The following is a 72,089-nucleotide window of genomic DNA, read 5'->3' as shown; positions in this document are numbered from 1 at the left end:
ACTGGAAGAACTGTTTGGTACATGAAAGAAGACTGGAATAGGTTTTGTTTTTTTCAGCAAATATGTAAAGGAAGTGGATCAGTCATCAATGATGTTGGAGAGGTAGATTATTTGTGAAGATTTTGAATATGAGGATGTCTAGTAGTGAGTCATTAAGATTGATTAGATTGGGTCTGTTGATCGCTTAATTAGTTGCTAGAGATTTTTATCTGAGTGGAGTTTTCTGGGTTCTTTTTTTTTGCTGGCAAAAATAGTGTTTAAGTTAACAAGAAGTAGGAAGTGTCCTTCTTTTTTTAAGTTTTGAGTGGAGTTTACCAGAATTTGGATTAAAGTCAGGCAGTGAAATGGGGGGTGTATACTGTGGCAATGGTTTGCACGATTTTATATGGGGTCTTATATCAGGGGTCTATATCACATTATCGAAGTTTTAAAAGTTCGAATCACTAAAGGTCGAACTTTAATGATCGAACTGTTAAAACTTTGAATATGACAACATTTTTTTTGAAACAAAATGAGAAAAAAAAAAGGTGTAAGCAGGGGGGCAAGCTACCCTGCACCCCCCCCCCACTCTTTAGATATACCAACTCCGAGATCGTGCTACAGTGTAGGAAATGGAAATCTTCCATTTCCACATTGTAGTGAACTGAAGTGCAATCTCAGAGTTGGTATATTTAAGTAGCGGGGGGTGCAGGGGGCATTGCCCCTTGCTTACACCTTTTCTTCTTGATTTGTTTCAAAAATGCTTTTTATTTATATTCAAAATTTTAAAAGTTTGATCATTAAAGTTCGACCTTTAGTGATTCAAACTTTAAAAACTTTGATAATGTAATATAGACCCTTAAATCACTAATGATTCAGTTTTTGCTGTATTCATCTGCACTGGAGGAGTTGGTTGTGATTTTGCAGTCTCTGTTGTTGCTAGTCAGTAATAACATACATCCTCCACCAGTTTTTGATCCTGTGTTGTTGAGGCTGATTGTGAAGTGGCTGATAAAATCTATTATTTTTATTTGTGTTATGTTGACTGTGTTAATCCCACTATGTGAGTGTCCATTTTTTAGGGGAGACATGATGTGGTATTTATACTGACAATGGGAAATTTGGCAGGGACACTGGAAATTGGCATGGGATCTTTAAAATCTATCTGACCAACTCAAGTAGTTGGGGCCTCAATTTAATGTCTCATCTGAAAGATGGTACACTGTGGAGTGAAAGATTCACTAATGCAGTGTCAGTAACTCAAAATGATTCCAATGACCTGATATGGGAATGGAACCCACAGCCTTCTGCTCTTCCAGAAATAAAGACAAGTGTGCTACCTGTTGAAAGACTGAAAATGTGTTTGTGTTATATTTATATGGGGGTTAGACAGGTTTCTATAAGAGTGTGCTTATTAACATGAGTTTGAACAATTCATAATTCTGTCTGTTCAGATAATTGGTTAATAGCAGCACAGATGAGTATTCCTGTTTTATGTTGTTTAGGTTGAGTTGTGAGATTGTTGTGTGAGATGTGATTTTGTTGTGTAGGTAGAGTGGCAGGAAGCATAATGAGAGTGATCAATTTATACTTGAATGCCATATTGTTGTTGACGGGAGGTGTAAAAAGAAGAAATAGTATATGTTTCCCTTTTCCACTGATTGACAGGTATGATATTGCAAAGGAGTGTGATGACTGAGGAGATGATATAGTAAGAGATGTGTCACTGAGGGGAGATATGGTAAGAGATGTGTGTCAGTGGGTAGGACATTGTAAAGGAAGGGGTATGGTTGAGGGTGGATATGGTAATGGATGTGTCTTTTTTGATGGGTTTGAAATTGTTCATAGGTTAGTACTAAGCTAACTGCCCTTGTGAGCCATTTTAAGCCTAGCCAATTATCCCTTGTGAGACTCAAACCCTGCACCTTCTGCATGTAAGGCAAACACATTAACCATTAGGCCACCATCCCAACCTTTCTGTGCTTGTGGGGATGATAAGGGCAGTGTATCACAAAGGAGTAGGTAAAAGGAAATCATTTAGATAACAAAGATAGTTGTAAGATGTGCTTGCATTGTTTTAAAATATGTTCATAGGTTCGTACCAGGCTAAATGCCCTTTTGAAGCCTAGCCAGTTACCCCATGTGAGAATCAAACCCTGCACCTTGTGTCTTTAAGGTAAACACCTTAACCATTATGTCATCCTACCATGTGGTAGCAGAGTCTGTCTTAAGCATTCAAAAAGAGGGGGTTGTGAAGTTAGTATGTGATAGTGTCATGCACTAGTGCTACTAGAACAAGTGTGGTAAAGAGGATGATTATGTGAATTTATGTATCAGGCAGGGTAACAGCAAGATGTGTGGCCAGAACACAAATTAAAGGAATGTGGCTAAGTGTTGTGGCATTCTGGGGGATTGGGATATAGTGTTAGATGTACAGAGGATGGGTTTGTGATGGACCTAGTGAAGGCATGAATCTCTGGGGTTTGTGTGTGTGTGTGTGTGTGTGTGTGTGTGTGTGTGTGTGTGTGTGTGTGTGTGTGTGTGTGTGTGTGTGTGTGTGTGTGTGTGTGCGCGTGTGTGTGTGTGGTTGTGTGTTTGAGTGAGTTTGCTTTAAAGGGACAGTAAATGTTTGGTTGTTTTTATTGGCTAAGGTAAATTAGGAGGCACAGAATAAAATATACAAGTTTTTGACCACTGAGTTTTGTTACAGATTGGGGTTGGAGGAGACCAAAGTAGGCCACCAATTGGAGTGTGAAACCATGCTAAAAACAGAACAGAGATGATCCAGTGTGGAAAAGCAGCACATATGTTGCCAAAATATGATTAAGAAAATACGTTTACAAGTTGCATATACAAAAGATATAATGGAATAATGCTTACAGAGAGAGAGAAAGAGAGAGAGAATGGTGTATACCTAAGTGCACAGCAGTAACCAACTGAGGCAATACTGTTGCAGCTAGTTGTAACACCAGGGACCAAGCAGGTCAGAGTAATGTGGTAGGACATGATGAAAGAGAAGAAACTAAAGACAATAGATCTACTTAATGGGCTACTTAGAGGAAGCTATAACAGGAGAGTTAGACAGCACAATCTGCCGTGTCCTGACTTGGGACAAGAGATAGCTGCTTGTACAAACACCATTCATAGACCAATAAATATACACACAAGTACTGCAGTTAGCATTGAGAGGAGCTATATAACAGGTGCTGATTGTCTGATGATGTTGTCTGTGTGCAAGATGGTTTGGTTGACCTCAGGGAGCTGGGTTCAAGCAGAGTGTGTGAGATGAGATGCCCTTAATTTGGACTGAACCCTCTGGAAAGACAAATAGAGGCACACTGTGAGGAATGCAGAAAAATTAAAGAGAGAATAAAAGTATAGAGTACTCAAGGGGTTCACTACGGTTGGGAAAGCAAACACAATCAGAGAGAGAGATAGCCAGAGAGAGAGATAACAAGGTAATATGATGAAAGGGACACACACGAAAGGAAACCAGGACTTGGACATCCCACTGTAAAACACACAGTATAGCAACAATTGCCAGCCTGTTCTTCCAGTATGCAATATGTTTGAAAAAATGCTGAGCACAGCAGATCAGCATACTAATTATTGTACCAGTTATGTATACTGCTAGACACCAGGCATCTGTACGTGTACTATTTTCAGCTGCTTCCAAGTAGGTGAGAAATACCAGTTAACTAACAAAGACCTAGGCAACACATTTGACTCGTATGTATCCATTATATTCAATTACTTGTAATTAGGAGAGAAATATGAATTGATTATCAAAACCATCAAAGTCAGCAAGTATCACTTTTGACCATTGATTAGTACTCAGTTTAACTGTATGAGGACCAGTGTAGTGTAGGGCATATTAAATGCAAGAAGGCAGTAGTAATTAGTACCTTTTAATTTTAGCTGAGGTCATGTATTCAGCAAGAACTGTTCAGTTGCAGAGGTGATCCAGTGTGATTTACATACTCTGTGTCTGTTGCAGTGTTATGATATGGTTATCTCAGTTTGCTGTGCAGGAAGTGTGATGCTAGGCATACAGGGTAATAAAAAATCTTTGAACAAGAGTGTTTAAATGAGGGTAATGTTTTCTGACCATGTGTATTTATTTCAGAGGTTACACAGTCAGACATTCCACTTGTTACAATGTCTCTGTTAACTTTTAGGACAATATTTGTTTATTGCACTGTGTAAGTTTACCCTGCTACTTAAATTTAAAATGTTGCCATATTGAATGTCTAAAATAAAAACAATTACTTAAAATGGATGTCTGTATTAAGAATTACATAGCAGATATGTGCACAATGACATTGTTTACATGATATGTATCTATTCTGTAGTATCTAAACAGTTTACATTTTTTTCTAACAGTTACGCAGTTTCCAGTTACTGAGTAACAGTATAGGTTTCCTCCTAATCGCTGTATTATAAAATCAAGAATGCCATATTTTATTCTTTAATTTTGTAAATTAGTTTCTAAAGCAGCTGAACATTGCAAGATGAACATTATTTTCTTTGGATCTCTTTAAATGTTCATATAATGGCAAACTTCTAATGTATTTTTATATCTGCTTGCCTTAACTTTCACCAGTACTGAATTACTATAAAATATTAGATGACACTGTCTCATTCATAAAGGTCATATGCCAGCTGTGTGTAAGAGGTTAAGGCCATGTGAAGCACAATTTGTTTCTCTTTGCCCGTAGCAGAACTTGTAGCTGAATTGACAGCTGTAGGAATGCACTTCAGATCAGGGAGGTACTACATGCCAAGATCAACAACTGTAGTAACATTCTATGCAGCCATCAAACAGAAATAACAGCTCAGACAGGAAGTAATATTTACATAAACAGGCTAACGTAGGAACATAACAGCAACAGAACACAGTTATACTTCTGTGTTAACTGCATCAGTGCTCCTCATGTTTGTGAAATGTCTTTAAATACTTTTATGGTGGGGCAAAGTATGTCTAGCCACCCATGCAGAGGGCTGAAATCCTTGCATGCCTAATGTTAATATAATCGGCTACAGGGGTAGTAAGTCTTGAGAGTAATCTCCTTTGCAATGGCATTTTAGCAGAAGAATTAATTTGTTCAACTGGTTGAAAATCACTGGTGAGTTTTGGTGAGCTGACAAACTCCAGTCATTTCATTTTGGAATGGTATTGTAGTCATCCTGAGGACATGGTTATGTTCATGTGCTGCTGTTATCATATTATTAAATGTTCAGTTCTTGTATAAGTAGTAAAAATCAGTAGGATGGACATTCAGAGCAATTATTAGTCATAATGAAGACTATAAGCACAAGATAGCCTCATAACCTATGAAAGAGCTGCTTGTTCCTAATTAATGGTATGCAGATGGGTGTTACTACCTTTAGCAAATGAGCAATTGCATTTACTTATGTAAGGGGAAACTTGCTTTACCCTGATTCAGAAGCAGACATGTATGCAATCTTTTTACCTGCAGGGTGGATGTATACTGGAATAAGTCAGATATATAAGTTATTGCGTGTCGTTCTGACTGACATCCAAAATCTACAGGTTTTACCTAATAACTTTTCATTATTGCTATGCCACATTTTATAGTCACCTTTCACAATTTAGACCTGCCCAGGAGTTCATAGAAAATCAAATGAACAAACAGAACTAACTGAGAACACAATTCACATATGGACTACCATGTACAATTCACATATGGACTACCCATGTACAACTCACATATGGACTACCCATGTACAATTCACATATGCACTACCCATGTACAATTCACATATGGACTACCCGTGTACAACTCACATATGGACTACCCGTGTACAATTCACATATGGACTACCCATGTACAATTCACATATATATATATAAAATGTAAAGTACAGAGTTGGGATTAGGGTTAGGGGAAAGGATAGGCTAAAGGTTAAAACACTTGAGTACGGATTGCTGGTCTTACCCCCAAGTCTGTTTCTTACTGTCCGAAAAACACTTTCCTTAACACTACCAATACACCTGAAATTGGACAATCCTGCCATGCATAACACAGATGCACAGCACTGAAAGTTATCCCCTTATGTGGCCATTAATGTGACTGTGGCCATCGAAAACTCACACACACTCCCAAACCTAACACAAACTTACTTGTGTTTGTCAAAAAAATTAGATGTGCTAAAACAAGCTTTATATAAAACGAATGTTCAGTATAATATGACTGCAGTTCACTTAGCTGACAAAATGACCTGTTTATATACACACGTATATATATATATATATATATATATATATATATATATATATGTGTGTGTGTGTGTGTGCGTGTGTGTGTGTGTGTGTGTGTGTGTGTGTGTGTAAGTATCTGGTATATATGTGGGTAAGGTGTAACTAGGGACTGAGTTTTATAATAAGCTACTTCTACAGTCCAAGTACTTATCAGCAAAATAACACAATATTCCAAAATAGTCCCAGAATACACCCAGTACACTAACTTCCTATGTTTCCACTGAAAAAGGCTTTAGGTCGTTTACGAATGTTTTTTGAGGCTAGAGTAGACTTTATGTTAGAATTCTGTGGCTTTTTTGTTGTTGTCTCACTTTGTTATGTATTTTATTAGTGTGAGAATTATTTTAGGATTTATTTGATTAGTAATACTATTTTCTGATTGGCTAGTAGTGGTTATTGTTTAGTTTTTTTTTAATTATTTTCTTTAATATTATTTTTTCAGATAAGAAGAAACATCATTTCTCTCTTCCTATGGGTTGATTTAAATGGACAGCATTACTTTTTGCTTAATTTTTTTATTGCAGGCTGCTACTGGAAGGTGATATATCAGTCTTGTTAGCTCAGCTTCCTCACTCAGCTCCACAGTGCTGTGTCCATTGTGAAAAGGTAGAGTAGTATTTTTTATACTCAGCTGGACCATTGGTTTGACAATTCCATCTCAGAAGGTGCATAGGAAGGGGCATGGATAGGAGTGCCTCCAGTACTGCACAAGATGGTTCTCTCTTCTTGGTGAATTAAACCCCTAATCCCAACCCCTGCATGGTGAAGCTCATGTAGGTTGGCTGGGTTATAGAGTGTGGTTTGGGAAGTGAGTTCTGATGCGGCCATGAACAAACATGCTCTTAGAACCACCTACCCCACCCAGCATGCCCAATCAGCCTTCACTAGGGTTGTGAGAGACCATACCTTCCACCAACACAATCCTTTCTCTCCGTCTAGGCGCACCTGTCCTCCCAGATGCCTGAGTAGTTAATTGAAGATGGGTCAACTGAGTCATAGGCAGGGTTTTATCCTTCTAACCCATGGTATGAACAATGGGCAGTATTACTTTTGTGCGGGTTAGGATTTTGTGATTGCTCTTTGTAAAATTATTTTTTCTCCATTCAAATGAATGGAGCTGTAGCTCACATTTTACTCCATGTTTGTTTCTACTTTTTTAATTTAAATATCATTGTAGATTTTAATTTATTGGGTTGTGCTAGGTGTGGTTAGGATACTTTTGTGTTATCTACATGTGCCTGTGCTTTGTATGTAGAGTGAGTGTATTTTAATTTTTCATGACCACAGTAAATGATTTTTGGAAGTTTTAGTAACATTGATGCTACACCAGGGATGTAGGAAAACTGTTTATGATACACTAAGAGCATAGACCAACTTTTGATAACACTTTAAGATTGCAGATGAACAAAAAATATGCATAGTGTACCTCATGCATATTTTCTTACTCTGTGGTCTGCCATTAGGATGTACTATTATATATTATATTCAGAGCAGTAAAAAGCAATGCACATCTTTGCTGTCCAGGCTTTCCTGTAGAAAATTCCTATAATTCCAATACCTTATAATGTATAATATATGTGCATAGCCTGATCTGCATATGTAGCATTTCATAATACAGTATATATTTGTTATGAACCAATGATTGAAAAGCAAAAAAGGTTAGTGCAAGTTTAGGTTTACATATAGCATAGTTTATAATATTGAACCTGTTCATGCACTCCACAGACATCTGACATTATCGATAGCCATTGTGTGAAAATAGTACTAGTTTATTTCTTCAAATGATTCATTCTAATTTTTACCAACTGCTCATGATTAATTCATATTTATTTCTAAGTTGAATCAGGAAATGCATATTCGATCGTTTTCTAGTGTTCTGATTGCTTTCATAAGCATTTACAACATACTATATATTATTGCAACATATTGCTGGTGTTTATAATAGGAGGTTTATAACATGTGACAATAAAAATTTTATATAATGTATGGTATATTACTTATGTAGTTAAAATCAGGTTATGTAATAAGGGAAGCAATGCATTTCTTTGGCCCATGTTATTAGAATATGTGGCAGAGATCTGGCGCAATCAACACATTAATGACAATGAGTTACTTCCTCCAGGATATAATCTGCTCAGGAAAGACAGAACATTCAAAATGGGTGGTGGCATTGCCATCCTAAACAAAAGCAACCTTTACCATTGACAATATGGTCATAAATCCCCCTGTGTTTAATAAGGCAGAAATCCTATTCACCAAAGTTAAACTCAATGCTCAAAAACAACTTGAAATAATTGAAGACTATACCCCCCCCCCCCCGTAACAACATTGATACACTTGAGGGTATTCTTCCCTGGTCATCCCAAGCTCTCACCATGACACACTGATATTAGGTGACTTTAATATCAACTGGTCCACATGCATGTCTCCCCTTCCCACTACTCGCATAAACCTTCATGGCTTCACTCAGCTAATCCAAACCCCAACCAGAATAGACAAATCCTCCAAGAACGAGTCCATCTTAGACTGGATCCTTACCAACCGCCCTTCCCTATCCTATAACTCTGGAACACTACCTGACAGTCTTAGAGACCACCTGCCTACATTCATACTAAGACACCAAATTAAACCCATAAAAATCTCCTCGCTACAACAAATACGCTATATGAAGAACTTCAAATCCCAGGACCTCGTGACTGCTCTGCATCATTGTAATTGGACACCACTTTCAAACCTCCCCCTGGACAAAGTAGTCGATTACTTCAACACTACTTTCATAAACATACTCGACTAGCTTGCCCCAACTAGAACAATAAGAACAAACTCCAATTATGCCTCCTTGCTTACCAAAACTACCCGTCTACTTCTTAAAAAGAGAAATAAGGCATGGGAAGCTTGGCGTCAAAACAAAACCAACCAAAACAGGCAAATGTACCTCGAGCTAACAAACATGTCAAAAAAACAAATAAGAACAGATATGAAAATCCACTACTCTGATATCCAAGCAAAACACAAAACAAACCCCCAAAAAGTTTGGGCATCCATGAATAAAATACTCCAACCTGGTAAAACCATTGCCCCACCCCCTAACATTGACACCTCCACTAGCAACATCACAGTGCAATTTAATGAATACTTTACCAACTCCATTCAAAAACTGACCAACAACAGCTCTCCACCAACATATACAAACCCCCAAACATCAGCAATTGGCCAAAACTACTTCTCCCTTCAACCAGTCCCAACCAACATAATATATAAATATCTGACAAAACTAAAGCCACTACCCTTGCAGCTGACAGACTCCCTGCAGAATACCTCAAAATCACAGCAAAAGGCATCTCATACTTTGCCTCCATATTAATAAACAGGTCAGTCTCTGCACAACACACTCCGGCCATCTGGAAAATCTATACCAATACACAAAGGTGGCAGGTCAACTGAACTGTCAAACTACCATCCTATTGCCATATTATCCCCCTGTCTAAAATCCTTGAGAGATGTGTACATTCCGAAAGACTAAACTATTTACTAACTAATAATCTCCTGGCTGAAACACAACACAGATTCCGCCCCAACCACAGTACCACCACCACCCTCATCAGCATCACCAATATCATAAATCAACAGCGGAACAGAGGTAGTCTCCTCTCTGCCGTCTTTTTGGATGTCAACAAAGCCTTCCACATGGTCTCTCTTTCCAAACTACTAACCATACTCTCTGAACTCAAACTGCACAACTCCACAATATCATGGTTCAAAGATTATCTCGCAAACCATCAACAAGCTGTAAAATGGAAATAAACTCCCTATTCCCTCTTCTGCCTGTAAACGTACATAGGTGTTCACAGGGATCCATCCTAGGACCCCTTTTCTTCACCATATTCACCAACAACCTCCATAAAGCCACCCTCCATGCTTACCTACTCCAGTATATCAGTGATTCAACCCTAATCTGCTCTGCCCCCTCACTTCAACTACTACAACAAACCACCCAAGAATATTTTACAATTATAGAAAACTGGCTATCTAACTCACAACTAATGCTCAACCCCCCAAAAAATATTAATGCTATTCCACCCCACTAAGGCTGCTGACTTAATTTCACTATTTAAAATAACCTCATCAAACAATACCCGTATCACACAGACAAGCTAAACTACTTAGGAGTAATCATAAATCACAATCTGAAACTTGACAAACATGTAGCTCAAACCATCACAAAAGTTCACAAAAAGCTAGGTACCCTCTATAGTTGCAGAAATTACCTAACACCCAATAGTAAGCCACCATTCCAAGAACCCACCTACTCTCCACACTACTCTATACCTCTCTAGTTCTAATCAATCTAAACAAAGGTGACCTAAACAAGCTGTCTGCTATAACAAAATAGCAAAATCCGCAACTCTTCCAACAGAACTCACTATTGACAATTCCTATTATCCTGGCTGGAATTACCAAACTTGTTAACCTTTAACCAACTCACAATATCCCACCAAATTCTCTATCATCCCAAAAAGACTCCAGCCCTACCATCTCTACTAAAGCCCTGTACCAGCAGTCATCCACTAGGAAGCACCAACAAAGCACTGGTTGAAATCTCTACAGGTAAATATAATTTTGGGGACTCTCTTTTTGCTAGTGCTGTCACAAAAACATGGAATACACTTCCTCTAGATATCCAAACACTGGATAACACACATAACTTTAAGAACCTTCTTAAGTCCTACTTATCCAACTCATGGATATGTTCAGGCACTTGCCCTGGGTAAAATCCTACCATATCCATCTCAAATCTACCTCATAGTGAACTACTAGCCCCTCTAACATCAGACTGAATGCATTCTTAGCAAAATGTCTTCTGCATACTCTCATAGCATACTGTTATATGTCTGTAATATTTTAACTATGGAGCTTTTCTCCCCGGGCCTCCGCTGAAAATGGACCTACATCCAGTCAGACATTCACGGTCAACAAATGTAAATAAATAAATAATAATAAATTGTGATTACTGATATACTTATCTATGACTAGTTAATGCAGTCTTGTCTCTTTCTATTTCTTACTGTAGATATAAATTTGTACATTTACTACTGTGTGATGCAAATGTTATTGTTCACTTGAAATCTTGTATTTCCTGTATAACTGTCTACAATTATTACCGTGTGGTGCAAATGTTACTGTATAACTGTGTACAATTATTACTGCGTGGTACAAATGTTGCTGTTTTTTAAAAACTGTATGGAACTTTTCTCCTTGGGCCTCTGCTGAAAACTGGCAACTCTGCCCAGTCGGTCATTTCTCAGTAAAAAATGTAAAATAAAATAAAATAAATAAACAAATTACTGTTGGATTATTTAGTATGTAGCAATGTTTCACTCTTAGGAAATGGGACTTGTCATGAAGCTAATTTTTTTGTGAAATATATTGCACAGTTTTTATGCTGTACGTCCTGCAGTATACAAAGTCAGCAATAAAAGTGAAGGAGAGGATTCTTACTGTGTGCTCAAAAATAGGTTGCTGGTTTGGATTTCTTTTGAATCACTGAGCATGCAAATGCATAATGAGAGATGGCAAGGAGCCTTTCTTATTTTAATTACAGGGAAGTTTTGTTAAAAAATATTGCACTCTGTGTTAACACTGGCCTTATCAATGAGGCACCATCATGAGATAAGTCCCCACTGATTCCATAATTATAACAACTTCAAAGGAATGGTTCTATCATCTGTATAATTTGCTATGAAGGAGCATAAACAGTACTTGTATGACAGGTCAGTTAGTACAATTTTATCATGCTGATGAAAAAAATGGCATTAAACAACCTGACTGACAGTTGCACTGGTCATAAGTGGTCACTTGACTTCTGGATTTTAGCCATTCAATAGTAATAAATCAAGCCATTCTGACAAAATTATCCACAGTTTCCAGTGTTCACTTCAGTTATTAATACTGTTGGATGACTGATAACTAACAAAAATATGAATGTTAAGTGCCTTATTCATTGACTTTAAAGCAGGCATCTATGAATACCTAGTCATTCAAATATGCATGGCAAAAAGATAAAGAAAGAAAGAAACCAAAGATGGAGGGGAGGATATGTGAGTGACAGTGCTCTTATAGAGAGTCTGCATTATTGTGCATACAGTGCTCTTATAGAGAGTCTGCATTACTGTGCATATAGTGCTCTTATAGAGAGTTGGCATTATTGTGCATACAGTGCTCTTGTAGAGAGTCTGCATTATTGTGCATACAGTGCTCTTGTAGAGAGTCAGCATTATTATGCATACAGTGCTCTTATAGAGAGTCTGCATTATTGTGCATACAGTGCTCTTATAGAGAGTCAGCATTATTGTGCATACAGTGCTCTTACAAAGAGTCTGCATTTTTGTGCATACAGTGCTCTTATAGAGAGTCTGCATTATTGTACATGCAGTGCTCTTATAGAAAGTCTACATTACTGTGCATACAGTGCTCTTACAGAGAGTCTGCATTATTGTGCATGCAGTGCTCTTATAGAAAGTCTACATTATTTGCATACAGTGCTCTTACAGAGAATCTGCATTGCTGTGGATACAGTGCTCTTATAGAGAATCTGAATTATTGTGCATACAGTGCTCTTATAGAAAGTCTACATTACTGTGCATACAGTGCTCTTATAGAGAGTCAGCATTATTGTGCATACAGTGCTCTTATAGAGAGTCTGCATTATTGTGCATACAGTGCTCTTATAGAGAGTCGGCATTATTGTACATACAGTGCTCTTATAGAGAGTCGGCATTATTGTGCATGCAGTGCTCTTATAGAGAGTCGGCATTATTGTGCATACAGTGCTGTTATAGAGAGTCGGCATTATTGTGCATACAGTGCTCTTATAGAGAGTCGGCATTATTGTGTATACAGTGCTCTTATAGAGAGTCGGCATTATTGTGCATACAGTGCTCTTACAAAGAGTCTGCATTATTGTGCATACAGTGCTCTTATAGAGAGTCTGCATTATTGTGCATACAGTGCTCTTACAGAGAGTCTGCATTATTGTGCATGCAGTGCTCTTATAGAGAGTCTGCATTATTGTGCATACAGTGCTTTTACAAAGAGTCTGCATTATTGTGCATACAGTGCTCATAGAGAGTCTGCATTATTGTGCATACAGTGCTCTTACAGAGAGTCTGCATTATTGTGCATGCAGTGCTCTTATAGAGAGTCTGCATTATTGTGCATACAGTGCTCTTACAGAGTCTGCATTATTGTGCATGCAGTGCTCTTATAGAGAGTCTGCATTATTGTGCATGCAGTGCTCTTATAGAAAGTCTGCATTATTGTGCATGCAGTGCTCTTACAGAGAGTCTGCATTATTGTGCATGCAGTGCTCTTACAAAGTCTGCATTATTGTGCATACAGTGCTCTTACAGAGAGTCTGCATTATTGTGCATACAGTGCTGTTATAGAGAGTCTGCATTATTGTGCATGCAGTGCTCTAATAGAAAGTCTGCATTATTGTGCATGCAGTGCTCTTACAGAGAGTCTGCATTATTGTGCATGCAGTGCTCTTACAAAGTCTGCATTATTGTGCATACAGTGCTCTTACAGAGAGTCTGCATTATTGTGCATACGGTGCTCTTATAGAGAGTTTGCATTATTGTGCATAATGTGCAAACCACAACACCAGGATATTATGAGTGTACGGATTCCCAGATTGCACTGTTGTGCACATTTTCAAAATTTGTGTCTCGTAGTTCCTGTCGAGAGTTTCTAGCACCTTCAGTAAGCTTTGGTGTTATACCTGTTTGGCTATAGCCGTTAATTGTACAGTCATTCCTTTGAAGATATTTCAGTCATGTCTTTTAACATAGCCTATGCTGTGACTTGCCTTTCCAGTAGGGCAAACTTGCAGAAGGTGACTTCAGAAAAACAAGCCAAACTGCAGGAAAACCGGGGCTACTAATGAAAAATCAATGCATACACTTCTGTATGAGGCCTCACAAGCACAGTGCTTTACCATATGCAAACAGCAGACTTTGATTCAGGGCAGGAGTCATGTTTCTAAATTGGAAAAACTCCCTCCCAGCCTCAACAAGCAAATTTGATCACAAGTGAAAACCTTCAAAGCCAACTATGAATTGAAACTAACTTCCAAAACAAAGGCAAACCACAAAGCCTTCTTCAATTACGCCAGGAACCTCCATGGCAAAGCCCAAGTTTGTTTCGAATTAGTATTTAACAGTACCACTAACAGTGATCCTGTTGACTTAGCCAACCTGCTAGCTGATAGGTTCAGCACAAATTTCACTCCCCTATCCCCCCAAAGGCCCATTCGACATCCCTGATATTTGTCCCGCACTTCACATCTCCATAGATCAAGTGTTAAAGGCCCTATCCAAGGAAAAGAACACAGTTTTTATGGGGCCTGATAGTATCCCAGACTGTATTCTGCTCCATCTCCAGCAAGAACTAGCTTCACCATTGAGCACCCTATTCAACCACAGCCTAATTACAGGCTTCATTCCAGCAGATTAGAGAACTGCCATTGTCATCCCCTTGCACAAAGGTAGTGTCACTACCAACCTGGGAAACTATCACCCCATTAGCTTCACAAGTCTGATCTGTAAAGCCATGGAGTGTATTATTATTATGGATCTCATAAACAAGAACATAGGCAATCTCTAAGCACTTGACCCCACCCAATTGGGATTCGTCATCCCAATTCGGATCTTGCCTGTTGAACCTAGTTGACTTCTTTGAGACGGTCACCAAGACTCTGGATGAGGAAAAGTCAGTACACACAGCTTACCTTGACTTGGCCAAGGCCTTTGACACAATCCCCCACTCAGGCATCATCAAAAAGCAAAAACAACTTGGTGTAAATCCCTATCTCATCAGGTGGGTGGCCAACTGGCTCACCGATAGGACCCACAAAGTCAGAATAGGCACCACCACCTCCAACAGCAGACCTGTCACTAGTGGAGTTCCCCAGGGATCTGTCCTGGGACCCCTACTGTTTGGAATGTACTTCTCAGAGGGTCCAGGCAAAGACAAAGGGCCTGTGGCTGACCAAGTTTCTGGATGACTGTAAGTTGGGTGTTGTCATTGACTCCCCAGATGATGTCAACATACTGCAAGAGGGTCTCACAGCAACAAATGACTGGTACCAAAGTCATGGCCTTAAGTTAAATGCAAAAAGATGTATTATCAAACCATTCAGTAAAAACATGGCCCCTACTGATTAGTAGATTGACTGCAACCACCTAAGCACAAAACCTGTGGTGAGATATCTGGCTACTCAGGTTGACCACAATCTCACTTTTGACAATCATGTAGTGGCAGTGGTCGGAAAAGCCTTTTACTTGGTTCATCTCATAAGTAAAGGGATTGCATCCACAAAAAAGGGGGTTATTACCTATCTGTACTCCTCCCTCATTAGGCCTATCATTGAGTATAATGCCCTGTTTGCTGTGTACCTCTTCGAAGACCTGCATCAACTGAAAGGCCACAGAAATACCTCACAAAGAGAATCCATGGCCTCCAATACCTGTCCTATGTGGACAGGCTCAAATCACTATCGCTCTACTCGGTATCAAACAGATTGCTCAGAGGCAATCTGTGTCTCGCCTACAAGGCAATATCGAATCCTTCCCTACTAGAGATGCTCCATATCCGTAAGTCTAACTTATCATGTATTACCTGCTCAAAAGGCCTAAATTTAAAATGCGACATGAACAAAACCAGCTGGCGAGAGAGGTTTGTCTCCCAGAGGCTGCCCAGTCTCTGGAATAGACTTTGCATATATGTCAGAGTACCTCACTGACCCTCGTCAAGCACAACCTTGATAATTGGATGGGAAACCATAAATTTGTGCCAGGGGTTCCACCTTTGTCCCTCATTGACAGGGGCAACAGGTGCTGACTGAGGTTTCTTTTTGGGGGATAAACTCTTGGCTAGGCTTGTAAGGGCTCGAGGGCCATTAGCCTAGTAGCATCCTATGATCCTATAAGTGCAATAGTAAAACAGTAATTTCTCAAAGCTGTATTGCAATGGCCCCATTTCAAAGCAGTATTTAGATCTTCTGGTTTCCATCTAAATTTAGCCTGTTATTACGATGCAATTCACATCGCAAGTATTATGTCATAGCTGAAAATAAATTTCTGTCCTCTCCTACGTCACTCAGCAGATTGATACATGTCTAGTAAAACATTAAGGTTGAATGGGTTTACTTGAAATTCTTTATAGTACCTAGGTATAATTAGAAGACAGCATGCTTGTTGAGTTGAGACATTTTTGGGACAAATACTCCTTATGAGATGATAGTACACTCAAATTTCTGATCAAGTGTTATTCCAAGAGTGATCTTGATTTATGTTTTATACTGGTGCCCATCAGAAATGGAGTATTCCTTTTCATTATCTGTAGACTTGTAAATATTGCATAAAGAGGGTTTCTCTATCATTCTGAGATGGAAACCAATCTTAACTGAACTGGGTATTATTATACTTCGGTTGTTTCATAGCACTCCTCAAGATACTTTATTGTAGCCTTTTGTTAGACTTACCTCAACCAGGCTTCCTTGAAATTGTTGTGCATTCCAGCAGTTATATTAGGGGTAGCAGAATGTGCAGCTTGAGAGCTGCTGGAATTCAGCAGACACCCTAAGGGCTACTAAGTGTATACTGAGTGTACTGCTGAAATGAAGGGTATTAGTGTACTGCTGAAAAGAGGGAGTATGAGCCTACTGCTGAAATTAGGGGTATTGATTCTACTGTTTAAATGAAGAGGTTTGAGTGTACTGCTAAAATGAAGCAAATTGGCCGTGTTACTGAAATGAAGGGTACTGAGTATACAGATGAGATGGGGCAGCACTGAGTCTATTATCGATATGAGGGATACTGAGTCTTCCACTGAAATGCGGGGTACTGAGTGTACTATTGAAATGAGTGATAACGAGTGTATTGCTATAATATGGGGTACTGAGTGTACCGCTGATATGAGGGGTACTGAATGAAATACTGATACAAGGTGTACTGAGTGTACTGGTGATATAAGGTGTGCTCTGTGCACTGGTGAAATGAGGGACACTCTGCACACTACTGAAATGATGGACACTGAATGTACTGCTGAAATGCAGGGTAATAAGCATACTGCTGATATGAGAGGTATTGAGTGAACTGCTGAAATGAGGGACACTGAGCACACTGGTTAAATGCAGGGTACTGAGTGCACTGCTTATATGACATGTACTGAGTGTACTGCTGAAATGCAAGGTACTGAGTGTACTGCTTATATGATATGTACTGAGTGTACTGCTGAAATGCAAGGTACTGAGTGTACTGCTGATGTGAGAGGTATTGAGTGAACTGCTGAAATGAGGGACACTGAGCACACTGGTTAAATGCAGGGTACTGAGTGCACTGCTTATATGACATGTACTGAGTGTACTGCTGAAATGCAAGGTACTGAGTGTACTGCTTATATGACATGTACTGAGTGTACTGCTGAAATGCAAGGTACTGAGTGTACTGCTGATGTGAGAGGTAGTGAATGTACTGCTGAAATGGGATGACACTGAGAATACTGCTGAAATGAAAGGGCCTGTGGGCACTATTGAAATGAGGGGGAGTGTATACACTGCTAAAACACTGAGGGGGAGTGTGTACACTGCTAAAGCAAGGGATACTCAGTGTAAGTACTAAATTAATATTTTGGAGTAGTTCATTTCAAAATATCCAGCTGTACATTAGTCAGTGCATGGGACAAGACACTCTCTATATAAGTCTGGGTGTGTAATACAAAGGGCAGGTCAAAGATTCATCCTGTGTTTTTTGTCCCATTTATGGATTTTCTGTTTTTACTATTAACTTTATCGTATTTTTAGAAGTAGTAGTATTTAGTAGTATTAGTAGTAATGAAGTAGTGTTTTCTTTCAGCTCATCAAGACGTGTTATTTCCTAAATCTTAAAGATTTGAGGAAGAACCTGTCAGAATCAAATAGTATGAGCAGGCTGTATTAAATATTCCTGATTTAAGAAAGCTCACTTTATATTTTATGGACAACTGTGATGATCTGAAACAGATGGCTTTACATATACATATGCAGCTTGTATAAAAACTTATGCTAACATTCAGTTTGGGATACCCCATTAAAAGCAGCAAAAAACATGCTAAAGTGAATAGACCAGACCCCCATGGAGGTAAATACTATATAATAATGATTTTACCTCATTAAAAGACATATCATTTTTGTCCACTTTTTCAGAAAACAAGCTTTGTAATTGTTTTATTGATAACACAGCCTAAATACATTAAGTGCTTTTCCAGGTGATGTAATGTTAGACAGTGGCCCATAGACTTTAATGGATGCATCTACTAAAGTCTATTGCTGTATCCCATATTTTCCACTGAATTGCTGTCACTGAGGTTAATGGTGAAGGCATCAGGGAAAACTATTTTTACAATTTTTTTTTTCTTTTGGACTGGATTGAAAATGTTTGGCATTTAAATCCAATTCCTAATTGGCACTTTGTGCATTGTATACAATGGTGAAAAAGTAAGTCACACAAGCACGACAAATCACTTTGAATGTCAGTTTTAAGAAATGTGGCAGTGCATAGTATATGCCTTCAAAACACAGGAAAAGTTTCATTTTTGTATTTGTTAGATTATCCTACTCCATTGGCAGTTCGTAGTTCTCTTTGTGTATACTGGAAGAAACTTGGTCTGAATGAAGTGTTTTATATTTCTGCTATCCAACAGAAAACACTCACGAAGGCAGAGCAACTGAGTGGCTAACATTCTATTTCTGTACAGAAGTTTTTCAAAATTGCAAGTTTCCCTGTCAAACGATGCCTCACTATGTATGAGACACAGAAATTGATGTCCACCAGAAGTCATAATCTTCACAATTAGCGTGTCAGATTTAAAAAACTACCTCACCATTCTGAAAGACCAGATTAGATGCTGCCTGTGAATTTTTCATAAGACAAAAGCTAACTGTAGTCTCGTGACTGCCATGCTCTCAGTTTAAGTATCTCATTATGTAACTTCATGTAACATAAGCAATAGCATAAACTCCCACGCCTCATTTATATTATTATTTCAAAGTTTCATCCTATACCCAGGGACTTTACCAGTCTGTCTTACCTTCACTATGATAATGATTCTGTCTGCATTTGATTATTGAGGTGTATTCATTTGCATACCTCCATTCACCTGCTTAATTACTATGAGTATGTTAGCCTGTTTGATTTGTGGACTAAGTGGGAAGTGACACCATAGATCACAAGTCAGTGCACCGGAGTAAAATGTGAAAGTGATGACGGCACATTGTGTTAGTGTCTGACTGAAATGATCTGAACATTCGTTTAATAGCCTCTATTCAAAGATGGCAAGTGCAGCGTTTTTTTAAATAACTGAAAGAAAATTAATTTTTTTGTTGAACTGCCTGATTGTGGCGGAGGGAGGGGGACCCCTACTAAAATAGCAGATGAAAGACAGAACAGTACCTCAATAAAATCAAGCAAAATAAATCTGAACAAATATGCATAGCAATGTTAAACAGTACCTAGGACAAAATGTTCAAAGGCGAAGAGTTGATCATTTATGAGCAACAAATGTGGTAAAACATGTACAGTATTAGAACCACTCACCCTGACATGACAGGAATAAATACCATAAACAAAAGGCACAGCAGCAACCTGTGCATGTTTCCATGTAAGTGATAAGGACTAATGATATACTTTGTTAAAATACACGACTTCCTCCCATTCTTGTAAGCTAAGTGTTTTTATGTGTATCTGTCCGCTAAATTTAAAATTGAAAACTGCATTATGTATGGGCATGTATTATTCATTCAGTTTTATGCATATAATCCTGTAGATGTCCTTCTACTATTTATATGCATGTTTCTAGTTATCACATCAGTATAAAATTCGTCACATAAAGTAGAATGTAAAGCATTGTCAGTGTCGCAGTTATAATTTCCTACTATAATTAGTCTAGTTCAGTTGATATTCAGATATTACTTGACACAGTGTAAGTGCAAATGCAACAATGCAACAAGGAAGAGCTCTGCAAAGCTACATTGTCTTATATTAAAATACCCCCAGTCCCATCACAGAATAATAATGTTCCCTTTTCGTGTCTGCTGTCAGTTGCTCTTGGTTTTACTGTTCTTTTCATAAATACATTAAAACTACTCTTAAATGATGTTTCTAACTGACTTTTGCCTCTCATTTTTCTTATTCCTCTGTCAAGAGAATTGTTTGTTCCACTGGTAGTAAAAAACATTGATCCAAACATTCACAATTAACTTACAATCATTAGTACCAGGTTATGAATCTGTTCTCTTAACATAGTAACATATCTTTTTTTTTTTTTTTTTTGGAAACCGTTGCTTAGTTTTTGAAGAGTTTCCCATCTTGCTTATTTACATCCTGCTCCATAATATTAAATCAGTATACCAGAAATGGACCTATGCCACATGCACAGGACTTGGGTTTAAAGTAGATATAAACTCGCAGGGGAGCTTCACAAGTTATCCACTTCATATAGAAGACATTTAGTAATTAAGAAATTCAACCCTTCTTTTCTTGTTGATATGCAGTGAAGCATGTCGATGGCCAGCTCTTAATTTTGGATATCACACCCTCTGTGCTGCTCTAACTGATGTACTAGTCATTGTGTAAACATTATTTTGTTGATTCACAATTGAAACTGAGGCAATTACCTTGACCAGTAATGTTTCCTGTTGCAGAGCTTAAAATATAGGATGTGTGCCATTTTATATACAAGTACTAGCCTAGGTGTCCTTGTGGACCATTTTAATCCTAGCCAATTTCCCTAGTGAGAATTGAACCCTGTACCTCTTGTCTGTGAGGTAAACATCTTAATCATTATGCAAACTCCCAACCAAATGAATCCAATCACCTGGGGTAGGCAGAGGATCCACAGCCTTCTGATCTTCCAGCACCAATGGCAAGTGTGGTACCTGTTAAGGCACTAACATATTTCTGTTGGTCTCACCACAATAGATCTCTTCCATTTCTTACTCAGGTGACTCTTGTAAGATGGCCCTGCCACTGAAGTGTTCAAAGAGAGTAGTATATAGGAGCTGGCAGAAATACAAGGCTATTTGACCATTGGGCATGCATGCCTTGTCAACAGCCATCCTCAAGCTCTGCCAATCTTTTCAAGGAGAGCAAGGCCTATAAATCATAGAGTGTATTTAGGGTACCTCCCAAATGTCTAAGCTCTGTTTACAATAGCAGTATGGAATCACATACCTTGTCATGTAAAGGGAGTCTATTCTAGAGCAAAGACAGGCACTGGGTAATGAACCTGTCACTCATAATAATGATGATGATACCTTTCATGATAATGAAAGCCCATTTAGTTTTCTTATACATTTTGATATATTGCTGAATTGCCATCTTCAGGTCATCAATGTAAACCCTTTTCAAGTGTCAAACGTATTCTGCTTCAAATGACTTTTTTATGTCACAATCTGCCTTTGAATTAATAAGTCCTGAATTTGTAGGTCTGTGTTTACTCATTGTGAATCTCAGCCACCATGTTTTTGGAGTGTTTGCAATAGTGTGATATTTGTACATATAAAAGGAGTTCTTGTATATACTGCCACATATACCCAACAGGGCTACATCTGTTCCTATATATATATATATATATATATATATATATATATATATATATGTATATATATATATATATATATATATGTGTATACATATATATATATATATATGGGTTTACTATTATAAAGTTGGTGTAGCATTGCAGGCCTATGAACTATTTGAACTACAGATGTTCTAATAGTTCATATGTGTCCCAGCCACGTAATCGAACGGAATATTTATGAATGGTCTGTGCATTCACAAATATAACGTTCGATTATGTACAGGGATTGTGGTACAGTGCGGTAAGGGAAATACATCCCTTTCCTCACTGTAGTGCGATCTCAGAGTTGGAATATATAGTTAGGGGTGTGTGTGGGGCGCAGCCCCCCACAGGGCGGTGCAGGGGGCTTGCCCCCTGCATAAACGGGATGGTAGGTTTCCTAGTTCGGGAGTTATGTGAAGGGTGGGATTGCTGTCAAGTGCCGAAAATGTCGTGTTTGACATTTTCGGCATTAACAGCTGTTTTTTGACTTTAGGGCCGTTAGGTGATGTGTACTTTCGGCAAAACACTTCACTCATAAGTACCTGTTTTATTTTAACTTTCGAGATTTTAATAGTAAACTATATATATATATATATATATATATATATATATATATATCAGCTGGGTGTAACCTGCCTGGTTTTATTCTATTTAAGAATGCCAGGATGAATTATATCTGCCCATTTGCCCAGAAACTGTACATCATGTTTATTCCCTTTTTAAGGGGCCTAATTTCTAGCATTAAAACTAACAACATGCAAAGGGGGGTGACCTACCCCGTGAGTGCTAATGGAATAAATAGTAAATACTACAAAACCACAATGGTAGTTGGCATGTTGTGCACATCAGTGCACATATTAATTAACAGTAATTACTACAAAATCACAGTTGTGGTTAGCATGTTCTACAATCAGCGCACATATTAATTAACAGTAATTACTACAAAATCACAGTTGTGGTTAGCATGTTCTACAATCAGCGCACATATTAATTAACAGTAAATACTGCAAAACCACAGTGGTAGTTGGCATGTTCTGCACATCAGCGCACATATTAAGTAACAGTAATTACTACAAAACCACAGTGGTAGTTGGCATGTTCTGCACATCAGTGCACATATTAAATAACAGTAAATACTACAAAACCACAGTGGTAGTTGGCATGTTCTGCACATCAGCGCACATATTAAGTAATAGTAAATACTACAAAACCACAGTGGTAGTTGGCATGTTCTGCACATCAGCGCACATATTGAGTAACAGTAAATACTACAAAACCACAGTGGTAGTTGGCATGTTCTGCACATCAGCGCACATATTAAGTAACAGTAAATACTACAAAACCACAGTGGTAGTTGGCATGTTCTGCACATCAGCGCACATATTAATTGACAGTAAATACTACAAAACCACAGTGGTAGTTGACATGCTTGGTATATCAATGTATATATTTCAGGTCACACTTCTTATAATGAGATACTGCTTTGCATTGCATACATGTATATGTATTTATTTATCCTTTGTTGACTGGGTTAGTCTTACTAGGGGACTGGCCTCTTTTCAGGGGAGACCTGAGGTGCTATTTATACTGTTATACCATGGTGGTAGTATTTATACTATTATACCATGGTGTTAATATTTATACTGTTATACCATGGAGGTGGTATTTATACTGTTTATACCATGGAGGTGGTATTTATACGATTATACCATGTGCTTTTGCCTATGTCTACTGAGCCCACCTCCTTTATCTCATAATTGATAAGTTAATTTGTGCCTGTGCTTTATATTAACCCACAGTATGCTAAGTTCTTAACATAGCACTACCCATGTAGTCATTTGTCTAAGGCCTTCACTTGTCCCAAGTGGACCTGCTGCTGTCAATTCACTATACATGCACTCTTGCAACTTCTGAATATGCGCACATTTATTAGAAGCATGACACAGAGTTTCTGACATCTGGTTCTAAACACTTCTAATACATATGCAGATTTTTTTAAGCTTAGATGGAATTCTTGTTTTAACTGTGACATAATTTAAGAAGGTTATATAAAGACAACAGGCAGGTCCATGGAGATATATGGGTAACACATTAGAACTAATATGGATAAATCCCCAGGGTTAATGGATTCCTTAATATAATGGTGTTTGTATAGTGCTGTACATGCATCTGAAACTGCAGCTTAATTAGTAAAGTACTTTGAACATAGAAAAAACAATACATAAGCATTAATGGAAGCAAGTAATTGGAAATGAGTCTTTCTGGTACTAAAAAATCCTTTATAAGGATCATCAGGAACTCTGCAGAATAAAACTGTATGTGGTAGAAGTTAGTTTTGTACAAATTATTCAACTTTGATGTGTTAATTGAGAGTATGGAAACCCCTGCATTAACAGCATGTTTATAGATGTTGAACATAAAACTTAATGCAACATCTTTTGTCTTTTTTTCTGATACTTCTTCTAAATACTGTTATAGACTAAAACATAAAAATGCTGGCAGCTTGACATCATTAACAAGTATACTGGCATAACGACAGTAGGCTTTTTTTTTCTTGAATGAATGGATTTAGCGTCTATTAAACATAGTATGCAAGAATGACTAACAATCAATGTCTTTATTTAGTCAATAATATGATTTTTGCTAACTAGAGCTACACAATGAGAAGTAATTCTTTCCATGTCAGTGCTAAAATGCTTGTATTCAGACTTTTTGCCTTATTTTTAATCTTTTTTGAATTATTAACTGAGTTGGTGTTGTGACATAAGCCAAAAGGCAGTATAGGGCTTAAAGTGTTATATTTGACTTCAGTTTCAGAAACACAACTTACATGTAAAATCTTGAAATCAGGTACAGTAAGACACGAATTCCAAAGAGATGAATATCTACAATATTTACTTATTATATATATCACATCACGAGATGAATATCTACAATATTTACTTATTATACATATCACATCACAAGATGAATATCTACAATATTAACTTATTATATATATCACATCACAAGATGAATATCTACAATATTTACTTATATATATATATATATATATATATATATATATATATATATATATATATCACATCACGAGATGAATAGCTACAGTATTTACTTATTATATATATCACATCACAAGATGAATATCTACAGTATTTACTTATTATATATCACATCATGAGATGAATATCTACAATATTTACTTAGTATATATATCACATCACGCGATGAATATCTACAATATTTACTTAGTATATATACATCACATCACAAGATAAATATCTACAATATTTACTTATTTTATATATATATATATATATATATATATATATATATATATATATCACATCACAAGATTAATATCTACAATATTTACTTATATATATATATCACATCATGAGATGAATATGTGCAATATTTACTTAATATATATATATATATATATATATATATATATATATATATATATATATATCACATCACGAGATGAATATCTACAATATTTAAAAAGAAAACAGCTTCAGGAAACAATCAGATAGTCGTAAAGTGCATAAAGCGTTTTTTTAAATAAAATAAACTTCTTCAGATGCATACATACAAAATACAATATTTTACTTAAATAAAATACCAGGAAGTGCTTAAGACAATTGGCAAGCATGCTGTGGTGACATCGGTTACAAGAATTAACCCTTCTTGTTATGCACACAATGCAATGGTGCCATTAAAATCAAGGCAATACTGCCTTTTTTAAACAAAAGCACTTTGAAGCAATAATTTTTAAGGCATCATAAGTATATTCCACATCAAATGTGCCAAAATAGTGGATTCTATCCTGAAAAGATATTTGACAAGTGAGGGACATGTCTGTAAAGACTCTTGATCATTCCTAAAGAAAATTAGTGATCTAGGCTATTGTGAGAATTATAATTTTCTCACAATAGATGTAAAAGATCTTTATACATCTATCCCACACTTGGAATGTATTGAATAGATCATGGAAATGTTAAGGAGGAAAGGAGCTCCTGAATCAGAAATTTCAATAGTATCTGAGTTATTAGACATTGTTCTATCAATTAATTATTTTGTTTTTGAAAATGACTTTTATTTGCAGAAAATTGGGGTTGCCATGGGTTTCCCTTGTGGAGCCAGTTTGGCAAACCTAGTGATGGCATTCTGGGAAACAAATTTTGTTTTCAATAGGGAGGAATGCAAGAATCTGATTTTGTTTTACACTCGATTTTTGGATAATATTTTTATCATGTTGAAAGGGGAATCATCTGAGGCCAACAGGCTAGTGAATTATTTCAGCAATACCACATAGTTTCTGAAATTCACCCACACCTTTGACAGGGAAGAAATAGCTTACTTAGATATTAACCTAAGAAAAGACAGAGGGAATAATCGATACAGTTCCAGAATTTTCAGGAAAAGTACTTACTCCAGTTCATTTCTCCATTACTCCAGCTGCCACCCTTACCATCAAAAAACGTTCAGTCGTTCAAGGCCAATTGGTAAGGGCGGCTAAAATTATTACTTTGGATGGAGATTTTGATGTGGAATGTAACTCACTAAAGGATATGTTTCTAGCCCTGCCTACCCTACTGATTCAATAGATTCACTTACTGAAGAGGTTAAGAGTAAGAGAAGGTCAGGCTTTTACACCCTGATCTTAGGCTTAGGGGTCGACTCTCTGCTTATATCAAGTGAAATACTAGGGATGGATGTTAACATGGATAGTCCAGTTACACAAGTTGATTTTACCCTTAGCCTAGCTACTACTTATAATGTAGATAGTCATCTTGTACAGGACTTGGTTCGGAAAAACTGGAAGTGGCTAAGACGGGATCCAATTTTATTCAGTAAATTAGGCACTTCACCTAAAATCATTTATAGGAGAGGTTGTAATATCAAAAAACCTCTTGGAATCCAAGAGACCACAGTCGGCGAAGTATCCAGGGATCTTTAAGTTTGAATCCTACAATTTTTGCAGGTTCATAGAAGTTGGAAATACCTTTGAGGTGAATGACCATGTCTTTAGATTAAAAGAAGATACAACTGTAATTCAAAATTTGTAGTATATTTAGCAAAGTGAAAGTCTTGCCCAGTATTTTATATAGGTAAGACAGAGCATAAGCTCCGAGAGTGGGCGTAGAAACATCAGTACACCATTAACAAAAGGAAAATGGAGAACGCACTAGTTAAGCATATTGTAACATCCCCAAACCACAAATATAAGTTCAAGATAATTGACCATATTAAACATGACATCCAGGGCGGTCCCATCTCCCTGAAACTTGAAGAACTTGAACTTTATTGGCAACCTCAGTGCATATTATTTCCCAGGAATCAATGATGTGTTCGATTAGATGTCTACTTAAATTGAAAAGCTTAACTAGATGACAGAATGTACCTTTTAGTTGTGTTATATGAATTTTTTAATTCAGCTTTACTGATAATGCCCACTTTTAGTAATAACTAACTTTAGTGAATGTTATAGTATGTATATTAGATCCAGATTTCTCTGAATGATCATTTAAAACTGCGTATTATTAATTCAGCAAATAGCACAGTATGTACTTTAGATACAGAATTAGTTTAATATGGTTATTTATTGTTATTTATAATTATGTATAAATATCAGGTTATATTATTTTCATTGTCTCTAAGTACTATAACTGTATTTTAAACATTCATTCATACTTCCATAATTTTAAGTTTATTATCATAGCCAGTCAGTGTTGCAATGAAGTAGTATGATTCTTTTGTTAAAATATGAACGAGTATATAATTTCAGCAATTTACATGGCTCTATTATAAATAATTAACAGCAATTTAATGTGGTTCATATTTGATGAGATTGAGTATTTTTACACTTATTTTTATATACACTTTATATGTACATACCTTGAAGTATGGTAAGGATAGCTTAAAATAATTCTTTAAAGCAATTCCTTATATGCATTATTATTATTATTTCTAACACTACATATATTTTTTTTAATTTGATGTGGAATTTATTTATTATAGATGCCTTAAAAATGATTGCTTCAATCACTTTTTTTTAGAAAAGGCAGTATTGCCTTGATTTTAATGGCAGCATTGCATTGTGTACAGAACAAGAAGGATTCATTCTTGTAGCCGATGTCGTCTCAGCATGCGTGCCAATTGGCTTAAGCACTTCCTGGTATTTTATTTAAGTAAAAGATTGTATTTTGTATGTATGCATCTGAAGAATTTAATTTTATTAAACGAAAAGTGCTTTATGCACTTTATGACTAAGTTTTATGGTGTCGAGTTGCCAGCCCGGCACCCAACCTTCCACAGAAGGTGCACACACTCACGCCTCGGGCCAATTTAGAGTATCCAATCCACCTACAGCATGTCTTTGGGATGAGGGAGGAAACCAGAACACCCGGAAGAAACCCATGGAACCACAGGGAGGACATGCAGACTCCTCACAGAAGGCACCCCAGCCGAGGATCGAACCAGAGAAACTCTTGCTGTGAGGTGGCAATGCTAACTGCTGCACCACCACGACCACCCTCATGAGATGAATATCTACAGTATTTACTTATTATATATATCACATCACGAGATGAATATCTACAATATTTACTTATTATATATCTCACATCATGAGATGAATATCTACAATATTTACTTAGTATATATATCACATCACAAGACGAATATTTACAATATTTAGTTACTATATATATTACATCACAAGATGAATGTCTACAATATTTACTTATTATATATATTTCACATCACGAGATGAATATCTACAACATTTGCTTATTATATATATCATATCATGAGATATATCTACAGTATTTACTTATTATATATATCACATCACTTTAGTAAACATGAGATACTTGGCTGTTTGCTTTGCAAATTATATGATTGTATAATGTCTACGAGGACAGATTTTAGAAGTAAAGCAAAGGGCAAACAGGCATAGCAAAAACTTTGTCTAACAATGTGGCTTTAGTTAATAGTTTTAACAATTACCTATTAAGGTGTCACATTTACAGCCTCCATGGGACCCGATAACATCCCAGGCTGCATCCTACATGAATTCAGGCAGGAACTTGCAGCACCATTACGCGCCCTATTCAACCAAAGCCTGAGTACTGGCTTCGTCCCAGCTGAGTGGAGGGCAGCCACTGTCATCCCTTTGCACTAAGGTGGAGTGTCCACCAATCCAGGAAATTGTAGACCCATCAGCCTAACCAGCCTGATCTACAAGACCATGTAACAGATTATCATGGACCTCATTAACAAGGTCATTGGCAACCTTCAAGCACTCAATCCCACACAGTTTGGCTTCATCAAGGGGAGGTCATGTCTATTAAATTTGGTCGACTTTTTTGAGACAGTCACCGACTTGCACACCACCTACCTTGACCTGGTCAAAGCCTTTGACACTATTCCCCACTTGGGCATAATAGATAAACTCTCTCACCTAGGCATCAATCCATATGTTACCAGATGGGTAGCTAACTGGCTCACTGATAGAACCCATCTAGTCAAAATAGGGGAAAGCCACCTCAAGCAATAGACCTGTATCGAGTGGAGTATCCCAGGATTCGGTCCTGGGACCTCTGTTATTTCGGATATAATTTTCTGAGGTGCAGGCCAAAAAACAGTGGGCTATGGCTGACCAGGTTTGCAGATGACTGCAAGCTGGGTGCTGTCATCAAGTCCCCTAGTGATCTGAACATTCTCCAAGAGGGTCTCACCCAAACAAATGACTGGTGCCAGAAACATGGCCTCAAGTTGAATACCAAAAAATGAATTATCATTCCCTTTGGGGAGAGTGACGTCTCCACAAATTATCACATTAATAACAATGTCCTAAGCATGCAATCAGTCTTGAGGGATTTGGACACCCAGATTGGTAGCAACCTGACTTTTGACCACTATGTAGCTTCTATTGTACTGAAAGCTTTCTACATGGCCCACCTCATAAGTAAGAGTATCTTATCCAAAGGCAAAGAGGTCATAACATCCCTGCATTCTTCCCTTATAAGGCTCATTATTGAGTACAACACCCTGTTCAGTATGTACCTCGTAAAGCACATGCATCATCTGGAGAGACCACAGGGGTTCCTCACCAGGAGAATCCAGGGCCTCAAAAAACTTCCATACACAGATAGGTTAAAAGCCCTATCCCTCTACTCTGTTTCATACAGACAGTTACATCACCATAAATCTACAGTAAGTGGAGCCTTTTCTTCCAATACTGGTTCCAGTGATTCAGTATTAAATGTTTAGTTGTTGAAGAAGTCTGGTATAACATTTTTCTTGAAGAAATTTCAATTTTGTACAAAAAGAAACATACAAATCTCAAAATTTGTATGGAACTGAGAGCTTAGCTACTGAATGAAATAAATTGGAAGTGGTTTCTCTCCACTCATGGTACTATTAGACTACTTGTTGATAGTTGTGACATCAGAGATTATTAGTTTCCGATGGAAATCCCATTTCCTTAGGGATCCAGTATACCCTATACAGTATATTTTGATGATTTATTCCATTACATGGGGGCTTAAGAAATTTCTTAGCTAACTTCCTTTGAGATTTAAAAGATTTATGGGAATTAGGAGCTAAAAGCTCTTAATACTGATTAGAAATGATTGCATTTTTGATTTTTTTTTACCTAATCATACCAATGAACATATAAAGTACTTTGTATTTCATAATATGTAAAGTATTCGTTTATTTCATAAGTTTTGCCTGTTACTTAAACTGCACGCAGAAAAAAGTCAACTAATTTATAAGTCAACTAATTTAGAAACTCCTGCTTTAGCTATGACCCTAAACATTAACCAATAACCTTTTATTGAATTCTGTAATAATGCCCCAGTTAAAGTATTATATAACCAATAAAAGTGATAACTAAAAAATAATTGAATTATTATTCTAGTTAATATAAGGAGATAGCCAAAGAGACCATGACATATTTGGGCAATCAATAGTGTTAAGTTTGAAAGCTATATCTCATATTCATGTGTCAGTGGACCAACTATGAGTCAAATCAAAAACAGCTTTTTATGAGCCATTGGATGGATAGATTGGCTTGTCTGCTGCAATAAGCAAAGAAGAAAGAAAATTTGCTGAACTACTTACAGAGTACCTGTATTGTGCAAATTTGGTCTCCTGGCTGGAAGCCCAAGCTCAAAATGTCCATTCTGCAGTTGGTTCAATTTTAAACCAAGCATATTTGTGTGCATATTTTATACATGCACATATATAATCAAATATCCGCTGCTATAAGGAAGTAGTTTTTCATCACACAGCTTATATCTAAAGCTATAGTATCCAGGTCTAGGAATATAATTATTCCACTGTAATTGCTAAGTACCATGGAATTATTCCATGGTACTCAGCAATTATTAGGCTGATCATTAAGCATAATGCCCCTTTTGTTATGTACCTGTACAAACACTTGTCACAGCTGGAATGAACACAATGATTTCTCACTAAAAAAAAAAATAAAAATTGAGGACCTAAATTATAAAACCTATACTGACCATTTCAAAGCCTTGTCCCTTCTTCTCAGTGTCATACAGGCTATTGAGAGGTGACCTCTGCCTCACATATAAAACTTCAACAGACTCTATCCAGTCAGACCTATTACATATTTGCAAGTCTAATGATATCACAAACACCAGCTCAAGGGATCTCAATCGCTTTTGCAAAATAAATAAAACCTATTGGAGGGATAGATTGGTATCACGCAGAATGCAGCTTTTATGAAACTGTCTTCCACTCCACATAAAGCACGTACTTTTCTTGCTCTGTTCAAACCTAATTGGGTGAATGGATGTGTAATCACAAATCCACCTCTGGTATAGCACACTTGTTCCTCATGGACAGAAGAAACGTAAAAGTCCTAACGTAGCATTTTACTTCTCATCTCTAGGTTAATCATACACAAAATATAAAGGCTAAAATCTACCATGTGAGTGTAAGGATAGACTTTGTGTGTTTTTGGTAAAATTATTGATGTGCATTGATATGTACACCATGATGAAAATGCACATAATGTGACACTTTATATGGATAGAGAGTGCATGGCTGAAAATAAAAGGTATAATTATTAATTTCCATCCTGCAACTGAAATATGATTTTATTTTGTGACTAGTAAAGTTAGCTTAATTTAGATACACTACAACTGCAGTCATATTTATAGCACTATTTCCACAATTTACTGTAAGAGTTGTGAAGTTAATGCCATGTTAGGCAACTGCATTGCCATTATGCATAAAGAAGAAGGGTAGCCATTAAACCAGAGTGGTCATAAGAAATGTTAAATACTGCGACATAACAATGAATGCACATAATTGTTTAACTATTTAGAAATGCTGAATGATGTGTCTCCACAAGAAAATTGTAAGGGTTTTGAATAGCCTGTAATTCAGAATGAATATAACTATTGTATGCTTCCTGGAAACCTTATGGTGAACTCTTAATGCTCTGTCCAGCTGTTGCTTCAGCTCTGTATTTTCTCAGCAAGGTTCTATAGAAGGCCAATGTTGTGTAGTCCTTTTTTTTTAAATTTTTTCAAATAATGTTTCTATTAATAACTTTTATATTCTACCAGCTTGGACATATTCATAAGCTACCATCCAAATGTTCTTTAATTTCAATGACACATTGTACCATTTAAGGGTCATTATTATTTTAGAATGCAGTATTCAGTTCTAGCTAACAGTCCCCTGCTTCCCCTATGGCCTTATAATTACTTTACTCCTTTTTTTATTACATTTCTTTGGGAAAATTAAATATAATTCTTTCTGATTAAATTATGCCGATATTGTAGTTTATTATGGTGTTAGGATTTTTTATAATCATGTTTGCAAAGTGTGAATTATGCTACCATTTTTGAAGAAAGGAGGTCGCTTTCACCAAGTTCCCATTACAATGAAATGAGCCTGTGACATTTCTTGCAATAAACCCCTTTTAATGCTGTAGCATGCTCACCTCCTGTGGGCTTTCCTCATGATCTGCACTTTCTTGGAAGTGGTACTTCTGTGATTGAGTTGTGACTATAAACAGTCTTTTTTGGGGAGTGGGGGTTAGCCTATATCACTCTGTTATCACATGGGGAATGTAAGTGACAAAAATATGTAACATGCTCAACAACAACATTAATTGACACCTACAGCTAAATCCTTAGTTCATTTCCTTATACAAGGAATTCATATTTATACCTCCCAATCACCTATACAGTTTGTGCCATATGGAAATGTAATGCTAACATTTTAGAAGCAAGCATTAATTAGACCCATTCTCAAAACTTGAAAATCAGACTCTGCAAAGGATTTTAGACCATACATCTACTTTCTCCCCTATGTAAAATACTTGAAAAAGTAGTGTAGTCTTAGTTACAGGAGTAATCCAAACATATCCAGCATTTTCTCGCAAACAGTACAAACTCTGATCTGTGAGAAGTACAATGGCCACTTAATTCACCTTAACAGGACTCCAGGACATGCATTAAAGCAAATTAATAAGCTCTTTTAAAATACTCCATTTTTGTAGATCTGACAAAAGCCTTTGATCTGGTACATCACCTACTACTGCTTAACTCCCTCATCACAGCAGATCTAAGCAGTCAAGTCTTCATTTGGCTCACTGCCTTCCTAAATCATAGGCACTTTAAAGTTCAAGTAGCATCCACAACCTCACCCTCAGCCCCTTTCACCAAAGCAGGTCCACAAAGCTCCATGTTGTACCTTATACTACTCTTCCATTTCATAAAAACTCTATCTGTCAATGCCCCACATGTGCCCACAAAAGCAAAGCAGTCATGCAAAAATGCTTTAATGGCATTACAGTGGGTTTTGCCATTTGCTGTATTCACTCTGCAGTTATAGTTTATTTTTGACAGATCCTGAGCATGTGATAGGAACCCATCAAAAAATATTAACTAGGAGGTATGCCAGAAAATTTAAAGTCAGAGTATTTGTGATCAGAAGTGAAAAAGTGGCTAAACAAAGGTATACTAGCATTGACTAAAAGGCTTGGGAAAGATAAAGAAAAAAGTCTGAGTGCTTTTCAGGTGGAATACTGAACGACAGAATAATTTTATTTTGCTTTTTCTGATGTTACCTCATCTTCCAACTTAAATGATGTTGTGAAGATTCAGTTTGTTGTAGGACAAAGGCATACATCTCAACCTCTTAGCACTAGAAGTCTAGACAAAGCTTAACAAAATGGGGGGACAAAAGCCCCAAAATAGGGACACATTTTAAATACATCCCTTATAAACATAGAAAGTTGCTAAAATAACAGGATTTGTGTTAACAAACATTATCTGAAGGATATGAAGTCTGAAACTCAAATGCATGTCATCATTTAGTAACTTTAATCTTTAAATCACCTCGGCGATTTGTCAAAAAATGCAATTTTTATGAAGAACAGACCAAAAATATGAGGCAAAAATCTGGACATTTTGTGAAAATCTCTGCAGTTGAGAGGTATGGAAACGGAAAATGTAAAGGCTACTGCTGAAAGCAGCTGAGATGGTTCAAACCCTGCACTGAATGTAATGTAAAGGATACTGCTGAAAGCAGCTGAGATGGTTCAAACCCTGCACTGAATGTTATGTAAAGGATACTGCTGAAAGCAGCTGAGATGGTTCAAACCCTGCACTGAAAGTTATATAGAGGATACTGCTGAAAGCAGCTGAGATGGTTCATACCCTGCACTGAATGTTATATAGAGGATACTGCTGAAAGCAGATGAGATGGTTCATGCCCTGCACTGAATGTTATATAGAGGATACTGCTGAAAGCAGCTGAGATGGTTCATGCCCTGCACTGAATGTTATATAGAGGATACTGCTGAAAGCAGCTGAGATGGTTCATGCCCTGCACTGAATGTTATATAGAGGATACTGCTGAAAGCAGCTGAGATGGTTCATGCCCTGCACTGAATGTTATATAGAGGATACTGCTGAAAGCAGCTGAGATGGTTCAAACCCTGCACTGAATGTAATGTAAAGGATACTGCTGAAAGCAGCTGAGATGGTTCATGCCCTGCACTGAACGTTATATAGAGGATACTGCTGAAAGCAGCTGAGATGGTTCATGCCCTGCACTGAATGTTATGTAAAGGATACTGCTGAAAGCAGCTGAGATAATTCATGCCCTGCACTGAACGTTATATAGAGGATACTGCTGAAAGCAGCTGAGATGGTTCATGCCCTGCACTGAATGTTATATAGAGGATACTGCTGAAAGCAGCTGAGATGGTTCATACCCTGCACTGAATGTAATGTAAAGGATACTGCTGAAAGCAGCTGAGATGGTTCATGCCCTGCACTGAACGTTATATAGAGGATACTGCTGAAAGCAGCTGAGATGGTTCATGCCCTGCACTGAATGTTATATAGAGGATACTGCTGAAAGCAGCTGAGATGGTTCATGCCCTGCACTGAATGTTATATAGAGGATACTGCTGAAAGCAGCTGAGATGGTTCAAACCCTGCACTGAATGTAATGTAAAGGATACTGCTGAAAGCAGCTGAGATGGTTCATGCCCTGCACTGAATGTAATGTAAAGGATACTGCTGAAAGCAGCTGAGATGGTTCATGCCCTGCACTGAATGTAATGTAAAGGATACTGCTGAAAGCAGCTGAGATGGTTCATGCCCTGCACTGAACGTTATATAGAGGATACTGCTGAAAGCAGCTGAGATGGTTCATGCCCTGCACTGAATGTTATATAGAGGATACTGCTGAAAGCAGCTGAGATGGTTCATACCCTGCACTGAATGTAATGTAAAGGATACTGCTGAAAGCAGCTGAGATGGTTCATGCCCTGCACTGAACGTTATATAGAGGATACTGCTGAAAGCAGCTGAGATGGTTCATGCCCTGCACTGAATGTTATATAGAGGATACTGCTGAAAGCAGCTGAGATGGTTCATGCCCTGCACTGAACGTTATATAAAGGATACTGCTGAAAGCAGCTGAGATGGTTCATGCCCTGCACTGAATGTTATATAGAGGATACTGCTGAAAGCAGCTGAGATGGTTCATGCCCTGCACTGAATGTAATGTAAAGGATACTGCTGAAAGCAGCTGAGATGGTTCATGCCCTGCACTGAATGTTATATAGAGGATACTGCTGAAAACAGCTGAGATGGTTCAAACCCTGCACTGAATGTTATATAGAGGATACTGCTGAAAGCAGCTGAGATGGTTCATGCCCTGCACTGTATGTTATATAGAGGATACTGCTGAAAGCAGCTGAGATGGTTCATGCCCTGCACTGAATGTAATGTAAAGGATACTGCTGAAAGCAGCTGAGATGGTTCATGCCCTGCACTGAATGTTATATAGAGGATACTGCTGAAAGCAGCTGAGATGGTTCATGCCCTGCACTGAATGTAATGTAAAGGATACTGCTGAAAGCAGCTGAGATGGTTCATGCCCTGCACTGAATGTTATATAGAGGATACTGCTGAAAGCAGCTGAGATGGTTCATGCCCTGCACTGAATGTAATGTAAAGGATACTGCTGAAAGCAGCTGAGATGGTTCATGCCCTGCACTGAACGTTATATAAAGGATACTGCTGAAAGCAGCTGAGATGGTTCATGCCCTGCACTGAATGTAATGTAAAGGATACTGTTGAAAGCAGCTGAGATGGTTCATGCCCTGCACTGAGCGTTATATAGAGGATACTGCTGAAAGCAGCTGAGATGGTTCATGCCCTGCACTGAATGTTATATAGAGGATACTGCTGAAAGCAGCTGAGATGGTTCATGCCCTGCACTGAATGTAATGTAAAGGATACTGCTGAAAGCAGCTGAGATGGTTCATGCCCTGCACTGAACGTTATATAGAGGATACTGCTGAAAGCAGCTGAGATGGTTCATGCCCTGCACTGAACGTTATATAGAGGATACTGCTGAAAGCAGCTGAGATGGTTCATGCCCTGCACTGAATGTAATGTAAAGGATACTGCTGAAAGCAGCTGAGATGGTTCATGCCCTGCACTGAATGTTATATAGAGGATACTGCTGAAAGCAGCTGAGATGGTTCATGCCCTGCACTGAATGTAATGTAAAGGATACTGCTGAAAGCAGCTGAGATGGTTCATGCCCTGCACTGAATGTTATATAGAGGATACTGCTGAAAGCAGCTGAGATGGTTCATGCCCTGCACTGAATGTAATGTAAAGGATACTGCTGAAAGCAGCTGAGATGGTTCATGCCCTGCACTGAATGTTATATAGAGGATACTGCTGAAAGCAGCTGAGATGGTTCATGCCCTGCACTGAATGTAATGTAAAGGATACTGCTGAAAGCAGCTGAGATGGTTCATGCCCTGCACTGAATGTTATATAGAGGATACTGCTGAAAGCAGCTGAGATGGTTCATGCCCTGCACTGAATGTAATGTAAAGGATACTGCTGAAAGCAGCTGAGATGGTTCATGCCCTGCACTGAATGTTATGTAGAGGATACTGCTGAAAGCAGCTGAGATGGTTCATACCCTACACTGAATGTAATGTAAAGGATACTGCTGAAAGCAGCTGAGATGGTTCATGCCCTGCACTGAATGTAATGTAAAGGATACTGCTGAAAGCAGCTGAGATGGTTCATACCCTGCACTGAATGTTATGTAAAGGATACTGCTGAAAGCAGCTGAGATGGTTCATGCCCTGCACTGAATGTTATATAGAGGATACTGCTGAAAGCAGCTGAGATGGTTCATGCCCTGCACTGAATGTAATGTAAAGGATACTGCTGAAAGCAGCTGAGATGGTTCATGCCCTGCACTGAATGTTATGTAGAGGATACTGCTGAAAGCAGCTGAGATGGTTCATGCCCTGCACTGAATGTTATATAGAGGATACTGCTGAAAGCAGCTGAGATGGTTCATACCCTGCACTGAACGTTATATAGAGGATACTGCTGAAAGCAGCTGAGATGGTTCATGTCCTGCACTGAACGTTATATAGAGGATACTGCTGAAAGCAGCTGAGATGGTTCATGCCCTGCACTGAATGTAATGTAAAGGATACTGCTGAAAGCAGCTGAGATGGTTCATGCCCTGCACTGAATGTTATATAGAGGATACTGCTGAAAGCAGCTGAGATGGTTCATGCCCTGCACTGAATGTTATATAGAGGATACTGCTGAAAGCAGCTGAGATGGTTCATACCCTGCACTGAATGTAATGTAAAGGATACTGCTGAAAGCAGCTGAGATGGTTCATGCCCTGCACTGAATGTAATCTAAAGGATACTGCTGAAAGCAGCTGAGATGGTTCATGCCCTGCACTGAATGTAATGTAAAGGATACTGCTGAAAGCAGCTGAGATGTTTCATGCCCTGCACTGAATGTAATGTAAAGGATACTGCTGAAAGCAGCTGAGATGGTTCATGCCCTGCACTGAATGTTATATAGAGGATACTGCTGAAAGCAGCTGAGATGGTTCATACCCTGCACTGAATGTAATGTAAAGGATACTGCTGAAAGCAGCTGAGATGGTTCAAACCCTGCACTGAATGTTATGTAAAGGATACTGCTGAAAGCAGCTGAGATGGTTCATGCCCTGCACTGAATGTAATGTAAAGGATACTGCTGAAAGCAGCTGAGATGGTTCATGTCCTGCACTGAACGTTATATAAAGGATACTGCTGAAAGCAGCTGAGATGGTTCATGCCCTGCACTGAACGTTATATAGAGGATACTGCTGAAAGCAGCTGAGGTGGTTCATGCCCTGCACTGAATGTAATGTAAAGGATACTGCTGAAAGCAGCTGAGATGGTTCATGCCCTGCACTGAATGTTATATAGAGGATACTGCTGAAAGCAGCTGAGATGGTTCATGCCCTGCACTGAATGTAATGTAAAGGATACTGCTGAAAGCAGCTGAGATGGTTCATGCCCTGCACTGAATGTAATGTAAAGGATACTGCTGAAAGCAGCTGAGATGGTTCATGCCCTGCACTGAATGTTATATAGAGGATACTGCTGAAAGCAGCTGAGATGGTTCATACCCTGCACTGAATGCTATGTAAAGGATACTGCTGAAAGCAGCTGAGATGGTTCATGCCCTGCACTGAATGTTATATAGAGGATACTGCTGAAAGCAGCTGAGATGGTTCATGCCCTGCACTGAATGTAATGTAAAGGATACTGCTGAAAGCAGCTGAGATGGTTCATGCCCTGTGCTGAATGTAATGTAGAGGATACTGCTGAAAGCAGCTGAGATGGTTCATGCCCTGCACTGAATGTTATACAGAGGATACTGCTGAAAGCAGCTGAGATGGTTCATGCCCTGCACAGAATGTTATGTAAAGGATACTGCTGAAAGCAGCTGAGATGGTTCATGCCCTGCACTGTATGTTATATAGAGGATACTGCTGAAAGCAGCTGAGATGGTTCATGCCCTGCACTGAATGTAATGTAAAGGATACTGCTGAAAGCAGCTGAGATGGTTCATGCCCTGCACTGAACGTTATATAAAGGATACTGCTGAAAGCAGCTGAGATGGTTCATACCCTGCACTGAATGTTATATAGAGGATACTGCTGAAAGCAGCTGAGATGGTTCATGCCCTGCACTGAATGTTATATAGAGGAAACTGCTGAAAGCAGCTGAGATGGTTCATGCGCTGCACTGAATGTTATATAGAGGATACTGCTGAAAGCAGCTAAGATGGTTCATGCCCTGCACTGAGCGTTATATAGAGGATACTGCTGAAAGCAGCTGAGATGGTTCATATCCTGCACTGAATGTTATATAGAGGATACTGCTGAAAACAGCTGAGATGGTTCATACCCTGCACTGAATGTTATGTAGAGGATACTGCTGAAAGCAGCTGAGATGGTTCATGCCCTGCACTGTATGTTATATAGAGGATACTGCTGAAAGCAGCTGAGATGGTTCATGCCCTGCACTGAATGTTATATAGAGGATACTGCTGAAAGCAGCTGAGATGGTTCATGCCCTGCACTGAATGTAATGTAAAGGATACTGCTGAAAGCAGCTGAGATGGTTCAAACCCTGCACTGAATGTTATGTAAAGGATACTGCTGAAAGCAGCTGAGATGGTTCATGCCCTGCACTGAATGTTATATAGAGGATACTGCTGAAAGCAGCTGAGATGGTTCATGCGCTGCACTGAATGTTATATAGAGGATACTGCTGAAAGCAGCTGAGATGGTTCATGTCCTGCACTGAACGTTATATAGGGGATACTGCTGAAAGCAGCTGAGATGGTTCATGCCCTGCACTGAATGTAATGTAATGGATACTGCTGAAAGCAGCTGAGATGGTTCATGCCCTGCACTGAATGTTATATAGAGGATACTGCTGAAAGCAGCTGAGATGGTTCATGCCCTGCACTGAATGTAATGCAAAGGATACTGCTGAAAGCAGCTGAGATGGTTCATGCCCTGCACTGAACGTTATATAGAGGATACTGCTGAAAGCAGCTGAGATGGTTCATTCCCTGCACTGAACGTTATATAGAGGATACTGCTGAAAGCAGCTGAGATGGTTCATGTCCTGCACTGAACGTTATATAGAGGATACTGCTGAAAGCAGCTGAGATGGTTCATGTCCTGCACTGATCGTTATATAAAGGATACTGCTGAAAGCAGCTGAGATGGTTCAAACCCTGCACTGAATGTAATGTAAAGGATACTGCTGAAAGCAGCTGAGATGGTTCATGCCCTGCACTGAATGTTATATAGAGGATATTGCTGAAAGCAGCTGAGATGGTTCATGCCCTGCACTGAATGTTATATAGAGGATACTGCTGAAAGCAGCTGAGATGGTTCATGCCCTGCACTGAATGTAATGTAAAGGATACTGCTGAAAGCAGCTGAGATGGTTCATGCCCTGCACTGAATGTAATGTAAAGGATACTGCTGAAAGCAGCTGTGATGGTTCATGCCCTGCACTGAATGTAATGTAAAGGATACTGCTGAAAGCAGCTGAGATGGTTCATGCCCTGCACTGAACGTTATATAGAGGATACTGCTGAAAGCAGCTGAGATGGTTCATGCCCTGCACTGAACGTTATATAGAGGATACTGCTGAAAGCAGCTGAGATGGTTCATGCCCTGCACTGAATGTAATGTAAAGGATACTGCTGAAAGCAGCTGAGATGGTTCATGCCCTGCACTGAATGTTATATAGAGGATACTGCTGAAAGCAGCTGAGATGGTTCATGCCCTGCACTGAATGTAATGTAAAGGATACTGCTGAAAGCAGCTGAGATGGTTCATGCCCTGCACTGAATGTAATGTAAAGGATACTGCTGAAAGCAGCTGAGATGGTTCATGCCCTGCACTGAATGTTATATAGAGGATACTGCTGAAAGCAGCTGAGATGGTTCATGCCCTGCACTGAATGTAATGTAAAGGATACTGCTGAAAGCAGCTGAGATGGTTCATGCCCTGCACTGAATGTTATATAGAGGATACTGCTGAAAGCAGCTGAGATGGTTCATGCCCTGCACTGAATGTAATGTAAAGGATACTGCTGAAAGCAGCTGAAGATGGTTCATGCCCTGCACTGAATGTTATGTAGAGGATACTGCTGAAAGCAGCTGAGATGGTTCATGCCCTGCACTGAATGTTATATAGAGGATACTGCTGAAAGCAGCTGAGATGGTTCATACCCTGCACTGAACGTTATATAGAGGATACTGCTGAAAGCAGCTGAGATGGTTCATGTCCTGCACTGAACGTTATATAGAGGATACTGCTGAAAGCAGCTGAGATGGTTCATGCCCTGCACTGAATGTAATGTAAAGGATACTGCTGAAAGCAGCTGAGATGGTTCATGCCCTGCACTGAATGTTATATAGAGGATACTGCTGAAAGCAGCTGAGATGATTCATGCCCTGCACTGAATGTTATATAGAGGATACTGCTGAAAGCAGCTGAGATGGTTCATACCCTGCACTGAATGTAATGTAAAGGATACTGCTGAAAGCAGCTGAGATGGTTCATGCCCTGCACTGAATGTAATCTAAAGGATACTGCTGAAAGCAGCTGAGATGGTTCATGCCCTGCACTGAATGTAATCTAAAGGATACTGCTGAAAGCAGCTGAGATGGTTCATGCCCTGCACTGAATGTAATCTAAAGGATACTGCTGAAAGCAGCTGAGATGGTTCATGCCCTGCACTGAATGTTATATAGAGGATACTGCTGAAAGCAGCTGAGATGGTTCATGCCCTGCACTGAATGTTATATAGAGGATACTGCTGAAAGCAGCTGAGATGGTTCATGCCCTGCACTGAATGTAATGTAAAGGATACTGCTGAAAGCAGCTGAGATGGTTCATGCCCTGCACTGAATGTTATATAGAGGATACTGCTGAAAGCAGCTGAGATGGTTCATACCCTACACTGAATGTAATGTAAAGGATACTGCTGAAAGCAGCTGAGATGGTTCAACCCCTGCACTGAATGTTATGTAAAGGATACTGCTGAAAGCAGATGAGATGGTTCATGCCCTGCACTGAATGTAATGTAAAGGATACTGCTGAAAGCAGCTGAGATGGTTCATGTCCTGCACTGAACGTTATATAAAGGATACTGCTGAAAGCAGCTGAGATGGTTCATGCCCTGCACTGAACGTTATATAGAGGATACTGCTGAAAGCAGCTGAGATGGTTCATGCCCTGCACTGAATGTAATGTAAAGGATACTGCTGAATGCAGCTGAGATGGTTCATGCCCTGCACTGAATGTTATATAGAGGATACTGCTGAAAGCAGCTGAGATGGTTCATGCCCTGCACTGAATGTAATGTAAAGGATACTGCTGAAAGCAGCTGAGATGGTTCATGCCCTGCACTGAATGTAATGTAAAGGATACTGCTGAAAGCAGCTGAGATGGTTCATGCCCTGCACTGAATGTTATATAGAGGATACTGCTGAAAGCAGCTGAGATGGTTCATACCCTGCACTGAATGTTATGTAAAGGAGACTGCTGAAAGCAGCTGAGATGGTTCATGCCCTGCACTGAATGTTATATAGAGGATACTGCTGAAAGCAGCTGAGATGGTTCATGCCCTGCACTGAATGTAATGTAAAGGATACTGCTGAAAGCAGCTGAGATGGTTCATGCCCTGCGCTGAATGTTATGTAGAGGATACTGCTGAAAGCAGCTGAGATGGTTCATGCCCTGCACTGAATGTTATATAGAGGATACTGCTGAAAGCAGCTGAGATGGTTCATGCCCTGCACTGAATGTTATGTAAAGGATACTGCTGAAAGCAGCTGAGATGGTTCATGCCCTGCACTGTATGTTATATAGAGGATACTGCTGAAAGCAGCTGAGATGGTTCATGCCCTGCACTGAATGTAATGTAAAGGATACTGCTGAAAGCAGGTGAGATGGTTCATGCCCTGCACTGAACGTTATATAAAGGATACTGCTGAAAGCAGCTGAGATGGTTCATACCCTGCACTGAATGTTATATAGAGGATACTGCTGAAAGCAGCTGAGATGGTTCATGCCCTGCACTGAATGTTATTTAGAGGAAACTGCTGAAAACAGCTGAGATGGTTCATGCGCTGCACTGAATGTTATATAGAGGATACTGCTGAAAGCAGCTAAGATGGTTCATGCCCTGCACTGAGCGTTATATAGAGGATACTGCTGAAAGCAGCTGAGATGGTTCATATCCTGCACTGAATGTTATATAGAGGATACTGCTGAAAACAGCTGAGATGGTTCATACCCTGCACTGAATGTTATGTAGAGGATACTGCTGAAAGCAGCTGACATGGTTCATGCCCTGCAATGTATGTTATATAGAGGATACTGCTGAAAGCAGCTGAGATGGTTCATGCCCTGCACTGAATGTTATATAGAGGATACTGCTGAAAGCAGCTGAGATGGTTCATGCCCTGCACTGAATGTAATGTAAAGGATACTGCTGAAAGCAGCTGAGATGGTTCAAACCCTGCACTGAATGTTATGTAAAGGATACTGCTGAAAGCAGCTGAGATGGTTCATGCCCTGCACTGAATGTTATATAGAGGATACTGCTGAAAGCAGCTGAGATGGTTCATGCCCTGCACTGAATGTAATGTAAAGGATACTGCTGAAAGCAGCTGAGATGGTTCATGCCCTGCACTGAATGTAATCTAAAGGATACTGCTGAAAGCAGCTGAGATGGTTCATGCCCTGCACTGAATGTTATATAGAGGATACTGCTGAAAGCAGCTGAGATGGTTCATGCGCTGCACTGAATGTTATATAGAGGATACTGCTGAAAGCAGCTGAGATGGTTCATGTCCTGCACTGAACGTTATATAGGGGATACTGCTGAAAGCAGCTGAGATGGTTCATGCCCTGCACTGAATGTAATGTAAAGGATACTGCTGAAAGCAGCTGAGATGGTTCATGCCCTGCACTGAATGTTATATAGAGGATACTGCTGAAAGCAGCTGAGATGGTTCATGCCCTGCACTGAATGTAATGCAAAGGATACTGCTGAAAGCAGCTGAGATGGTTCATGCCCTGCACTGAACGTTATATAGAGGATACTGCTGAAAGCAGCTGAGATGGTTCATTCCCTGCACTGAACGTTATATAGAGGATACTGCTGAAAGCAGCTGAGATGGTTCATGTCCTGCACTGAACGTTATATAGAGGATACTGCTGAAAGCAGCTGAGATGGTTCATGTCCTGCACTGAACGTTATATAGAGGATACTGCTGAAAGCAGCTGAGATGGTTCATACCCTGCACTGAATGTTATGTAAAGGATACTGCTGAAAGCAGCTGAGATGGTTCATGCCCTGCACTGAATGTTATATAGAGGATACTGCTGAAAGCAGCTGAGATGATTCATGCCCTGCACTGAATGTAATGTAAAGGATACTGCTGAAAGCAGCTGAGATGGTTCATGCCCTGCACTGAATGTTATGTAAAGGATACTGCTGAAAGCAGCTGAGATGGTTCATGCCCTGCACTGAATGTTATATAGAGGATACTGCTGAAAGCAGCTGAGATGGTTCATGCCCTGCACTGAATGTAATGTAAAGGATACTGCTGAAAGCAGCTGAGATGGTTCATGCCCTGCACTGAATGTTATATAGAGGATACTGCTGAAAACAGCTGAGATGGTTCATGCCCTGCACTGAATGTAATGTAAAGGATACTGCTGAAAGCAGCTGAGATGTTTCATGCCCTGCACTGAACTTTATATAGAGGATACTGCTGAAAGCCGCTGAGATGGTTCATGCCCTGCAATGAACGTTATATAGAGGATACTGCTGAAAGCAGCTGAGATGGTTCATGTCCTGTACTGAACGTTATATAGAGGATACTGCTGAAAGCAGCTAAGATGGTTCATGTCCTGCACTGAACGTTATATAAAGGATGCTGCTGAAAGCAGCTGAGATGGTTCATGCCCTGCACTGAACGTTATATAGAGGATACTGCTGAAAACAGCTGAGATGGTTCATGCCCTGCACTGAACGTTATATAGAGGATACTGCTGAAAGCAGCTGAGATGGTTCATACCCTGCACTGAATGTTATGTAGAGGATACTGCTGAAAGCAGCTGAGATGGTTCATGCCCTGCACTGAATGTAATCTAAAAGATACTGCTGAAAGCAGCTAAGATGGTTCATGCCCTGCACTGAATGTAATGTAAAGGATACTGCTGAAAGCAGCTGAGATGGTTCATGCCCTGCACTGAATGTTATATAGAGGATACTGCTGAAAGCAGCTGAGATGGTTCATGCCCTGCACTGAACGTTATATAGAGGATACTGCTGAAAGCAGCTGAGATGGTTCATGCCCTGCACTGAACGTTATATAGAGGATACTGCTGAAAGCAGCTGAGATGGTTCATACCCTGCACTGAATGTTATGTAAAGGATACTGCTAAAAGCAGCTGAGATGGTTCATGCCCTGCACTGAATGTAATCTAAAGGATACTGCTGAAAGCAGCTGAGATGGTTCATGCCCTGCACTGAATGTAATGTAAAGGATACTGCTGAAAGCAGCTGAGATGGTTCATGCCCTGCACTGAACGTTATATAGAGGATACTGCTGAAAGCAGCTGAGATGGTTCATACCCTGCACTGAACGTTATATAGAGGATACTGCTGAAAGCAGCTGAGATGGTTCATGTCCTGCACTGAACGTTATATAGAGGATACTGCTGAAAGCAGCTGAGATGGTTCATGCCCTGCACTGAATGTAATGTAAAGGATACTGCTGAAAGCAGCTGAGATGGTTCATGCCCTGCACTGAATGTTATATAGAGGATACTGCTGAAAGCAGCTGAGATGGTTCATGCCCTGCACTGAACGTTATATAGAGGATACTGCTGAAAGCAGCTGAGATGGTTCATGCCCTGCACTGAACGTTATATAGAGGATACTGCTGAAAGCAGCTGAGATCGTTCATGCCCTTCACTGAATGTTATATAAAGGATACTGCTGAAAGCAGCTGAGATGGTTCATGCCCTGCACTGAACATTATATAGAGGATACTGCTGAAAGCAGCTGAGATGGTTCATGCCCTGCACTGAACGTTATATAGAGGATACTGCTGAAAGCAGCTGAGATGGTTCATGCCCTGCACTGAACATTATATAGAGGATACTGCTGAAAGCAGCTGAGATGGTTCATACCCTGCACTGAATGTTATGTAAAGGATACTGCTAAAAGCAGCTGAGATGGTTCATGCCCTGCACTGAATGTAATCTAAAGGATACTGCTGAAAGCAGCTGAGATGGTTCATGCCCTGCACTGAATGTAATGTAAAGGATACTGCTGAAAGCAGCTGAGATGGTTCATGCCCTGCACTGAACGTTATATAGAGGATACTGCTGAAAGCAGCTGAGATGGTTCATACCCTGCACTGAACGTTATATAGAGGATACTGCTGAAAGCAGCTGAGATGGTTCATGTCCTGCACTGAACGTTATATAGAGGATACTGCTGAAAGCAGCTGAGATGGTTCATGCCCTGCACTGAATGTAATGTAAAGGATACTGCTGAAAGCAGCTGAGATGGTTCATGCCCTGCACTGAATGTTATATAGAGGATACTGCTGAAAGCAGCTGAGATGGTTCATGCCCTGCACTGAACGTTATATAGAGGACACTGCTGAAAGCAGCTGAGATGGTTCATGCCCTGCACTGAACGTTATATAGAGGATACTGCTGAAAGCAGCTGAGATCGTTCATGCCCTTCACTGAATGTTATATAAAGGATACTGCTGAAAGCAGCTGAGATGGTTCATGCCCTGCACTGAACATTATATAGAGGATACTGCTGAAAGCAGCTGAGATGGTTCATGCCCTGCACTGAACGTTATATAGAGGATACTGCTGAAAGCAGCTGAGATGGTTCATGCCCTGGACTGAATGTTATACTTATCTTATGTTACTTTATATTATGTCAGACAATGCTACAGTGAGGTATGCTGTTATGACTGCAGAAATTGCTTAGTCATGTAGGAATCCGTGAACAGATAGAAAAAGCAGATATGAATGAGACATTTAAATTCTATAAAGCATAAATAAAAAGCCTGTGATCTTTTACAGTATTGGTGTGAATAACAGCAAAGTCTACAATTTAATGCTTCAGAGTGATACCTAAGTGACTAACTCAGCATGCAGTTGGTCATTCAGTGACCTTACAAGAATGGGAAAACACTCCAGCTTACGTAAAATCAGAGCCAAAAGTATTTTTCTGCATGCCTGAAAAGAATAGTTGTGTAAAATCTTACCATAACCATAGATGTCCTTCTTTTCCATGTTGCAGTATTCAAGGTGTGGGATTTCCTGCCCTCAGGCGACTCGTACTTCGGTTTCTGTACAGTAGCTTCAGCTTGGGTGCTGTAGTGTGCATGGGAAGTCACACATACGGCCATAAACCAAGGGCCTTAAATGTGATGTCTGCACGCACACTCCTTAGAACATGAAGGCCATCAGGCAGAGAATAAGGCCCAGCAGGAGGTGTGCCAGTTGGTTACAGGTGTATAACTTGGAGACCTACTGAAATGTAGGTAGTACAGAAAGGTATAAGACTAGGGGGTGCTGGTGGGTGGGAAGGAATACTGCAACATGGAAGAGCAGGACTTCTATGGTTATGGTAAGATTTTACGCAACTATTCTATGTCCTTCTATTCCTGTGTTGCAGTATTCTAGGTGTCAGAACGTACCACAGCTTAAGAGGAGGAAATGGAGGTGGTAGAAGCAGAGGGTTCTACAAGACAATGCAGGATTGCTCTGGCAAATCTTGTTCTAGCTCTGGAAACTTGATCCAATTTGTAATGTTTGGTGAAGGTGTGGATAGTGGCCCAGGTGGCTGCTTCCAAAATGGATGCTGTGTCTAGTCCTTTCATGAAGGCCCTTGAGGTGGCCACAGCTCTAGTGGACTGGGCCTTGATTCCCATTGGGGGTTCCTTTCCATGGTGAGAGTAGCAGAAGCAAATAGCTTTCCTGATCCAGCATGCAATGGTTTGCTTGGAGACTGCCTTGCCCAGGGCTGTGGGGTGGAGGGAGACAAAGAGCTAGTTAGTATTTCTGATGGTCTTGGTCTTGTCCAGGTAGAATCTAAGTTGTCTGTGCACATCCAGGGAATGCAGTATCCTCTCCCCTTCATTACTGGGTGAGGGAAAAAAGGTGGGCAGATGAATGGATTGGTTAACAGAGAGATCATTGACCACTTTAGGCATAAAGGAGGGGTTGGTTTGCAAGGACACCCTGTCTTTGTGGAAGACAGTGTAGGGGGGACAGGCCATTAGAGCCTACAGTTCTAATACTCTTCTGGCTGAAGTGATAGCCACTAGAAGGACCATCTTCCATGTACACATCTTTAAGGAGGAAGGCCCGTCAGGTTCAAAGGGATGTTGGGTTCATTTCTGAAAGATGTAGTTAAGGTCCCAAGGCAGAGGGATAGGTTTCCTAAGTGGTTTCATGTACATGACCTCTTTAAGGAAGAGATTTACATCGAACCTGGCTAGCAAGGGGGGTTCCAGGGGCAGGCAGGCTGATATGGCCGAGAGATGAAATTTTACAGAAGAATAAGAAAGGTCATTTTTTTATCAGTTGACACAAGTAGTTTAGAACCAGGGAAACCTTGGTTTTTGCAGACACCATTTTGCAAATCTTTCCCATTTAGCCAGGTAAAATTTTCTGGTGGTAGGTTTCCTTGCCTCCCTTAGGAGTGAAAGCACGTCTTCTGAGTAGTGGTGTCTGAAAGGAATCAAAAGTTTATCACCCACAAAGTCAAGGGCAACATCTGTACCTGTGGGTGTAGGAGAGTTCCTTTGTCTTGTGACAGTAGGTCCACCTTGTAGGGTAACTTGAAATGATTGCCCTTGGCTAGTTTGAGAAGAGGGGGAACCAGTGCTGCCTTGGCCAGTAGGGAGTCACTAACAAGATTTTTGGTTTGTCCTTCTGGATTTTCAGGAGGGCTTTCTGAATCAGTGGGAATGGGGGGAAGGCATAAAGAAACTTCCCCTCCCAAGAGATGTGAAAGCATCCACTCTCCATGCTAGAGGGGAGTGGGTTTTTGTGCAGATGTTCTGCAGTTGCCTGTTCTGGGGGGAGGCAAACAGGTATATTTGTGGAGCACCCCACCAGTGGACTATGTTTTAGAAGACCTCCTTGCTCAGCATCCATTCTTGTTGATGTGAGGAGGTCCTGCTCAAGAGGTCTGCTTGGTGGTTGTCCTGTGAGGGGATGAGGATTGCCTGCAGGACTAAGTTGAGCTGAGAGGCTAAGTCCCATATCAGCAGGGATAGACTGCACAGCTGATAGGCCTTTGTTCCTCCCTGCTTGTTGATGTACCACATCACCGTGGTATTTTCGGTGACAATCTGGAGCACCCCTGGAACCAGAAGGGGGGGTGAAGGTCTCTAGAGCTGAGAAAACTGCTGTCATTTCCCTGATATTGATGTGTTTGGCCTGAAGAGAGGGATGCCATTCTCCTGAATCTTGTAAGAGGCCAAAGTTGCTCCCCAACCTGAATCTGTAGCATCTGCGTGCATAACTTGGGTTGGGGTGGGTAGTTGTAGTGGGAGCCCTGGGTTCAGTTGCACTTGCTGGATCCACCAACTCATTTCTGTTTTCAGACAGGGAAGGAGGGTGATGGCCTGCTGTAGGGGATGTAGGTGCGGGGACCAGGTGTTCTTCAGGAACCACTGCAGCTTGCACATGTGCATTCTTGCCAGAGGTAGCATGAGGATGGTTTCTGCCATCAAATCCAGGAGGCGAAGAAAATGCCTTGCCATCACCTTTTGGGATAGTAGAGCTTCCTGGAAGTTGGAAGTTAAAGACAGAACCTTGTCCTGAGGTAGAAAGGCCTTGATTGTGCCTGTTCTGATTCCACAGCCGAGGAAAATCTTATCCTGGCTTGGGATCAGAGAGAATTTGGGGAAGTTGTTGGTGAATCCTAGGTTCTGCAGAAGGGACATGGTGAAATGTAGATGCTTTAGCAGAGCATCCCTGGACTCTGCCAGAATCAGGATGTCATCTAGATAACGGTAAAGTTGTATCCCTTGAGTTCTGCAGAAGGCAATGGCAGGGTCCAGGCACTTTGTAAAGACCCTGGGGGCTCTTGATAAACCAAAGGGCAAGGCAGTAAATTGGAAATGAGAGGAAGGGCCAGAGAAATGCAGGAATTATCTGTGGGAACTCCTAATGGGTATGTGCAGGTAGGCTTCCTTTAGGTCTAGGGTGACCATGAAGGCCTTGGCTGGAATTAGAGGCAGCAAGGTGGGGAGAGAGAGCATTTTGAAAGAGGGTACCTGAAGATGTAGGTTTAGAAAGGACAGATCAAAGATGGGTCTTCAGGGGCCATCTTTTTTGGAGAACAGGAAGAGATGGGAGTAAAACCCTTTTCCTTCTTGTCCTGGAGGAATAGGCTGTATGGTGCCCAGCTGTAGAAGATCTGCCAGAACATGTGGCATGAGATAGACCTGTTTTTTGTGGAGGGAAGGGATGCCTCTTCTGGGTGGCTTCTCTTTCCAGGATAGGAAGTACCCTTTTTGGATAATATTTAAGATCCACTGGTCTGAAGTGATGAATTGCCAAAGGGGGAGACAGTGGGAAAGGCGGGCTGAGAGGGCGAGGTGGGCAAGGCAGTCATGCATTACTGGGGCCTCCTCTGTCCTGAAAGGGCCATCTGGGTTGCTGTGGTGGAGTAGAGGATCTGGAGTTAGTAGGTCTTCTGGCCCCTCTCCTGGACCTGTAAGAGGAGGGCTGTGGAGTATGTCTTACAAATGTGGCTTTAGCAGGGTAATTCCTGTAATACTTGGGTATGGGTGACACCAGCAGGTGCTTAATGTCATGGAGCTCTTTGCTTTTTTCTTGTAGATGTTTAAAAAGGTCAGCAGATTGTTTTCCGAACAGCACATTGTGGTCCAGAGGGGCGTCTAGGATTTTAGCCTTGAAGTCCTCGGGGAGGTTCTGGAGTCTTAGCCATGAGTACCTCCTGAGGGCTGAAGCAGATGCTGCAGACCTGGCAGATGCTTCTGCAGCATCATAGCTGCACCTTATGGAGTGCCTGGCTACCTGTTGGGCCAAGGAAAGTTTGGATGAGATGTCTGTCTTGCTGGGACTGTCAGGCAAAGAAGCCAGCATGGAGGAGGCTTGAGAGACCAAGTGCAATGCATACTTGGTCATGTGGGTCTGATAATTTATGGCTCTGAAAGCCAAAGTAGAATAAGTATATGCTTTCTTCCCCATCCTATCCATGTACTTACTGAAGGAGTGGCTCGTGCTATAGGACTGCAGCTCCCCCCCACCTGTAGAAAGAAAAAAAAAAGAAATAAAAACAATCTGTGAGTCCCGAACTCCATGCATCCATGCTGGAGTTCCTCACAGAACTCCAGACTGCTGTTTTCATCACTGCACAGACTTCTGGGCTGCAGGGCAGACATGCCTTCTCCCCTATCCACACTGCTGTGTTAGGCAGTCCTGAGAGGGGAGAAAGGCATCTCTGCCCTGCAGGCCCAGAAGTCTGTGCAGTGACAACCACACTGCATCACCTGCAGGCTAGAGCCTCTAGCCTACTCTTGAGGAGCCAGGAAACCAGCCATTAGCTCCAGCTACTCTCACAGGCAACTGGATTAGCAAAGGACTGCTGTGGTGGATGGTGTGTGTGTGAAATGCCCCAGTTATTATACTGGTGGCTAGAGAATACTGAGGCTTGAACCCTGTACCTTGGATGTAGGCGGCAAGTGCCTGAATTCCCTGCCCACCACCATTTGTAAAAAAAATTTGCAGATTTTTGCCTCATATTTGTTCTGTTCCTCATAAAATCTGTGATTTCTGTATGTTTGTTTTTCCTTGTAAATTCAGTAGTGCAGTGGTGCACTGGTAGCATTGTTGCCCTACAGCTACAGGTTCTCTAGTTTGATTCTTGACTGGGGTGCCTTCTGTGTGGAGTCTGCATGTCCTCCCATCTTAAAAAGACGTGTCTGGATTGTTTCTCCCTGCTCTGCTGAAAATTGGCTTTTAATCCAAGTCAGACTTTCCTGGTTAAGAAATGTTACATAAAATTAACAGGCATTTGAATTTCAGACTTCATATTCTTCAGAAAGTACATGGTAACACAAAACCTTTTATTCTAGCAATTTTCTAAGTTTATAACATAGATATTTGAAGTGTGTCCCTATTTTTGGGACTGTATTCCCCCATTATTGGCTTCGCCCAGGTTTTTTGTGCTAAGGTTGAGAGCTATGGTGAGAACTGAATTCACTGATTATGTTTGGGGGCTGTATTCCCCCATTACTGGCTTTGTCCACATGTTTTTTGCTAAGAAGAGAGCTTTAGTGAGAACTGAATTCACTGAATATGTTTGGGGGCTGTATTCCCCCATTATTGGCTTTGTTCAGGTGTTTTGTGCTAAGAGGTTGACAGCTATGGTGAGAACTGAATTCACTAAATGGTAGCCATTTAAGTTTCAGTCTTCCTCTCTTTCACAAACTGATTTGGCATAGTGGTATATTGCTCTGACTGTTTTGCACAGGGTCCCCTGGGTTCAAGACTAGGCAGTGAAATGTATGGTGGTAACACAGCATTTTATTCTAGAAACTTTCCAACATTATGCAAGCGATATTTAAAATGTGTCCCTGGTTTTTGGGCTTTTGTCCCCCCCCCCCAATAAATTGTGGCTTTTTCCAGATTTCTTGTGCTGCAAAGTTCAGAGATACAGCTGAGTGTCGAGTAGAGTTTACAAGGAGCTGAGAGCTGCAGGGGAACAAAAGTTTAGTGCTGCTTATGCTAAAACTGCTCGCATTGTTAATAGCACAACAGGTAGTGTACTTGCTTTTGATTCAGAAGGCTGTATGGTCTACTCCCTCAGTAGGTAGATGCATTGCTGATACTGTACTACCTTGTAAAGGGAATGGATGCTGCAGTCCTTTTTGGCGAAGATACCTAGTAACTATGAACCTGTTATCAGTTTGCCATCCATTCCCTATTGCAATATTACTAGCTTATCATTTTTTTAATGCAACATAGGCAATTTATTCCTCAAGGGCAACAGAGACTTTATTTGTAGATGAAACAATGACATATAAAGCTGTTTGCTAGCAACAACCTCCTTCATTAGTTACAGATTTCTTTAATGTGGAATTATTTAGATGACTTTTACTTCTTCAGAGATTGTGCATATTTACTGATACTGGTGGACTGTAGAAGTTTGAATAGACTTTTATGATGGAAATGTTCTGAATTGGGGAGTTTTGTCATTATTGGTGCATGCATTTTGTTTCATTGTTCACTGCAAAAATGTTCAAAACAAATTTAAAATGCCCTCTAACAACTGTACTGTATTGTACAATGAATATTATGTAATACAATCAGGAAGGTGTATCAAAGAACATGTGCATGTTTCATGTTCAAGGGGCCTATGATTTGAAAACAGTCCAACGTTAATCTTTATCTATGAACCTATGAACCTGTGAACCTTTATCTGCCACTGGCAAAATGTATTTTCTTTGAATGTGGGTTTCAATGCTGTTTCAAGGGCAGAAAAGTTTTAATGCTAAGTCTATTTTCATTCTGAGACTGCATTGCTTTGTTTAGCAGATATCTATTAGGGTTTGTGCTGTAAAATGCAAAATAAAACTTTCAAATGAAATCCAAAATCATTGCAGAAGTAAAGCAGTATGCACATTACAGGATTTATGGTAAATGGGGCGAAATAACCAAGGAATGGAACATTGGAATGGCTGCAGAGGGAGGCTCCATTCGACCATGAGTTTGTGAGGGGTGAAGGGCAGCAAACTCAGACAGCCCCGGCTGAACCATACCTCTCAACTGTCCAGATTTTTGCAGAATGAATAGATTTTTGCTTCTTATTTTTGGCTTGTTCCTCACAAAATTTGTGGTTTTCTGGCAAATCATTTAGGAATGAAGTCACTAAATAATGACAGACATTGATTTTCAGATGTCATAACTTTCAGAAAAATGCATGCTAAAGCAAAACCTGTTATTCTATCAACTGTCTTATGTTTATACAAGAGCAGTGTTTAGTACTGTTTGTATGTTCCCCCAATATATTTAGCCTTGTCCAGATTTCCTGCATTAAGAGGTTGAGAGGTACGTGCAAATAAATAGATTTATAGAATTAGGAATATCCAAACCTCTCAACCGTCCCCAATTTTGGCTCAAAATGTTGCTCTCCCCCTAATAATCCCTCTGCAAAATGGCACTTTTGGAAGAAAAGGTGGAGGGTTTACAATTATATATAACTGTAATGATCAGAGTTATAGTTTGCTTTTATTTCAGAAATGCATGTAGATGCTCTTATTTTGTCAGCTGCTCAAGTTAACCGTAAAAATATTAAAAAGGTGTCCCTTCTTTGACAGGTTCCCAGCTGTATTGTGTGGCAATTTTATATTTTTGCATCACCTTTTTGGTCTGTTTTTCATAAAATTGTGGTTTTCTGGCAAATTAGTGGCAAATCATTCAAGACTGACACTAGAAAATAATGGCAGACATTTGAGTTTCAGATTTCATACCCTTCAGAAAATTCATACTAATGCAAGACCTAATACTATTCTATTATCTTTCTAAGTTTATAAGAGCAATATTAAAAAATTGTCCTTATTTTGGGCCTATGTCCCACTTCTGTGTATGGCTTTGTCCAGATTTCTTGCTCTGAGGTTGAGAGGTATGAATGTCAGAGCCATCACCGTCAGTCAGAGACATTTCAAATTGTGACATACTTATTGCACCCCACTCCCCATTGTAGTGGCTCTGGATGTGTCCAAGCTAGTCAATTAGCAGTTATGCAGTGTAAGTGTGCAGAGTATTCCCCAATCCAAGGTACAACTGCGGCTTTTCATCTGTCCTTGATTTGGCAGAATGTTCTGGTTTTCTGTCATATTTTTATACTGTTGATTTATGCTTCTTATTATTCAGAAAATGCATGCTGTTACAGTGCCCTGTTGCTCTGTGTTTAAGTATCAATGCATTAATCGCCATCAGGTAAGCTTGTCAGAGATTGTAAGATGCAAGTAAGCTTTAATAAGCGTACTGGTACAGCGGTAGCTTTGTTGCCTCACAGCAAGAGGTTCTCCTGTTCGATTCTCGGCTGGAGTGCCAAATGTGTGGAGTCTGCATGTCCTCCCCACGGTTTGACCTCCGAAAGACATGCGTGAATGGGTGTGCCTTCGCTGAAGGTTGGGCGTCGGGCTGGCAACTCGGCACCATAAAAATCGACTGCCAATTATTAGTGGACCGGAGTTCCGCTGTGGCGAACCCGAACTGGGAAAAGCCGAAAAGACAAACAAACTGTTAAAGAATTACCAACCTTGAAAGCCTTTTTGTTGTTGCCATGCAGAGAATATTTACATAACTAGATAACGTATAAGCCTTTGGTACTATATGACAGTATTTGTAATAAAGTACAGGATTACAGTATTTTCAGAAGCTCATTACATTTGTTGGAGACTTGCAGTCATCTTTACAGGCTTTACCTGTAAACTAAACAGAATGCCAATCTATCATGTGTGGTCCATAAATTGTGCAGTATTCCTTTAAGCAATTTATCTTGAGCTTGTTTCTTGTTTGCTGTTCATTTTTTACTTTGATCATGTCTTCCCCATGAAACAAGTAGATAGTTGTTGTCAGGCAGCAGGTCTTTTTTGGATAAACATTTTTCCAAGTGGGGGTATCACAGAGATTGCTACTTTCAGCATGTTACTTGGTAATTTTATAAAGCTGAATATAAATTATAATTAGAACTGCAGTGCAAGGAGAAGTGGCTTGAGTTGACTGCTGCTTGTTTTTTTTTTATACTTGATTTTGACTGGCATTCCAGTAATGTATTTAAAAAGTAATTTATTTTTTCATGACTCACAACCGTTGTGTTTCCATCTAGATATTAAGTAAGTTGTCATGTAGCCAATGCATTGAAATATTTTTTCTTCTACACTTCATTTTGTCTTGATTGTTCTCTCGTAATGACTGTTTGGCACCCAGGGCAGCGTATTTAATTAAAGTTCCAGTTGTTGTGGTTTTGAGCATAGCCCCACCTCTTTCTAGTTGACCACATCCCTTCCCATTGGCCCCCACCCATTTATCTGTCTCCTGCAGTCCCTCTTTAATTTGAAGTCATCAGCCACCACTGATTTACTGTCTTTGTCAGTGGGTAGTAGGGAGGCAGAAGGCAACAGTCTAGATTGCTTATCTGCTGTGGTGGCAATAACAGCTGGGTCTGCCAAGGGTAGCTTGATTAAGAATTTGTAGTCCTATGGTACTTTATAAAAGTGATCAGGATGCTTAGGGGCTGGTGGCTGGGAGTCAGGGGTCTTAGAGGCCACATTGAAGGCATCCAGGTAAGCAGGCAGAACAGGGGGAACTGCTGAAGGGGAGGGTGATTTCACTTGAAGCAGTTCAAATTACCTGTTTTGGGTGTCAATCATTTGGGAAGTGTCCCATTTAAAATAATCCTTCATCTTGATGATGGTCTCACCAAACGTAATGTCCTCAGGGGGAGAGTCCCCCTCCACAGATTCCTCATCCAGAGTAATATTCCTGGGGGGAGACAATCTGGGAAACATAAGAAATGGACTCCTCTGATGAAAAGAAAGAAGAGTCATGTTCTTCTTCCCTGACCTGGATGGGGGGGGGGAGCAGAGACAAGCCTAGGGCTCAGAAGAGGCAGGGTGGAAGTGGCTGAGAATGAAGGTCTAAGGGCCATGAAGGCCTGCATGAGAGAGGAAGTGAAGGCCAGCCAATCTGGTGTGACTTCTTTTTTTTTAAAACAAGTTTATTGTTTTTAACATACAAAATAAATATCATAACAATTTTATACAAGCAATTAAAATAGAAATAGTTATAACATTCAATAAAATAACCAAAGTATTTACAAAGACATCCACTACAAATCAAATCAATTGATCAAACTATAATGTCATGCTATTGAGACTAAGATTTTTTTAACAGGTTTTGTAAAGTATCCCATATAATATAATAAGATGTTTTTCTAGTAGTACTTGATTTTATTGTCATCAATTCCATATGACACACTTCAGTCATAACATTTTTAAATTCATTAAATGAAGGAGGGGTATCTGAAATCCAATTTCTGGTTATTATTTTTCTAGCCACTGCTAGAATAGACCATAATAAGGGAAGTTTAACTTTTTTAACACTTTTATGAACAGGTGTGTTAAATAATATAAGTGATTTAGAAACAATGAAATTATCTGTGAAAAGGGCCTGTAAAAAATCATTGATTAACTTCCAATATTCCTTCAATTTTATACAGTCATAAAACATATGTGCCCAATCAGCATTTATTTCTACATTACATCTTTTACATAAGTTGTCTTTATTATTTATTTTATTCATCGTTAAAGGTGTATAGAAGGATCTATGTAAAAATTTCCAAGTAAAAAGTCTCCAATTAATGGAAGAAGTAGTTTTATAAGCAGATTCCAATATATATTGTTTATCTTGTTGTTTTGGTGATTCACCATTAATGGAAATGAAATAATTCCAATAGGTATCTGAACTGTAATGAGTTTCTTCTCTGATAATTTTATGTATGCATGAGAGCTTACCTTTATCAGAAACTCTATGTTGTAAATTTAATATCAAGTAATCAATCAGTATTGGAACAGATTCTTTAACTGTTAAAGACATTAAATCAATTTTATTAATAAGATGTTGTCTAAAAGTCTGAATTTCTAACCAACATGTTTCTCTCAAATCAAATTCTTGCTTTAAGAAGTCTAAATTTTTTACTTTATTATCAGACAGCAACTGATACCAATACTTTAGATCATTCTCTGTGACTAAAAGAGTTCTTTCAGAGGTGGTTGACAAAAGCATACCTTGTGTATACATTATAGGGAATAGAATAAAATTCCATTCTTTATACTTAGGATGCATGAATATAAAATTACGATAACTGATAATAATGTTTAATGGGTAACTAACTATATATTTTGGTGTAATGGATGAAGTACAAAATTCTTTTTAGTAACCATAACATGGGGTTATTTACAATAATATTTTTATGTATTAAAGAGATTTTCATGAAGTGAATGCTAATTAGTTACCAGTAATCTTTCCATCTTGCAACATATGACTGATCTATTAACAAAGTAATAACTTTTATAATAGAAGAGATAGTATATAAATTAAAGTCTGGAAATGAAATGCCCCTTGAGACCAGCTATTAGTATGTTTCTTTAATGCAATCCTAGGTCTATTAGGTGCCCATAAGAAATTTAACATTAGTGAATTCAATTTCTTAATAATTATTTTGTAGGTGGGAGTATTATTGATTGTATTAAGTATAATATCTTAGGGAATACTATCATTTTAATAATTGTGAGTCTCTCTTCCATGGTAAAAAACATATTGTTCCAGCTATTGAAAAGATTTTATATATTAAGAAGACAGGTACTATAATTATTATGTATAATAGATTTGATATCTTTAGTTAATATTATACCTAAGTAAGTTATCTGACCTGAGTTGGGTATATATTAGTTAAAATCATTAATGAAGACATTTTTTCGTGTTTATATTGGTAATATTTTAGTTTTTTCTTCATTGAATATTAAACCAGAGATATTTTTAAAATCCATCATTTTATCAAATAAGGACTGCATAGAAGAGTTACATCAAGCTGATGTAATTAGAACATCATCTGCAAAAAGTTGAATTTTAGATATTGTATTTTCATCTATATCAAATCCCTCTATATCAGTACTGTTTCTGATCAAATAAGCCCAAGGCTCCATTATTAAAGTAAATAATAGTGGAGAGAGTGGACACCCTTGTTTTGTACCTTTTAAAATGGGTATTTTTTGTGAGACATATGTTCCTATCTTAATGTAAGCCAATGCTCCTTTATATAGATGTTCAATTAGATTTACAAATGCATCTGAGAAGTTTGTGCACTTCAGTAAGATAAACAAGTAGTCCCAACTTACTGAATCAAATGCTGAACTTATATCGAGACTAATAAGTGTTAAATCTTTCTTTTTCCTATTTGCAAAATCAATTAACGTTAAAGTTCTCCTTATATTATCAAAAGTATTTCTATTTACAATAAAGCCTGTCTGATCTATATCTATAATGCCTGGGATGATTGTCTTTAATCTATCAGCAAAAATACTCATAAACATTTTATAGTCAACATTAAGTAATGAAATAGGTCTATATGAAGTGCATCTGGTTGGGTCTTTATTGGGTTTTAAAATTGGTGAAATAAATGTGTATTGCCAAGATGGGGAGTTGTTAACTCATTTTGGTCCAAAATAAAACCTTATGTATTAATGAGTAAGTACTTTTGGGAAGAATTTTATAGATCTCTGGTATAATACCATCATTACCTGGTGCTTTGTTTGATTTAAGCTTGTTTATTTGTGTAATAACCTCTGTATATGAAATATTTTTATCCATTAGTTTAGTCTGTTGTTTATTAAGTTTTTTGTTCATGTTTGTAGTTATACATTTCTTTATTTTATCTTTAGGCTCCATGTTAATGTTATTATGATTAATTTTGTGAAAGTGATTTCTAAATTCATCTAATATTTCTGGTAAACTAGAAACATTCTTCTTTTTCCTTGGAGAAAATTTCTTTGATATGATTTTGTTTATTCAACCTTTTTGTTTTATTTTTAAGTCTATGTAAGTATTTGGGACTTATTGAGTAAGACAAAAACTTATACTTCTCTAATGTTATTTTAATTTTATGAGTTAAAATTTCTTTGAATTTCTCATTTAATTTATTTATTTCTTCAATGACTTTTTTGTCCATAATATTTTCTTTATTATTATGTTTGTATGAGTCTAATTTGCTTTGAATATCTAGTAATTCCTTGTCCCAAGATTTCCTTTTATTATTATACCATCTGATACTTTGTCCATATAAATATGATTTTAAAGCATCCCAAACATAAACAATGGAGACTTCAGGTGTATTGTTTAAGTCTAAAAAATGTTGCACTTCTGAAAGTATATAATCTTTATAGTCTTTTAGTTGAGTTAAGTATGCTGGTATCCTTTTGATCTGAACATTGTAAGTACTTTTTATCATAAACTCAAAGACAATTGAATTATGATCTGTATAGGACACGAAATGATTTTAGAATTAATTAAGTCTGTTACCATCTGGTTAGAAATAAAGACTCTATCTATTTTTGAATAAGTTTTATATCTGTTAGAAAAAAAAGTGTATGGTAATGATTTTGAATCTATCTGATTATTAATATCATTCAAATGATATAAATTAACAAAATCCTTTAAATGTTTTGCATTAGATGTAATTTTCCTTTTTCCTATAGTAGTAGTATCTTTTTCATGTAGGATACAATTAAAGTCATCTGCTAAAATAATATCTCCTATAGAAAGTGATATGATCTTATTGAGATGGTGCTTCACTGTATTAATGCCAATTCCTGGTATCCAATATACATTGATTAATGTATATGTCTTTCCATTAATCTGTATTGTAACCATACAAAACATTCCTTTATCATCTTTATAAGACTTAATAGTTTTAGGTATGGGCATACTTTTATTCTATAAAATAGCCACTCCTCTTTTTTTCTGAGTGTGTTCTGAACTAACCAAGACTGTATATTTATTAGTGGCTAATTTATCAATATCCTTTTTCAGGAGATGTGTTTCTTGAAGGAATACTAAGTTGGCCCTATGCAAATTAATGTATCTCATTAAACTTGCCCTTTTACATGGGTTATTCAGTCCATTAATGTTTAAAGAAATTCCTTTTAGAGAAATAATTTTTATTTTATTTTATTTTTATTTTATTTTACATTTGTTGACCGGGCTAGTCCAGCTGGATAATTTCCATTTTCAGTGGAGGCCCGGGGAGAAAAGCTCCACAGATTAAAACAAGGTTATACAAATTGAAGATTTACAATAAGTTCCTGTGACATAGACATTGAGTTACCATGGATACTTAATAGTCTAGATCAGGAAAAATAGAACACATATAGTGCTATCTACGTATTGAGAAAGGCATTAATTCTTTTTAAAACTCACTCCCTTCAGGTCATTTCATACATATTAGTGTATATACAATTTTTTTTTTTTTTTTTGAGAACAGTAGAAACTGTACAGTCATTAGGTTGTTTGAGATCACAGAGAAAGATTGCAGTTTAGAAATAAGGAAGTATGATAGTAGAAGGCATAAGGTTTATTAGTCTGGATTGGTACAAGAGCAGAGCCAGAAGTTTTTAAGATGTGCAAGAAGTTGTTTTTTAAAAAGATCAAAGGAGCCTATAGAGGTAATGTGTGAGGGGAGGTTATTCCATATTTTGCCTACTGAGTTGGAAAAAAGGCAGTTACCTGCAGAATTGGTAATTCGAGTTGTGTTGACTTGAAGCTTTTCAGCAGAACGTAGTTGTTTCAAGTTATTATAAGGGATCAAGAGGTTACTGAGAGCAGGTGTTTTAGATGGTTGATATAATATGTTATGTGTTATTAAGAGTTGTTGATATATAATCTTGTTAGTAATCTTGTCATTTAGCTTTTATAAACATATAAAACATATAATCAGAATAACAATTAACAAAATAAATGATATTATACCTCCTCCTTTAGGTGTACCATTAATTATAGCTGTATTTATTGAAAATCTTATGGGATTTTGTATAAGATTCACTTTTATTTGTAGTGACAATGAGTTTATAAAATGTGTTGTGGATGTCAGAACTATATACAAACAACAATAAACAGGTGAAAATAATATTAGGATTAAACATTGCACCCAGCCTGGAGTTAAGAACTCCAACTTTGAGTAGCACATACCACTCAAGTTATCCCCCTATCCTAAGCAGCAGTACCTCAGCTGCCACCATATCAATTCAATACTAACTATTATTAACTAAAGTTAACCTCATTTAATTAGATTATCTAGTAAGACAAAGCTAAACAATTTATAAATCAGCTTCATATAAACAAATAAGAACATTTAGAAACAGCTCATATTACTATGTACATCTATTTTGTAAAATACACTCATAATCAAAATAGCATTCTAATAAACTTGATAATGGGAACCGAGAAGAGAGAGAGAGAGAGAGAGAGAGAGAGAGAAAAAAGGGGCATATCTATATATTAGTTTATTAAAAGTTTGTAAAAATAAGTTCTTATGTTCATTTGGATTCAATAACTTAGGCTATTATGGTTCAGACATTACATATATTAAGGTATTCCTACTTTCTGCCATAGAAATGCAGTTAACAGTTTTAAAAACTTTAAATTACTTGCACCAAAGCTTTCTTCTCATACTTATTATTGCCAGTAAATAAAATATTTATACTCATACATATGTTTACAAATCATACTGCACAGCAATGTAAATTCCTAGTTATACATAAATCATTGTGAAGAAAGCCATCTGTATTTTATATATCTGAACTGCTGCTTTACAATATGTCACATGACAGTTTCTTCTAAGATATAATCATAATGATACTTGTGCTTGTCAATTAGATAAGTCAAATGATTTATAACATTATATATGTTTAAATCATAAGTATTTATATACAATAATATGTTGCAGTCATGTAAGCTTTCAAAAACATGTGTATATATGTTTTACCTTCTATGCCTTCTAAAATATCTCACTTGCTTACTATGGCATACTGAATCATTTAAAATCATTATAACTTTCATATTTTATAAATTACATCTTAAATAAGTAAGTTGTTATAAAGAATAACTCACATTTAGATGTCATAAAGTTTGTTTTTCATCACAAAGTCGCATTTACAGCAGTTCTACTTCCTGGAACAGTGTTCTTCTTGAATCTGCCATGTGTCAGTGTGAAATCAGGGGTCAAAGTTCAGAATGACTGCATTCAGCTTCTCTGCGTGTATTCTGAGTGTTGAAGCTTTTAAAACAACTCGAGGACACTATTCACGAGGTAACCCACATCCCAAATTGTCTCCCTTAGCATTCTGGCGGGAATTTTAGTAAATGCAAGTGACTGACATTCATTTAGTAATACAAATGAAACTAAACAGTGCAAAACCTTCGCAAAGTATTTTACAAGTCATTACGGTCTCTATGACAGTGAAACCAAGCCTACAGTTATTTAACATATTATACAACTTATTTTTATATGCCCCATTTCATTTTCTCATACAAATCTTATTATATACATATATCAGTATTATCAGAAGCATATAACTGTACTTATAAGAAAGAAAGAGAGAGAGAAAAAAAAGAAAAGGAAGAGAGTAGAGAAAAAAAAAGAAAGAGAGAGAAGAAAGAAAAAAAGGAAGCTACAAAGAGTATCTACAAAGAAATATTACTTGCTGTTTGTATTAATAAAGTTAAACATGAAACATATTACTTACAACTATTTTAGTTCTAATTATTTGCAATTAAATCATGACATATTATTTGTAATCATGTATAAGCAATAAAGTCATGGTATAATATTTAGCAACAGTGTTTAAACAGCATATATAGTTTTAAAGAACTAATAAGTTATTATTTCACTTTTTCCATATTTTACATCATACTTTTCTCCTTGCCCTCCCCCACCTCTCACTAAATGCATAGTTTAAAAAGAATGCCATTATTTAAAACAAGAAGAGAAAGAAAATGTATCAAATTACTAACCTTAGGTCTCTTTATCACAAAGAGAAACAAGTTGATTGATAGCATGTAATTTGTTCCTCAGAGAGTTTGACTATTTATGAAACAAAAACAGTTCTTTGCACACAGAAAAATAACTTTGAATAAATTTTTAAAATATTTGTGGCTTTCTGGAGATGCAGTAACTGTATTTGAAGAGATTTGAAGGAAAGAAAAAAATATATATATAGAACATGTCATTTGTTTTTTAGTCTTTTTTGCTTCTCTGAAGTCTTCCAAGAAGTTCCTGTTGCCATCCTCTTTAACAAAGGACTTGCCCATTCCATATCTTCTATTTTATCTAATATCTTATTTTTTTTAATATACAGCAAAGCAGAGTCCAAGTCTTCAAAAATTCTAGGGCCATCAGGTAAAAAGATTTTTAGTTTGGCAGGAAATAAAAGGTAAGTTTTGAACTGTGCTTTCTTAAGCTCTCTTATTAATGGCAAAAAAACTGTTCTTTTAGTTATTACCAAGGAAGAATAGTCATTGTCAAAACGCACAGTTGCCTCATTAATTTTAATAGGTGCTTTAGCCCATGCAGATTTTAATACCATCTCCTTGTCATAAGATGATAAAAATCTTACTATAACTGATCTAGGATACTTTTTGTTAGAGTTAAAATTAGATAAGGACCTATGGGCTCTTTCAATACCAAAAGAAAATGCTTCTGACAAGTCTAAAGTTTTAGGAAGCCAAGTATTTAAAAAGGAAGTAATGTTGTTACCTTCTATATTTTCTGGCAGTCCAAAAATCCTAATATTATTGCGTCTAGATCTGTTTTCCAGGTCATCAAGTTTGGATTGTAGGTGTGTGTTCTGCTTCAGCAAAAACTCAATGTTAATTTCTTCTTCCTGGATTCTGTTCTCCATATCATTAACAGTCTCTTCTATGCCTGTAATCTGAGCTTTCTGTTGTTGCAAGTCTTGATGTAAGAAATCCATTTGTTTTGTAGTTTTTTCTATGAAGTTATCAATTTTAGTATCCAGCCTGTCCATTTTGGTTATTAGTTGCTGAATAGTAGATATCAGAGACTGAAGCTCTTTCTTGATGCTGGAATCCTGACTGTTTGCCTTACTGGAACTCATTTTGAACAGAGGTGATGAAAGAGAAATTTCCAAGATGATTTCTAACAGGAAAATTATTGAAATTTTCTTTCTTTTTTAGATATTATTCAAGAAACTGATATTCCAAACGTATTTAGAAAGAAAATTATTTCATTAGTTGATTTTTAAAGTAATTATTTCCTGTCAGTGCAGTTAAGTTGGTGGAGCTGAAGAAATTTGCTGCTATCCTGTGTTCATCCTTGGACACCTATCTGGTGTGACTTCTGAAGAAGAGGAGGTATGTTTAGTTCTCTGCTTCTTTTTGGCTGGAGAGGAAGTAGAGAGTGGCATGGTGTCGGGTCTGGAGATTAGCACATCCGAAGTCTGGATTCCTGCCGGAGGTACCACCAAAACTGGTTTCCCCCTCGACTTCAATGGGTGTCAATGTCTGAGTGAGCTCTGAGGACATTCTGGTCATCGGCTGCAAAACGGCTTCCTCGAGGGATGTCACTGCAGTTGATGGATCCTCCAAGTGCTCCTCAACCCCTAGATCGGCGCATTGGTAAGCAGACCGGCAGATGAAGAAGGCCTAGGAAACTAGGCCTTCTTGCGTGAAGGTTCAGGTGTGGCATCCGATGCAGGATCCATCCTAAGGGCTAACCGTTTGAGGCAGTGGTTGAGGCAGTGGTTCTTGATGTAGAGATTTAATGTGGCTAGATGGCTGCACAAGGTCTTAGGCACAAACGATTGACAAATAGCACAGGAGGAGTGATCATGTTCCCGGCTTCGGCAAAAAACACACCTGTCATGTTTGTCCTTTGGAGTACCTGGTGCCTGCATTGGCACTTTTCCTTTTTTTCTGACATCAGCTAAAGGCTTCAACAACCAAGCGTTAGCTATAACAATCGTCAAAAATAAGAAAGTTTGAAACCCAATGGGTTACTTATCTTTAAGATGCGATATCTGTGAAGGAGAGATCGTACGATGTGAATGTCATCTGCGGCTGAAAATTTCTGAGGATTGTGCATGTAGATGTCACATTTAAGGCCCTTGGTTTATGGCTCTATGTATGACATCCCATGCACACTACAGCAGCCAAGCTGAAGCTTTTGTATAGAAGCCGATATACGAGTCGCCTGAGGGCAGGAAATCCCACACCTAAAATACTCCAACATAGGAATAGGAGGACATCATGTGAATACCTTTTATAAAGGGGGAGGGTATAGTATGTGTGTGGTAGTGGGTTTCATAAATTAATGCTTTAAATATCTTTTGAGAATAGGCTAGCTGGGCAACATCATCCATGCCAGCTGTCAAAAGTGTATGATTTTATGACAAAATGTGACTTGCTGGTGAAGAAAATGCTACCCTGTGAAATGCCATATTGTTGTATAACAGGTTAAGAGTGATCCATGCTATGGCTGTCTGAAATTCAGATAATCTTCTATGGTGCTGATTTTTGTCATCATCCTTGCCTGAAATTCAGATCAGCTTTATGCGACATTGATTTTTGTCATCGTTATCATCATCAATATAAATATCGATTCTGCATTTTAGCACCATGTTACAGATAAAGCACAATCTAGTTTTCTGCTACCTTTCCACAGTCAAGTCAAGAGGCCAAACTCACTAGCAGCTGATGGCAGGTATAAAGGAGGTTTATGTCTGCTGCTACTCTAACGCTATGGGTGTTGTACTTCTTATTGAATCCCTGGTGACCGAGTTGAGTAAGTACACTGATAAGTTTACTTGTTTGTCAAAAGGTGTGGATGAGCACAGAATGTTGTAGATTTAGATTAGTGAAAGTATGTCATATATAAGTAACTGTTTTCTTCCTATATAGGACAGAACATAGTGGGAAAGAGTATGCAAGGTTGTTGGTGTGTGTGGATTTGTGTGTGGATTACAGGCATGAGAGGAGAGTTCTGTATGACTGAGGATCTAGTGAGTATTTGAAAGAGTACTGTTCATATGGGATTTGAGCATCTGTGAGGGTAGGTGGACAAAAGTAAGGGAATGAGTGGTGCCATTAGTGTTTGTGATTTCCCCTTTCAGGTAGTATATGAGGGATCAGGTCTGCTGTTCGTTTCTGATCCAGAGGACTAGCTGTGTGCTTATGGTTTATAGAGACTGCTTCAGTGTGTGTGTGTGTGTGTGTGTGTGTGTGTGTGTGTGTGTGTGTGTGTGTGTGTGTATGCATGTATATGGTTGCACAAGTGTGCATGTGACAACAGCACTGTGGAAATTCATTGCAGTGCTACTATTTATGTATTAATTTATTAACCTTATCTTAATTAGATGTCTGAGCTGAACACAGTCAACAAAGTGGCTACATGTTTGTGTGCGTTGGGGTGGTGTATTGGAATTGTACCAGCAGGAGTCTAAATGTATATTGCTGTGACTATTACTTATCTGTTTATCTGTCTAGTCATAGGCAGATGTCTGAGTCGTACACAGTCAATAAAGTTGGTGTAAATTGTGTACACATTTGTGTATATTTACGAGACTGTGTTTATACATCTCCATGTGTGTGAGTGTGTGCATATGTGGTTGTGTGAGTGTGCGTGTGTGTGTGTGTGTGTGTGTGTGTGTGTGTGTATGTTTAAAACTGTGTGTTTGTGCCTCTCCATGTGTGTCTGTGTGTGTGTGTGTGTGTGTGTGTGTGTGTGTGTGTGTGTGTGTGTAACACTGTGTGTTTGTACCTCCCCATGTGTGTGTGTGTGTGTGTGTGTGTGTGTGTGTGTGTGTGTGTGTGTGTGTGTGTGTGTGTGTGTAAAACTGTGTGTTTGTGCCTCTCCATGTGTGTGCGTGTGTGTGTGTCTGTGTACAACTGTGTGTTTGTGCCTCTCCATGTGTTTGTGTGTGTGTGTGTGTGTGTGTGTGTGTGTGTGTGTGTGTGTGTGTGAGTGTGTATTTTTCTGTCTGTGTGTTGGTGTGAGATTGTGTGTTTATGCCTCTCCATTTGTGTATGTGTTTGTGTGCATGTGCTGCTGAGTGAATGGATGATCAGGGCACTCTGGGCATGTGATGAGAGATGGTTGCTTACCCGACTTTGTGCCATGAACACATTTACCTTTTTGTAACTATGATGTCAAAATTGGTTATATAGGGGAAGTTTTATCACTACCTGGGGACTTGCCCCACAAGTAAAAATATGTTTCTGTGTGTTCTGATATGTCATGGCTAATATATTTTCAATGTCAGTTGAACAGGTTCATACACCCATAGGTACTTACTAGGCTGTTAATCTGTAAAGATTGTAAGAAGTCTAACCTTATATTCGCATGGTAGTTTTTAGCTGTTAAACTTTATGTACAAATAACACAGAGATGGGCAGAAGAAGGAGATACTGGGACATTTACTTGCTGCCCCTATCCATGAAGGACAAGTGTATTTAACCAGGGAATGAGTGTGTTTCTGTGCATGTATATATTTGCAGGTAGTGTGTGTTTCAGTAAGCAGACTAGTCAATGCGTGTATTTTGCTGTGTTTTTTCCAACATCGGATGGTTTGCTGTTGAGCAGTACACCAAAGATACTTCACCCTACACTACTGTTAGACTCCTCAGTGAAGAGAAGACATTTCTGTACCACTGCTACATTTATACTGAGAGGTCCTAAAACAGGTTGTAGCTGGTGGCATCATTACAGACAGGCTGAGTGTATGCCACACAAGTGCAGCAGAGAGACACTGAGGTCAGTAACTCTGTCCACTGCTGCAGAATACAATTGCATGCAGTATTTGTAGCTTCAGGAGTACATGGGAGAAAGATACACAAGTCTGAAAGTAAGTCATATTGTTCATGCCACATACAGCTGGCACTTCCCCATCCTATTCCATAAAGGCTGTTTTTCAGAGCTGCATGTATGTTCACAGAAGTTACATTGTGGGTATACTGTGTACTATCCTTGATGTATGCAAATGGGCTTCATCTCTAACCTTGTTTTAAATTATTCTAGACAGTTACTTCATGCCAAAAAGTCAAGAAATACCTTCATGTCAGAAAGATTTGGATAGCATGTGTTTTTTGAAGCAGAAGAACTTCCACAGTACATTGTGTTAATACATCCATCACACAATGGAAGAAATTGTTATCACTGACTTCCATGCTGTGTAGCACATGCTTCCACCATATCAAATGGGATATTTCATGGGTCATCATCTTGTGGCTACATGTTTAAAGATGCAAACTTCAGGGGTATATCTTCTGGTGTCATGCTTGTTAAAGGCACTTGACTGTAATACTGCACTTATCTGTTATTTCCTGTCAATCATGGCTCACAATCATAGAACATTTTGTAATGTTGTAAACTTTATCATCATCAACTCTGCAGTTAGTGCTTTCCTAAGTTTGTATTAATGCAACATGTATTTATTATGGAGCTACAATGTTATGATACTGAAAGACACTATGACTTAGTAAGAGAAATTCATAATGTTCACACTTTTCAGTACTTTATACTGTGCACAGACTAACTCAGAGGTTTCTGCTATTTCTATAAAATCTGTTGAATATTACTCATACAGATAGGTTCAAGAATCTGAATACAGTATGACAATATTTTTTATTTTAGATGAGCGGCACAGTGGAAGGGGTGTTTATACAGAGAAAGCTTACACACGGCGAACCGGTCAGTAGTATAAGTTTTGGAAAGATCTCCTAAAAGAAAAACATCATTTAAGACTGGAAATAAGAGCAGTAGAGAGAACCTGAAGAAGAAAATGTGAATTGCATTAAACAACGAAAATCGTTTGCTGTATTTGCTTTGTTGTGATTTGCTGTCAGTAATGCAGACTGCATTCTGTTGATGTTGCCTTGTAGGACATTTATGTTATTAGTGCTGGTGTTTTTTTGTATTATTATCCCATGCACTGCAGTGCTGAGTCTGTATTGTATGTACTATGATTTTATTAAATTGTCCAGCCCACAGAAATTGCCATTTCTAATGTACCGGATAGAGATGTATTCTTCACGAAAGCCACTGTGTCAGATAAAGCTGTCTTGTATTTCATTGTCAAGAAGTCTTTCAAATCCACAAGAAGCAGAAATGTCTATTTCTTTTTCAAGAAGACTAATGAAATAATGGTAGTTCTAAAGCTGTGGGGAACTTGATAGGCTCAAAATTGCAATTAAAAGATAACAGTATTAGTTGAAAGCTCCAGTGAGAGGTGTATTGTGGAAGAATGCTAAGGGAAAATGTCAGACCTCCAAATGATAAATTGAGAAAATAAGATCTGCGTGAGCAGAGACTTGCCTCAGTTGTGATGACTCTAAAGGGTTTTGTTTATACTCTTGACAACAAATCGATGAAAGGAAATGGAGTGTTGTCATTGCATGTTTATTTGTGCTACAGACCTGCCTTACTGTTACAGAAAATTATGTTGTAGTAAAAGAAAGTAGTAAACATTTCCAACTGTCAGTGAGATGTAATTGCCATCATTTAAACCACATGGAGCCCATGTGCCAAAAATTGCTATTTCTTAAAAGGAGTTCAGACAAAAATGTGACTTTCTTTTGAGTTAGTGCATTCTTGATGTACAGCGCTATTTAAAACCCCCACTCTTGAGTTTCAGAACAGTTTAAACTCAAAATGGCCGTGCCATATTAATGCATATATTTAAGATTATAGAATCACTGTAAAGGAGAAGTGTATGGCAGTATACTTTTAAGCTATAAATCCTAATTGAAGCATAGCCACCATTTAAATGTCTGCTTTACTGATGCAGACTTTATTACATATGCCATTTCATGGTAATATACTTCAGACGTATGTGGGAATGACTCCAGATTGCATCAGTGCCTTTTATTAGTATCTGTCAGTGAAAATAATGGATGAAACTATTTATAAGTCAAAAAGGGAAGCCTGATAGCTCATTGGTTAATGCTTTGGCCACACAGCTTTAAGAATCTGAGTTCAAATATGATTTCTTGTTATTGTCTTTTGGAAGTGTTTAAATTGCCCCATGTATGTGTGCAATTCCTTACTGTACTCTACAGTCAACTTACTTCCATAAAATGTACCGATTAAATTTACTACTCTGAATTTTTTTAAATCAACAGTGTGAGTATATGATTGACAAATTCCAACTGTTTGCTAAGTTTGAACATCTCAGGAGAATACATGAGTGTCTAAAATTAGAAGGTTATAAATTATTATTGATTTAGAAATATACACATTTGTTTTTTATTAGTGGGTATGAGTTATGCTGAGTGTTGTAAAATTCATAAGACAGTGAAAACCATAATAACATGATACTTTTGGATATAAAGTAAAATAATTCTGTTGTGTACTCTTTCTAAAAGTCATTTGTGATTACCCATTATTTATTTTATTTTATTTATTTATTTGCAGTTGGTTTACCAGGATAATCCATTGGGTCACAAAGAACCCGTTTTCAATGGAGTCCTGGGGAGAAAAGCTCCAAGCAGAAAATTACAGTGAAATATCTTGTTACAAATTGTTATAGTTACAAAAGCCTAGTAAAAACAATTACAAATACAACAGAATAGTGATTAATATACAATCAAAAGAGAGAATAAAATTTACAATATGATAACAGAGGTGACTTTACATATATGGTATGTTACACTAAGAGGTGCATGTTATGCAATCGGTATCAAGGCTTAAACAAGTGACATCAGGATGTATGAGATAGGAGGAGAAAAGAAGAGAGGAGAGGAGATTATATGGGGTGATAGCAAGAGCATTCCCACTGGGAAAATAGATGTGAGTGAAGAGAGTTTTTGAAAGAACGGATGTTTGAGGTGGTGCGGATGGGTGGTGGTAGGGAGTTCCAGAGACGAGCTAGACTATAGGATAGGAGATTTTTTCCTGGGGGACGAGATGGTTTATAAAGTTCTATTAGGTTTTGGTTGTTAGATCTAAGTAGTCTATCAGGGAGGTGCATTTTGAAGGTAGAGGAAAGGGAGGGACAGAGGGAAGGGTAGAAAATTAGCTTGTGGGCAACAGTAAGTTGAGTATAGATAAGATGATTGG

This window comes from Protopterus annectens, chromosome 1.part1, assembly GCF_019279795.1.
Source record: "Protopterus annectens isolate FY-2018-M chromosome 1.part1, PAN1.0, whole genome shotgun sequence".
Taxonomy (NCBI): domain Eukaryota; kingdom Metazoa; phylum Chordata; order Ceratodontiformes; family Protopteridae; genus Protopterus; species Protopterus annectens.
Note: the sequence above shows the minus strand (reverse complement) of the source record.